The sequence below is a fragment of the Argiope bruennichi genome, chromosome 3 (genome assembly GCF_947563725.1).
Source record: "Argiope bruennichi chromosome 3, qqArgBrue1.1, whole genome shotgun sequence".
Lineage (NCBI taxonomy): Eukaryota > Metazoa > Arthropoda > Arachnida > Araneae > Araneidae > Argiope > Argiope bruennichi.
Window position 1 is genome coordinate 126,972,700 of NC_079153.1, and position 72,089 is coordinate 127,044,788.

Sequence of the window (72,089 nt, forward strand, 5' to 3'; positions counted from 1 at the left end):
GGTGTTTCTTTTAAAAGTCTGTAATAAACAACATTTCGCAAATATACCATAGATAAGGCCCCCTAGAGGACAATGAAGCCTCCCATAGGAGCGGTTGAGAGTCCAGAGAACAATTGGGGGAGGGGAGCATTCAGACAAACAAAAGGAGGAACTGTGGCAGACCTATGCATTTAGAAAATCAATATAATATTATACTTTAACTAACACATTTACATATCAGCTGCCGTTATTGGATAGACAACTGTCAAACAAAATTTCAATTACATAGTTTGCATTAAAGTATCAAAGAGTATCAAATTAAATAAACTCATTATTTCATCTATTTAGTACCAATCGACTTTGGCGACGAGTTGATTCGTTAATTTCAAACAAAATTCATTCATATTTCAAATTTGACAGACATATAGATCATATTATTTTAGAAGTTTGATGCCATTTTTCTCAATGGCCACATAGCTCTAATTTTCCATCTATACTCTTATACTTACAATTATCACCCTGGGGTACCTCAAAAACAAGGATGCGAAGTACTCTACCTGATTTAGTGATTTAGTAGAGTTTTGTGACGCAAAATCAAAAATACATTACATAATATTATATCTATAATGCCTATAATATCCTACCTATATTATAATATATATAATAATATTCTACTTAATATACATTAATATTTTTACTTATGTTTGACTTTCGTCGCCTTGGTAATTACAGAAATGATGCGGAGTTATTTACTCACTATAGGTGATGGGATGTACCTAATACGGGAAGAGTTGTACCGTGGCCGGTGATTACCCCTTAGGACTCAACCACAGTTCGCATTTAACATTTTTGAAAAATTGCGAAAATGTCCATTGTTATTAATTTGGTATCATTAAAAAGAATAAGATGAGGTAAAAATCATTTTTCTGCTGTAATAATTTCGAAAGTTATCGCGTCACTCTGTTACTTAGCTTTAAATAATTAAAACTAATAAAAAAAATTTAAATCGTTCAAGGTTTACATTTTTGACTTCCAGAATAACAATAAATGACGTAAACATCATTTTTTGTTGTAACATTTTAGAAAGTTATCGCGTCAAAATTTTGACTTAATTCTTAAATAATTAAAACTAACTAAAAATTCAAAAAAAACACTTCCTCCATTTCTGTCTTCCAAGGTATGCATGCGCCAAATTTGATAGTTCTAGACCAAACGATCAGACCTATAAAGCGCCAACTCACACACACAAACATACATGAGCCCACATACATCCACCTGTATTAGTAGTATAGATTCATTAATTTGATTTTTTAATTAGTATTGATTATTGTTAATTTTTATTAAGAATTAATTTTCTGTCACTTTTTAAATTTTCCATTTTTATTACAATTGATGGTCGTTTTTATACCTATATTTTATTCTTAATAAATAAATAGAATAGTTTAATCAGTATACAACAATATTTCAATATTTGATGTAATAAATTTTATGGAAGATCGGACGTTAGAATGTTTTTGTCTTGCAAAAAAAGGAAAGACCCAGAAAAGATTGAGAAATTATGAAATAAACGAGTGGAAGAAGAGGGTGCAATCTTGTTTATGCATCGGCTTAAAATTAAAATCACACATTACTTTTACTAATGAAATAATAATAATTAATTCGTAAATCTCTGTTGAAAATGATAAAAACTGGCAACCATTCTATTGATTAATGACGTTCTACTGACAACCATGCAATCAGATTCAATGAACTTGTGCATCCGGATAGTCAAATCACCGAGCTCTGAGAACGGAACTGATTAAAATTGATAAGATAATGAATGTTAACAATTGATACAATTTAGAATCAAGAAAAATTTCATAGGAAGTTAAAATATATGTTACCGGCAATGTGTGAAATTCAAGCATTCAATAGAATCCTGTTGTTTCATGGCAAAAAAATGAAATATGTTTTATTTCATCACGTTGTTTACATTTTCTTTACACTCTGATGTCAAAAAACTATTTTAATTGAATGATATTTGCTATATGAGTAAAGTACAAAAATCTTTTAATAAAACTTTGCAATTTTAAAGGTAGTAACCGCAATCACGGGATAATTTTATGTAAAAAAAAATTAACACACCTGATGGAGTTGCTACTGAAAAATAGGTCTACAAGGCTAATGGTGTAAAGTGCATTTAATATCATTACTGATACAAAAAGTACTACAAATTTCAGAAGTACACTTTGCAAGTACATTATAAAAAAAAACCATCACGGTCATCAAAAAGTGCATAAAATATGTAAATAAAACATATTTTTCACATTTTACTAAAAAGTATCAGACATTTAGTAAAACATTTGCATTTCTCCCATTGCTGAAGACATAAATACATCCAACTAATTTAACTTAAATAATGTGTGCTTTTATACCCGATGCTTAGAATTTAAGTAGCCTTATTCAAAGCGTCACTAGAGAAATTTCTAACATTATTTAGAGAGCGAAGTCTTTTTAGCATATATGAATAACATATAGCATTTTAAAATGCAGGGAAAATGAATGACGCCACAAATTACAAAAAAAAAAAAAAAAATGAAAACAGTCGAACAATTCTTTTCTTATTCTTTAGTTAATTATTCTCTTTTAGAGATTTAATTATTGACATGGCCATTCTTAATTACGAATTATATGTGATCCAGTAGTGAGGTAGATGCTAATATAAATATCCATGTGTCAATTTAATGTGTAAAGTTTGAGTTCTGAAGAAAGAAAGTAAAATATCGTTTTCACTTTTTCATTTATATAAAGTATATTAACCGTATACCAAGAATTTGATGAAGCTCATGCTAAGTTTTCAGAACTCCCCTTTCACCCGGCTCCAGTAAGTGTGTGTGTGAGTGTGTGCGTGCGTTTAAGACACAGTCATGAAATTTGGTATATATCTTTTTAACTTAATTTGCAAATTTTTGATAAACTTTCTACAGTATCTATCAGTGGTAAGATATCCATCTTTGACAGTCCATGCGTGCACGATAACTCAAAATTCCAAATAACAAGATAGATGCAATTTGTCATAATAAATGCATACTTGCCTCAATGTCAAAGGAATCTATGCATTTGCATTTATGCGGACTTAATATCTTGAAAACACAATGATTTAGACAAATGAAATCTGGTGCACGGTTTTGTCACCAAAATTCCAGATTTATTTTAAAGCAATTGCTTTGAGTAATATCTATTATTTGAGCAGCACACAGCAGTTTTTGACGCCCATTTGTTTCGCTGGTAATAATGATTTCAAAAAGTTCTAAGCTAATGCAGAAGCCTCCTACCGTCTTGTTCGCTATGCTATCCCTTTTCCTAATTTCCTCCCTGTATCTTTATGCATCCAATTATATCACTGGAAAGTGTTTAAAAATGGAAGCACTTAAAAAAATCCACATTGCTCGATTCAGAAACCAAAATTCAACTGTAAATAAAAAAATTTAACCTTATACTGAAATTTAGCCTTATACTGAAACCTACTCAACATGGAAAGAAAAAACTTCAGATCTTGATCACCATCAGTGGAAAAAACGCCAATATGAAATTTTAATAGCAATAATGAAAATTATTTGAGGTTTAATTCAACAATGAAATAAATTTTAGTAAAATACTTGAAGATATTTATTTAAAAATTAATGAAAAATGGGGGGGGAAATTATACAGATAAAATAAATGGATAACATTCCAAAATTAATTTTTCGAATTTTAAAATGACATAAATATAATTTTTCTATTGTAATGTTTTTGGAAGGCATCATTTATTTTACTTAATTTTTAAATAATTAAATTTTTTTTAAATCTCTTCGAAGTGCACTTTTATTCTTTCCGAACTATATACAAGCAAAGTTTGGTATTTCTTGATCAGAGGATCTGGTCTATAGGGAACCAGCATACATGCAGACAGACAAATTCACCATTTTTATTAGTAGATTTCCAACACAGTCGGAGAAAACAAACATTTGAAATTCATATTCGGGTTGCTATATTATCAAGTACAAAATGCTATATTGTATCAACATTCGGGGGGGGAAAAATGGAAGCGAGGCGGGATTTTTCCGTTAATTATCGAATATTTTCTTCTTGATTTGTGTCAATCATTTTTCGCATATTCTGAACGTTGTACTACCAAAATCATACATTCTGATGACTGTTTATTGTTATTCTAGCACACAGGACAGTGATGCTTTGATTCTAAAAGCATTTATGCAAGATATCAAAAAAAAAAAAATATTTATTTTCTTAAATATAGCATCTAAGCATATGCAACTAGTTATTGTTTAAAGGTATAAAAACTATAGTTTCTGTAGAAAGTAATAATAAAAAATATTTTTCAAAAAAGTGTCAATTATTAATTTTCTTTTTTCTTTTCATCTATACGCGACACACAATGTTTGATTTTTCTATCTGTAAAATTTCCCAATATATTAAAAAGGCAAAAAAAAAATAAAATTTTAACATTTTTTCATATCTCAGATTGGGATTTGAACAAGTCTTTCACGGTAGATTTCTGGAATAATACTTATATCAAAAAAGGTTATGAAAAAAAAGGCAGAATCAGAAAATATAATGTATTCATTGTTAATGCCTTTATAATGCAATAAATTCTTTAAAAAATGTCAAATAATGCATTAATTGAAATATTTACAAAACTTATTCAAAGGAGTATGTTCGACAAATACATCACCTTCTTCAATTCATACTTGTGTGCATACGATCCAAATAATCATATCTGGAACTCATCAACAAAGATCTACTTTGTCTAAGAAAGTATGTTTTTAAAGTATTCTGAAGTAGTCTGAAAGTATTCTTTAAAAAATGTCAAATAATGCATTAATTGAAATATTTACAAAACTTATTCAAAGGAGTATGTTCGACAAATACATCACCTTCTTCAATTCATACTTGTGTGCATACGATCCAATTGATCATATCTGGAACTCATCAACAAAGATCTACTTTGTCTAAGAGAGTATGTTATACATAGAAAAATGTAAGCTATCCCGTAAGTAAAAATAAAAACATATACAATAATGTTGTATTCTTCTGTAGCTAAACCAGTATTATAAGTCTAATTTCAAAGCATTTCAAAACATTGATTGTTATTGAATTCCATAATTATTTAAGAAAGCTTAATATCATGTGCAATTACAGATAGATAATTTTATTTTCAAATTTCCTGTTTCAAAATTTACAAGCAACTTATTTAATTAAAAGGAATATTGGCTTTTCTAATAGCACAACTGAAATATTTTTAATCATTTATCATGCTAATTGAAGCAGTGAGAAAAACCATATATGTCCCAATTCCATTATTAAAATTAATGTTATCCAATTATTTAAATTAATGCAGGTTTTAACTCTGGGTGTAAGTGCAATACTGAGTGGACTTACTTTCACAAATTTCAACAATGTTTTAAATTTGAAAGAATACTGCAGAACAATAGCTGTCCAAGCTAAAAACCTGATCATCTCGAATTAAAAATTTTGGATTACTACTGTTCCACACATCAATTCAATTATTATCACATAATAAAGTCGGAGATATGTAAATAAAATATACGTTCTTACAAGAAAAAAAAATCACCTAATAAAATGAGTATAAAATTTATTTATGAAAATATACAGATAAAATAAGTTTCAAACAAATGTTATATACATATTACATGAAAGCATATGCTGAAAATTACAATGATAAAAGTCTATGAGTAACTAACTATAATAGATATTCTGGTTATGTAAATAAAAGGCGATCATCTCATTTTCCATAATTTAATGTTATTTTCTGAATCTAAGCTTCCTGAAGCTATAACATTTTGTTCTGGATGACAATCAACGCACAGCACAACATCTAGAGTAAGAAAGAAAAAAATGTATATATCAGCAATTTTACACAACTATAATGTAAATATAGAAAGATTGTAAATGAAACATAAATAAAACATACAATTTTTCAAAAAATTCTTAATATATGTCTTAACATTATAATGATTAACAAAATAATAACTTTTTCATTTATTCTTGCTTAAAATGGGGGAGGAAAATCAAATTTTACATAATTACCAAAGTATAATTAAACTCTCATTTCTAAGATGAATTTTTATCATAAAAATTTTCTTGTGCTTCTTTAATCTTTTTTTTTCCCCTTGAATTTATTATTAGTTTAAAAAATAATAAATCATTCTGTGCATATTTATATTTTGTTGAATAATTTACTCAAAAATAGTTAATTAGCAATTTAAAATATTCTTACTCTTGAGTATGAATGAATTATTAATGGTAAGAATTTTTGCTTTTGATTAATGACTACATAATAATTAAAAATAAATTGTTACCATTAAAAATTACAATTTTATTACAAAATTATTAACTTACAAATAATAAAAATGAGAGTACAATCTTGTTTGTTTGTTTATTTATTTATTATTAATATTTAATACTTTGGTATTAATTTTAAACCATGGATATTTTAATGAGTGAAAATTTGATATCAAAATCCCTTTTTTGTGATCATGAAATAAGTCAAGTTGAATAATGAACTGTGCAAGTGTTCTAAGTAATGTACTAAGATATATAGTGAGAAATTGTTACAACAATTAAGTACTTTTAAGCATTTTCACCAGAAAAAGAAATAAGTACCTTTGTACATGTATGCATACGTAAACTTGTGTAAACATAAACCTGCATAGCATAAGATGTTTACTATTTTATAATAATGCAAAGTTTTTATAGATTTATTTTTCAAATTTTAATTTACTTTCTTTTAATTTTAATATTTATTTCTATATTTCCACATCTTTGTAATACAAATTTATAATACTTTGTATTGTAAAACAAATAACGTCTTTTTGTTTTGACAAAAAAATAAAAATGATCATAAAAATGAAAAAGCTATCAAAAGCTAATGCCATTAAGCTTTTACCATTAAGTAGAAAAGATAAAAAATTATGTCAAATTAATAAAATATTAAAATTTTATAGGATTACATCCCTTCTGAAAATATCAACAATGATGAAAAATGGCATAACCAAAAAATGTTGTATTTGATTTTTGTAACAACAAATAAGACTGTCATGGGTGGATAGAGCTTAAATATCCTCCTCCTAACTCACTATATTTAATAATTTTATTCATGGTCTTTTATAAAGCTAAAAACTAAAGCACTGATTAATAAAACTACCATGAAATTGTTGATAGTACAATGCCATGTTCTAAATTAGTTTTTTTAGTTCATTTTCATTAACAGAAAAGAATGCATATTGTTGGGGGGGGGAAGAGAGAGAGAAAGCAAGGGGAGGGGGGAGGGAAGCTCTTTGTTATTTTTATATGCATTGAAACTCCAGGACCTGTTTGACCCTGGATTTCTTCTAATTTGTCCTTTATAGGTTTTCTTTCTTGATAAATCTAGTTAAATATGCTTTTATTATCAAGCTTTCAAATTATTATATTTCGTACTTGACAAGGGGGGAAACATAACAAAAAGCTTTCTTCAAACGTTTTAGAAAATTAAACACTTTTGAAGAAACTTTTTTTCTTCAAAACTAAACACTTTTAAATTGCTTAAAAATGGCTTACAAATTTAAGTGCTTTTCCTTATACTATGAACTCTGGGTACAAAATTATATAACTATCATATTAAAGAATCCCATTTCTTTTCATTATACAGCTAAATATATTGAAAATGATAAGGTCATTAATATATCTTATAAACCAGAGAATATAATATTAATATTTATTATTTCATAATAAAAATAATGAATATATAACCAGAAAACATATATAGTAATCAAGCTGGTATTCAATAGGCAAAAGCAAATATTGAGCAACCAAATGTATTTTCTTTCCTCTTGTGAAATTGAACTTTTTTAATTTCTATAAATCTTAGCAGACACTTTTATAAAACATAGTGGCTATTGGGAAATAGCTGGTTCACTAAAAATATTATATCCTATTAAATTATTAATATAGAATACAATAAAATTTAAAGTTGCAATTTTAAAATAATAAATTTAGTGAATATTGAAATGTATGTTAAAATCCTTATTTATGTCTGATTTCAGAATAAAGTATCCAAATAATGATTACATCATAATCACATTAAATCAAGTACAAAATTTATGAGTTATTATTCAAAAAATTACACTGTGCTTTAAAATGGCCAAAATGATATTTTAACTGATTGAAATTTCCAAATTATAAATTCTTGAATAAAAAAATACTGCTTTTATTTTTCTTAGTCAAAATTTGTAAGAAAATTGCAAAGAAAAGAAAAAAAAAATTATTTAAGTATTTAGTAAATGTATTTTTGAAGGGAAAAAAAATGTAAAATTAACAAGCTTTTTTTTTTTTTTTAACAGAATGAAAAATAAATGAAGACAAAATGTTAAAACCAACATAATATGTCATTTCAAGTGAAAATAATCCATAAAATTTTTTTATCTCAAGCAATTAAAAGTTGCATTAAATCAAACATGAAAGCATGAAATTAGTTTGAATGATATTACAATAATAAATACAACAATGACAAATGAAACAAAAATTATTTCTTTTAAATAATAAAAATTAAAACAAAATTTTAACAAATAGTGTCATTAAAAAGTCATTTTTTTAAATTTTAAGATGATGTTAAATATTATTTTTTTCAGATAATATTTTTAAACCCTATCCTAAAAAAAATACCAAATTATTGCTTATATTTCAATATAATGAAATTTTATTTGGCTTTTGTTCTTTGAAAAGCAGAAAATAATTTTGCTCTGGTGCAAAACACATATACAAAACTTCATATTTTTCATCAAGATGAGCAAAACGCAGATATTTTTATAAAGAATATACACAGAGATACTCAGCTTTATACATATAGATTATATGAGAAATTAATGAAAACAATGCAAGTAGATAAACAGATTAACACAAATAGAGTGTCTATAATTAAGACACTAAGATGTATAAATGTCTAATGTGTTTAACATTTACACTGAACATAATGCAATAGATAAATTTGCACCACTTTAGATGCGAGATGATTCTTGTCTTATATTATTTTGTCATAATAAAAGGAGGATGAGAAAAGAAAATCATCAAAAATTAATCAAGATGCATTACAAAAGAAATTTTCCAATGCAATGCAAATGCTTTGAACTTCTGTATTAAATTTTGAAAACAATAAATGGTAATGGTAAATCACAATAGCATAACTATAATATTATTAATTTCATTTCTACAAAACGTTTTCTCATAAATTCAAATTAATCATAAGAAATCCAAAATTAAGTTAATAATAAAAAGGCATTTTTTTAAATTCAAATTATTCACCCATAGGAAAACAAATTAAACTAATTAATTCATCACATAAAAAAATTCCTTTTGTAATGAATATAATTCTATATAAAATTCTATAAAAAATATAATTTATAACTCATTTAAATTGTCAATACTTAAATATGTCTTTTTAATACATAAGAAAGATCTTTTTATTACCTGAATGGCTTTCCAAAGTTTGAACTAAGTTCCTTGAATTCAAATGCCATATATAAATATTGTTGTCTTCAGATCCTGATACTACATACTGAAATTAAAAATTTCAATAACTTTTAATGAATCAATTCAAATACAAATATACATTAAACCTTCGATTTAATGAACATATACACAAAGTTTAATGTTCACATACATATACAATGTTCAATACATATGTCTAATGTTCTTAAAATACATTTCTAATTAAGTTTAAAATTTCTCTTCTAATTTTTATTATTATTATTATTAAATTGTGTTGTTGATATGCATGCATTAGATATTTTACAACTACATCAAACAGTACAACTCCAAAATATTATTCAAGTTTAAATATTTTTAAATAGTTGTTAAAATAATTTGCAATATAACAGAGTTCTACAATACTCAAAACAATATGTCGTTTAAAGTGAAAGTTTATAATATACTTTTACTCATAAAATAAGGAGAGAAAAAATCATTTATTATCAATCATTAATAAAGTTTAAATATACATTTTTATTACAATTTTAAGTTAACAGATTTAAATATTCTTAATAAAGAATCAAAGATAAACAGTAAAACCTAAATTGTTTAACGATATGAATTATAAGGGAAATTGTAATGAACTATGTGAATATATGCTTATATACATAGTTATATATATATAACACAATATCTTTTACAACTACATCAAACAATACAATTCCAAAATATTATTCAAGTTTAAATATTTTTAAATAGTTGTTAAAATAATTTGCAATATAACAGAGTTCTACAATACTCAAAACAATATGTCGTTTAAAGTGAAAGTTTATAATATACTTTTACTCATAAAATAAGGAGAGAAAAAATCATTTATTATCAATCATTAATAAAGTTTAAATATACATTTTTATTACAATTTTAAGTTAACAGATTTAAATATTCTTAATAAAGAATCAAAGATAAACAGTAAAACCTAAATTGTTTAACGATATGAATTATAAGGGAAATTGTAATGAACTATGTGAATATATGCTTATATACATAGTTATATATATTTAACACAATATCTTTTACAACTACATCAAACAATACAATTCCAAAATATTATTCAAGTTTAAATATTTTTAAATAGTTGTTAAAATAATTTGTAATATAACAGGGTTCTACAATTTGTCATTTAAAGTGAAAGTTTATAATATACTTTTACTCATAAAATAAGGAGAGAAAAAATCATTTATTATCAATCATTAATAAAGTTTAAATATACATTTTTATTACAATTTTAAGTTAACAGATTTAAATATTCTTAATAAAGAATCAAAGATAAACAGTAAAACCTAAATTGTTTAACGATATGAATTATAAGGGAAATTGTAATGAACTATGTGAATATATGCTTATATACATAGTTATATATATATAACACAATATCTTTTACAACTACATCAAACAATACAATTCCAAAATATTATTCAAGTTTAAATATTTTTAAATAGTTGTTAAAATAATTTGTAATATAACAGGGTTCTACAATTTGTCATTTAAAGTGAAAGTTTATAATATACTTTTACTCATAAAATAAGGAGAGAAAAAATCATTTATTATCAATCATTAATAAAGTTTAAATATACATTTTTATTACAATTTTAAGTTAACAGATTTAAATATTCTTAATAAAGAATCAAAGATAAACAGTAAAACCTAAATTGTTTAACGATATGAATTATAAGGGAAATTGTAATGAACTATGTGAATATATGCTTATATACATAGTTATATATATTTAACACAATATCTTTTACAACTACATCAAACAATACAATTCCAAAATATTATTCAAGTTTAAATATTTTTAAATAGTTGTTAAAATAATTTGCAATATAACAGAGTTCTACAATACTCAAAACAATATGTCGTTTAAAGTGAAAGTTTATAATATACTTTTACTCATAAAATAAGGAGAGAAAAAATCATTTATTATCAATCATTAATAAAGTTTAAATATACATTTTTATTACAATTTTAAGTTAACAGATTTAAATATTCTTAATAAAGAATCAAAGATAAACAGTAAAACCTAAATTGTTTAACGATATGAATTATAAGGGAAATTGTAATGAACTATGTGAATATATGCTTATATACATAGTTATATATATTTAACACAATATCTTTTACAACTACATCAAACAATACAATTCCAAAATATTATTCAAGTTTAAATATTTTTAAATAGTTGTTAAAATAATTTGCAATATAACAGAGTTCTACAATACTCAAAACAATATGTCGTTTAAAGTGAAAGTTTATAATATACTTTTACTCATAAAATAAGGAGAGAAAAAATCATTTATTATCAATCATTAATAAAGTTTAAATATACATTTTTATTACAATTTTAAGTTAACAGATTTAAATATTCTTAATAAAGAATCAAAGATAAACAGTAAAACCTAAATTGTTTAACGATATGAATTATAAGGGAAATTGTAATGAACTATGTGAATATATGCTTATATACATAGTTATATATATTTAACACAATATCTTTTACAACTACATCAAACAATACAATTCCAAAATATTATTCAAGTTTAAATATTTTTAAATAGTTGTTAAAATAATTTGTAATATAACAGGGTTCTACAATTTGTCATTTAAAGTGAAAGTTTATAATATACTTTTACTCATAAAATAAGGAGAGAAAAAATCATTTATTATCAATCATTAATAAAGTTTAAATATACATTTTTATTACAATTTTAAGTTAACAGATTTAAATATTCTTAATAAAGAATCAAAGATAAACAGTAAAACCTAAATTGTTTAACGATATGAATTATAAGGGAAATTGTAATGAACTATGTGAATATATGCTTATATACATAGTTATATATATTTAACACAATATCTTTTACAACTACATCAAACAATACAATTCCAAAATATTATTCAAGTTTAAATATTTTTAAATAGTTGTTAAAATAATTTGTAATATAACAGGGTTCTACAATTTGTCATTTAAAGTGAAAGTTTATAATATACTTTTACTCATAAAATAAGGAGAGAAAAAATCATTTATTATCAATCATTAATAAAGTTTAAATATACATTTTTATTACAATTTTAAGTTAACAGATTTAAATATTCTTAATAAAGAATCAAAGATAAACAGTAAAACCTAAATTGTTTAACGATATGAATTATAAGGGAAATTGTAATGAACTATGTGAATATATGCTTATATACATAGTTATATATATTTAACACAATATCTTTTACAACTACATCAAACAATACAATTCCAAAATATTATTCAAGTTTAAATATTTTTAAATAGTTGTTAAAATAATTTGTAATATAACAGGGTTCTACAATTTGTCATTTAAAGTGAAAGTTTATAATATACTTTTACTCATAAAATAAGGAGAGAAAAAATCATTTATTATCAATCATTAATAAAGTTTAAATATACATTTTTATTACAATTTTAAGTTAACAGATTTAAATATTCTTAATAAAGAATCAAAGATAAACAGTAAAACCTAAATTGTTTAACGATATGAATTATAAGGGAAATTGTAATGAACTATGTGAATATATGCTTATATACATAGTTATATATATTTAACACAATATCTTTTACAACTACATCAAACAATACAATTCCAAAATATTATTCAAGTTTAAATATTTTTAAATAGTTGTTAAAATAATTTGTAATATAACAGGGTTCTACAATTTGTCATTTAAAGTGAAAGTTTATAATATACTTTTACTCATAAAATAAGGAGAGAAAAAATCATTTATTATCAATCATTAATAAAGTTTAAATATACATTTTTATTACAATTTTAAGTTAACAGATTTAAATATTCTTAATAAAGAATCAAAGATAAACAGTAAAACCTAAATTGTTTAACGATATGAATTATAAGGGAAATTGTAATGAACTATGTGAATATATGCTTATATACATAGTTATATATATATAACACAATATCTTTTACAACTACATCAAACAATACAATTCCAAAATATTATTCAAGTTTAAATATTTTTAAATAGTTGTTAAAATAATTTGTAATATAACAGGGTTCTACAATTTGTCATTTAAAGTGAAAGTTTATAATATACTTTTACTCATAAAATAAGGAGAGAAAAAATCATTTATTATCAATCATTAATAAAGTTTAAATATACATTTTTATTACAATTTTAAGTTAACAGATTTAAATATTCTTAATAAAGAATCAAAGATAAACAGTAAAACCTAAATTGTTTAACGATATGAATTATAAGGGAAATTGTAATGAACTATGTGAATATATGCTTATATACATAGTTATATATATTTAACACAATATCTTTTACAACTACATCAAACAATACAATTCCAAAATATTATTCAAGTTTAAATATTTTTAAATAGTTGTTAAAATAATTTGCAATATAACAGAGTTCTACAATACTCAAAACAATATGTCGTTTAAAGTGAAAGTTTATAATATACTTTTACTCATAAAATAAGGAGAGAAAAAATCATTTATTATCAATCATTAATAAAGTTTAAATATACATTTTTATTACAATTTTAAGTTAACAGATTTAAATATTCTTAATAAAGAATCAAAGATAAACAGTAAAACCTAAATTGTTTAACGATATGAATTATAAGGGAAATTGTAATGAACTATGTGAATATATGCTTATATACATAGTTATATATATTTAACACAATATCTTTTACAACTACATCAAACAATACAATTCCAAAATATTATTCAAGTTTAAATATTTTTAAATAGTTGTTAAAATAATTTGTAATATAACAGGGTTCTACAATTTGTCATTTAAAGTGAAAGTTTATAATATACTTTTACTCATAAAATAAGGAGAGAAAAAATCATTTATTATCAATCATTAATAAAGTTTAAATATACATTTTTATTACAATTTTAAGTTAACAGATTTAAATATTCTTAATAAAGAATCAAAGATAAACAGTAAAACCTAAATTGTTTAACGATATGAATTATAAGGGAAATTGTAATGAACTATGTGAATATATGCTTATATACATAGTTATATATATTTAACACAATATCTTTTACAACTACATCAAACAATACAATTCCAAAATATTATTCAAGTTTAAATATTTTTAAATAGTTGTTAAAATAATTTGCAATATAACAGAGTTCTACAATACTCAAAACAATATGTCGTTTAAAGTGAAAGTTTATAATATACTTTTACTCATAAAATAAGGAGAGAAAAAATCATTTATTATCAATCATTAATAAAGTTTAAATATACATTTTTATTACAATTTTAAGTTAACAGATTTAAATATTCTTAATAAAGAATCAAAGATAAACAGTAAAACCTAAATTGTTTAACGATATGAATTATAAGGGAAATTGTAATGAACTATGTGAATATATGCTTATATACATAGTTATATATATTTAACACAATATCTTTTACAACTACATCAAACAATACAATTCCAAAATATTATTCAAGTTTAAATATTTTTAAATAGTTGTTAAAATAATTTGTAATATAACAGGGTTCTACAATTTGTCATTTAAAGTGAAAGTTTATAATATACTTTTACTCATAAAATAAGGAGAGAAAAAATCATTTATTATCAATCATTAATAAAGTTTAAATATACATTTTTATTACAATTTTAAGTTAACAGATTTAAATATTCTTAATAAAGAATCAAAGATAAACAGTAAAACCTAAATTGTTTAACGATATGAATTATAAGGGAAATTGTAATGAACTATGTGAATATATGCTTATATACATAGTTATATATATATAACACAATATCTTTTACAACTACATCAAACAATACAATTCCAAAATATTATTCAAGTTTAAATATTTTTAAATAGTTGTTAAAATAATTTGTAATATAACAGGGTTCTACAATTTGTCATTTAAAGTGAAAGTTTATAATATACTTTTACTCATAAAATAAGGAGAGAAAAAATCATTTATTATCAATCATTAATAAAGTTTAAATATACATTTTTATTACAATTTTAAGTTAACAGATTTAAATATTCTTAATAAAGAATCAAAGATAAACAGTAAAACCTAAATTGTTTAACGATATGAATTATAAGGGAAATTGTAATGAACTATGTGAATATATGCTTATATACATAGTTATATATATATAACACAATATCTTTTACAACTACATCAAACAATACAATTCCAAAATATTATTCAAGTTTAAATATTTTTAAATAGTTGTTAAAATAATTTGCAATATAACAGAGTTCTACAATACTCAAAACAATATGTCGTTTAAAGTGAAAGTTTATAATATACTTTTACTCATAAAATAAGGAGAGAAAAAATCATTTATTATCAATCATTAATAAAGTTTAAATATACATTTTTATTACAATTTTAAGTTAACAGATTTAAATATTCTTAATAAAGAATCAAAGATAAACAGTAAAACCTAAATTGTTTAACGATATGAATTATAAGGGAAATTGTAATGAACTATGTGAATATATGCTTATATACATAGTTATATATATTTAACACAATATCTTTTACAACTACATCAAACAATACAATTCCAAAATATTATTCAAGTTTAAATATTTTTAAATAGTTGTTAAAATAATTTGTAATATAACAGGGTTCTACAATTTGTCATTTAAAGTGAAAGTTTATAATATACTTTTACTCATAAAATAAGGAGAGAAAAAATCATTTATTATCAATCATTAATAAAGTTTAAATATACATTTTTATTACAATTTTAAGTTAACAGATTTAAATATTCTTAATAAAGAATCAAAGATAAACAGTAAAACCTAAATTGTTTAACGATATGAATTATAAGGGAAATTGTAATGAACTATGTGAATATATGCTTATATACATAGTTATATATATATAACACAATATCTTTTACAACTACATCAAACAATACAATTCCAAAATATTATTCAAGTTTAAATATTTTTAAATAGTTGTTAAAATAATTTGTAATATAACAGGGTTCTACAATTTGTCATTTAAAGTGAAAGTTTATAATATACTTTTACTCATAAAATAAGGAGAGAAAAAATCATTTATTATCAATCATTAATAAAGTTTAAATATACATTTTTATTACAATTTTAAGTTAACAGATTTAAATATTCTTAATAAAGAATCAAAGATAAACAGTAAAACCTAAATTGTTTAACGATATGAATTATAAGGGAAATTGTAATGAACTATGTGAATATATGCTTATATACATAGTTATATATATTTAACACAATATCTTTTACAACTACATCAAACAATACAATTCCAAAATATTATTCAAGTTTAAATATTTTTAAATAGTTGTTAAAATAATTTGTAATATAACAGGGTTCTACAATTTGTCATTTAAAGTGAAAGTTTATAATATACTTTTACTCATAAAATAAGGAGAGAAAAAATCATTTATTATCAATCATTAATAAAGTTTAAATATACATTTTTATTACAATTTTAAGTTAACAGATTTAAATATTCTTAATAAAGAATCAAAGATAAACAGTAAAACCTAAATTGTTTAACGATATGAATTATAAGGGAAATTGTAATGAACTATGTGAATATATGCTTATATACATAGTTATATATATTTAACACAATATCTTTTACAACTACATCAAACAATACAATTCCAAAATATTATTCAAGTTTAAATATTTTTAAATAGTTGTTAAAATAATTTGTAATATAACAGGGTTCTACAATTTGTCATTTAAAGTGAAAGTTTATAATATACTTTTACTCATAAAATAAGGAGAGAAAAAATCATTTATTATCAATCATTAATAAAGTTTAAATATACATTTTTATTACAATTTTAAGTTAACAGATTTAGATATTCTTAATAAAGAGTCAAAGATAAAAAGAAAAACCTAAATTATTTAACAATATGAATTATAAGGGAAATTGTAATGAACATAGCGAATACATGCATATGTATACGTAGTTATATATATTTAACACAATACCTTTCCTCCAGTAGTAAAAGCAGCAAATATGGAATATAAACTATTTTTATGTCCTGTGTACCATTTCACATACTGAAAGAGAAATATTTAATCACTATTTTTTCTTTCCATTCTAATCAATACAATTTTTCAAGCCCTTTTTGAGTTGCAATTAAAAAATAAAAACTAATAAAATGGTGGACAACAAATACTAATAAAATGGTAAACACTTATTAAAAAAATAATAAAAATCAGACATTTTACAACCATAAATTTGTAAAAGTTAAATGAGCCTATACGTAATTATAAAATGAGTTTTAAATAAATATAAAAAGCCTTAGGGAAAAAAAATGTCATCTAATCAAATATATTTTTCTATTTTGTTTAAAATAAAACTGAAACATTGTTTATAATCTCCTTGTCTATATATTAATTAACAAAAATTTTAAACGATAATATGAATAAAGTTAAAAATATAAATAGTGCTGATGATTGAATGAAAAACTGCCAATTACAAAAGTTCATATATACATAAAAAATTCACAACAAAATAAGCATAACAATATTTTAAAATATCCTAGAGTATTTTAATTATAGAATTAAACATTCTTCATGCACACTCGCAACAAAACAAAAATAGTTTCAAAGCATTTATATTTTTTAATAAGCTATAAGTTCAAAAATGCTTCAGATATAAATAAAAAAAAAAAAATTACTTTACAAACCTTTGAATTAGCATAGTCCCAAAGTTTGATAGTGCTGGAAAATAAAATAGCAGTGATAAATATATCTCTATATTCATTTTAAAAATAAAAAAAAAATTATTTTTGAAATGCACCTTATATATTTTTGAACAAGAACAAGTTTGTTTGTTTTTTCCTCTAAAATATGTATACTCAAAAGATATTCACTATGATTTTTAATGCATATATAATTTAATAAATAATAAATGCTAAAAAGTCCTATAGGAAATCATTCTATAGATTTTCACAGTTTTTGAGTTCCTAAATAATAAATAGATCTTCATTTAATGAAGCAGTAAACAGAGTACATAACATAGGTATACAGCTTCTTTAAATAACGAAAAGGGAAGAATTAGTAAGACATGACTTTCATTTTAAAAATACAGCCTTAAATTATTTTACTTCAACATTTTAAAGTTTTGATCATTTTTTTGAAAAATTAATAAACTGAAACTACACATAATGAAAAAAAAAAAAAAAAGACTGTGATATGCTTCACATGCAAAATAATAATAAACATATTTACTTACTCATCTTGAGTTGAAGCTAAAATAAATCTTCCATTTCTAGAAAATTTAGCATAAGAGATAGGAGCACCTTCACCTAGATTTTAAAAAACGATATTCTTCATTTAACATTCTACAATATATTATTTTTTATTAAATTATTATCAAAAGGGTAACAAAAAACAAAGAACTGGCATATCTGCTGGATATATATATATAAAACACTTGATATTATTTACATAAAGTGTATTCCATTAACTTACAGTGGCATACAGAATTAGCTTGAGGTATTATTAATAAAAAATTATGTCCAATTTGTATTATTTTTATTTTTAATATAATATTTTAAAAAATACTTTTATTTTCATACAAATTCTGACTTTCTTTCTTTTCACAGAGTATACCTCAGAACTCGGAAACTCTTAAGATTCCCTGACAGTTGAACGGATATACAGAGAAAAAAAAGCAATTTTCAATTGGACTAAAATATTCACAAAGAAATAATACTTAGAATATTATTTTGAAAATAGATTAGTAACTATAAAAAATAAATTATTGAATTATTAAAAATTAATTAAATGCTATCACATGATCAGTTTATTGTGGCACTAACACCCAATTTGTAGATGAATAAAAACTGCATCACAGCAAATATAAGCTATTATATACACTCAAAATAAACCAACTACTTACGATAACAATGCATTAACAAAGAAGAGTTTTAATGATTATTGACATAATTATATTATCTACACATACATCATACTGAAATAAAAGTAATAAATTTCATCATGACAGAATGTTAATCAAAATATGATTTCTAATATAAAAAGATTACGTTCCCTTAAAATTCAGATTTTTAATATTTTATTACAAAAAAAAAACCTGATGAAATTTAATTTAATATAAGAAATTACATCACTAAATATTATAAAAGTAAATGCTAAAATATGAAAATCATATTCTGTAGCAAAAATTGAGAGTTGTTTTTTAATACACATTCTAAATTATAAAACATAAAAAAGCAAATAATAAACTTTATCTGATAAGAGAAATAAAATTATTTAGCTTCATCTATCTATTAATATGCTTGTAAAAGTATATTTTATATAGCATAAATATAAAAACAACCATCTTAAAAATATTTACTTACCAAAACTGTGAATGACTTGCCTTTTTCTTGCATCATATACATGACTAAAATAAAGAGTTAATATAGTCCTAGTTAATGCATATGAAAAATACCCATAGAAAATGAATTATATTAAAACAGAATAACTAACTGAATGCATAAAATGTTTAAAAGACTATACTTAAAAAAAAAACTGTATCACTAAATTTTAATAATACATTAAAACATTAGCATGCTTTTTGTGAATATTCACCAATGTTTGCTATTGTGTTTAATAATAAATCATTAAAAATAAACAAATGCAACAATTTCTCAATTTCTATATGTATGTGATATAAATGAATACAATCTTATAGTATTATGCAAAACAAAAACAAAAAAAATTTAAATAGAAAAAAAAAAAAAAAAAAGATTACCAGAAACCATCAAGACTGCTTGTCATTATGTAATGAGATGAAATATCAAAACCAACCTGAAATTGAAATATAATATGGTAAATTGAAAGAAAAATTAACTTTATTATAAATTCAACAAAATGAAACAGACACATTTCAATAATAACTTCCAAATCAATTTCATACAAATTCATTTTTTAAATAATAACAATATTGAATAAATAAATAAATAATGTATTCAATGTTTTAATCATAATACTTTATAAAAATATAATAAAAAACAAAAATTTCTAAATCAGAAAATCCAAAATAAATATGAATGCAGAGCTACTTTAATGACAGATTATAACTTTCTCATTTAGATAACAGTCAGTAGTCACTAATTCATTTCATTCAAGATCTTGGTCAATTAATTCATTTTATTCAAGAATTCGTCAATTTTACTATATTCCACAGGGAAGACATCCGATATAAGGATGAGAAGTTGTTCTAAATAATGAGCAGGCTCAAAAAACAGAAATAGGAGTACACTAATGATGTAGTAATGTCTAGGCATAATGTTGGTAACAATATGTTCTGTTAGACATATTGTTGGTTGGTATCTCTGTGTGAGAGGCAAGCAATTAAATCAATTCACAAGCACTTCTTTGCATTGATCACAGAATCTTATGCTATTTGTTGCAGCAATTCTGTCATTTAGTTCACCACAAAGGTTATGGCACAACAGGGGAATTCTTTGTAGTTACTTTTTACAACATCCTATAAACGGGGTAACATAATGCATAAATAAGCTGTTGATGCTCTGGTAGGCAAAGTAATATTGCGACATTAGGCAACCTCCACTACAATGATGGGACATATCTCCTACAGGAGAATTTTGGCTGTATACTGGTCATAGTACTCCAACCTCAATTTTCATATTCTGTTGTTACAATGTTAACAATTTCATTCATTTTGGGTGTTTTGGCAAGATAGAGATAGCTATTTCATGATTACTCCTTTATACTGCCAAGTACTACCACAACTCTGTAGATGAGAAACTGAAAGATAAATAAGCAGGTTCTCTCTTCCCTATAGAAAATAACAATGTTGCGGGGTCAAATTATCCACAATAATGACAGAATGCATCTCTTATGGAAGGAGTTGGGCCATACCTGGCTATGGGCATTAAAGCTTCATCCTTAATTTCTGTTGATATTGCAAGGATGGTAGCCATTCAATTTAACCCAACTAGCAAGGAAGGGCTGGATTAATTTCTTCATGTTGAGTATTTTCACTCCCTTCATACAGATATTATTTGTTGTCAAACTATACCAAAACCTTCAATAATTAAACTTCTGTAGAAAACATTAATTTTTAGAAAGAAGCTTAATCATCCAAGCAAATTTTCTCTTCCTCTAAACTTTATGTTTGACTCTAATTAATATTTGTACTTTCTGTACTTCTTTGTGGGCTGAATTGGTGTAAAATCTCAGCTTTGATAGTAGAAAGAAAGCCATGGTTAGGAGATTTAATTTCTGCCATTTATGAAGCCCATATGAAATTTAAACTTGGCAGAATCAAGACATTTAATTAAAATTCATAACTGAATCACATAACTGTATTATTAAATTAATTTGATAAGGTAAAAAATTCATTTCACTATTATAATGTATAAAAAGTATAACTTTTTTACTATAATTTTAAAATGAAAATAATTAATGTATAGAAGAAAACTAAAATAGAAACATGTGATTATAAATTAATGAAAGACCAAAGAGGAAATAGGTACAAACTAATTAAATATAGAACAATTTCCCACAATTAAACATAAATTTACTTACAGCTGTTACTCTATCTCCATGACATGTTAATGTTTTTATACATTTGCCAGACCTCACATCCCATAGTTTAGCAGTTTCATCATCCTTGAAATATTAAAACAAGCAAAATCATTATTGCTGTTATAATGTTAAAAATTGCTATATTATAATTCAATAATAGATGTTTGAATAATCTATCAAATTATAAGAAAAAGAGAGGGAAGGGAGTTGAAATCTCACAAAATGTTCACTTCTTTATTTTTAAATTATTTTCTCAGTCTGAAATTAATTAATTTTGGAACTACTAATTTATGTGAGTTCAAGAAATGAAAATGCAAAAAACAAATCTCTCAAATTTGCATCATAATAAAAAAAAAATGGCTAACAGAATTTAATTTTAATTGCTTTCTGTCCTAAAGAAAACAACCAACAGATGCTGCACTAAAGTAAACATGTACAAAATGAAAACAGGAAAACTGTAAAATTAATTGACTCGGTATTTTAATGATGGATTTTGATAGTCAAAGTCAGTGGTTTGTTTCTAATGAAAGAAATTTAAGAAATATATCAGTTAAGACTGCATCAAAATTCAAAGAAGTTTTAGAGAAGAAAGATTCATTACATATATGATGCATTTTTACGTACTGGACCATGACCATTAATTTTAAACTTTACAATTTTAAGCATTTTTAATAAGCTTTCCCCTCTTCACAAAATATGTGACAATGAGGGGAATGGGAAACTATATAAATTCATTTGTTTTTAAAATTAGTTTTGTAGTAAAATTTTTGAATTTAGCAATAAAAATACCTTTATTTAAAGCTCAAATTACAAACTTTTCTCTAGAGTTTTCAGGATCTAATAGTTATTGTTTCACTTGTCTTACATGGATGCACAAACAATACTTTTTGTTTCATTTCTGAAATAGGAAAGCTCCTATTTCAAAAGCATAAAAGACTAGGATGTATTTCTATGATATCTTTGTTTTTAGATATGAGGTAGTGAACAAGTCAATATGATTAACAATCATAAATACAAATCTATTAGTTAAATGAAATTTTCTGCCACATTCAAAGAAGAAAATAGAAGATGTGATTCAAGAAAAAAATCTGCAGTATCTATTATAATATTACACATATATAACTACCTGTATTTGTTCTATATTTGCTAAAGAATAGCAAATGCATTTATTTTTGCATCAAACAATTTTGAGATTCTTACAATCAACCCCTCAAAAAATTTTAGGTCCCTTGATCTTTATTAAAAATCATTACTTAATTACTACTCTAAAGTTTTCAGATAAAGGATAATCTTAACCTCACTATTTGACACAAATATGCAAAGACAGCTTGGAGTTCCTTTTTAGAAATCTTAAAATTACAATTAATGGTAGGGATTTTTTTTATGAGTGTCTCTTTTATTTGAAATAAAGTATACTTCCAAACTTTAAAAATTATTTAGCATTGTTTTTCAGTTTAATATTGTTTTTAATGTTTATTTTGCTTTAAAACTTTTCTTAAACATGCACAAATTTTAAGAACCGTGGGAGGGGAATCAATACTAGATGAGATTTCTGATTGAAATTTATGATTCTGGAAATAATATATATAGTTACATAAGATAATAATGAAAACTTACAGAACCAGATAATATTAAATTTGACTTTGGATTAAAAGCAGTGCAAAATACATATTTTTTATGACCTTTGAATGTTCTAGTACATCTCTCCTGAAAAAAAAAAGACAATTATCCATATAAAATATTCAATATAATTCAAAATGATAAATAATTATGTTTAATGAATAATTACATAATATATATCAATCAGAATAGAAAACATTCTTTTCATAATATAACATCAGAATCCTATAAAATACATATAAATATATATATTCTATAAAATTGAAAAATCTGATTTACTTGTAAGCATTTATTTTTAATTTTCTTTTAAATTTAAATTTTTTTAAATGCAAATAATAATAATAAAAAATTAACATATGTGAAGAAAATGCACAAGAAATTTCATACCAGGATTTTAATTTCCACACACACAGAATATATATATATATGCAGAATAAGTTATTTCTCAGAACAAAACGACAAAAATTCCTTTGCGAATGAGCCTTAAACATTAACTGAGGAAAGTAAATGTACTTGTAATATCACTGCAAAAAACAGCTTAGAATGCAATTAATTTACAAGGTAACAAGTTCAGCCTACAAGAGAAAACTAGCACAAAATTTAACGTATAGCTTTAAAAATATGAATGAAAACAAAACACTTTTTTTAATCTTCATTTTTTTTATTTGATGCATACTCCTGAAAAAAAAAACTGATCAGTGCAGAAACTGAGAGTGTATTTTTTTTCTTTTCAAAACTTATGTATAATCCATAATAAAAATTATTAAAAAAATTCTGTAGATTTCATGCATTTTACCAGGTGGGAAAAAAATACTGTTGAGCAGGTTAAACTGGTGGAATATGTTTCAATCAAATTGATAAAAGAAAAATGCCAGATGTCAATAACAATAATTTTAACTCAGGTAACTCTATCTGAAGATCGCACACTTTTCTTGATCATTTGCTGTCTTGTATACGATCGGTTGTGTCTGCACTAGTATTATTTTTCGTGCCATTTTATTTTTTGTTTGGAAGATAAGTAGGGGGGGGGGGGATTCTCATATTGCAAGTTGCAAACTATAATGATCATGTTTATTGAAATTTCTAATAGCATGAATGCTCAGCATTTCTCCTAAAATCTTTTATCTGACACAGCAAACTATAATTTTCACAAAAAGAATAACTCATTTCATTTAAAATTAATTTTTTTTAAACTTACAAAATATAGGTTCTAGAAATAAAAAGTTTTACATTTGGCGATATTTAGGAATTTTTCACTATTTCCTGGCTAACAAAAGTGTATCTATGCTTTTTCAAAGATTATTGGTTCTGTATATAAGCTACCACCAATAGTGTAACTTTAGGAAGTTCTAAGAACTTGTAGTTCATATGCGGAAATATATAATGCATATATATAACATAGAATATGATAATACTTACAGTGCGGACATCCCAAAGTTTCAGTGTTTTGTCATCTGAAGCACTAACAATATAATGACTGTCTGCTGACCAAGCAATATCTGATATACCCTGTAAAATAAATAATCTGAATAAAAACTGTGCATATCTATAGTCCATCATTACCAATACATAAGATATTCAAAAAGAATAAAATACAATAAATAAAAAAAAAATTTATAAAAGTTTATTCAAAAATTACCAAATTTCTCCAGAAGAAAAAAAATCATAAAGTACTTATACTATAAATCATACAAAACATGAAACAAGAATTAGAACATAAATGTATACAACTCACTTCTTTATGACCAGATAAACTGCTATGCAGTTTTCCATCATTAACTGACCACAGTTTTATAAATGTGTCAAAAGCTATAAAAAAAAAAAAGAATTCACTTTTAAAATGTATCTTGAATAGAAAAATGCAAACTACATTTTACATTTACATAGAAATATTTAAATTCAGGTAACAAATAATACAGAATAAAAAAATTTAAAAAATAGTGCCTCATGCTAAATGAATTTATAAGATAAGCTAAGTCAGAAGAACTATTTACTTTCATCAGATTAGCTGCAGAACTTACGAAGCAAGGATGCTTGACTGGCTAATAAGCAAAGCATTAATTAAGTTATTTTAAAAATTTGTTTCAAGTACAAGTTATTTCCTTGACAAATATCTTTATTTGAATTTTACAATTGTCTGTCACAAAAATTTTTTTGAAATGCATACAATGAGAAGATTTTTCTAAAAATAATCTTATTAGTATGAGTAAACCAATGGTTTATTGATTTCCAAATCATAATAAAATTTGTCAACATTCAAAAAACACTGTTTTAAAATTGCACAACAAAAATGGTCAATTTTTTTTTATCTCAGACTGACAATTTATTTTTTTGGCCCATTCACTCTTAACAATCCAATTATCTTTTGTGACAGTCCTTTACAAAATTATTTTTATAAACAAATATATAGTACATTTTGATAAGAAATAAAAATTTTAGCATACAAAGAATTATTTACTTCAAGATTTTTAAAGAGCATAATTAAATCTTGGTCACTTTCAAATCCAGGTCAATTAAGATATTAAAAAACAGATCTTTTAAAAGGGCAAGGGTTTCAATGGTGCGTAAAAATGCTTATTATTTTAAGAAGCACGAAATGAAGTCTTTTGTAATTTATTTCTACTGAAGGAATGTTCCATGCATCAACATAATGAAAGAGAAACTAGGATGATGATGTAATTATACCTAATGAAATTGTTACAGAACTTTTGGATAAAGATGCTGACAATGACTTTAATGACAATAACAGGAGCTTTAACAATTCACTCCATTCAAATATATACCAAAGTGTAATAAGGTAAAGAATTAATTCTCCATTATATGTATCTGAATATTAAAAAATATAGTTGCATGATAATTTCAATTTTTATTTCCAAATCTACTGATTTTCTAAAATTGCAAGTTTATTTGATAGGTAATTTGGTTGCAGGATGGAGAACTCATGTAACAATATTTGGAGAAATCAGTGTAAACTTATTCAAAGCAAAAATCAAATATAGGATTTGTTGTTTTATCATATTTAAATATTGGAATTTTATATATAAAGATGCAAAAATAAAGCCAAAAATTCCAAACAACCTTCTTGTGAAAATTGGTGTTTTCTAAAATTCGCATCATACATATATTACTTCATAGGAAAATTGAAAAATGAGGCACACAATCAAAGCAGAATTTTAAATACTTTATTTCATGTGTGGATAAAAGTTTCTGGTAAATATATTTGTGATTTATTATCAAAAGAATGAAAATCACTGAAATTTTTTTTAAAATATGTGAATAGTTTCCAGCTTCTAATGAATTAATTTGTGGCAAAATCTTTTTTTTTAAACTAATAGATAATCACAAAAATAAATAAATATTTTTCAATTACACATTTTACATTGTTATAATAAATAATACAAACAGAATAACAAGCGATTTTTCTTTCCTGTTTTTGGCTTCTGTAAATGAGGAGTTTGGCAAACAGAACCTCACAACAGAAAAAAGGTTATTTATTACCAAATAAAAGTTACAGTGCACACATTTTTTTCCATATTAAACTAAGACTATAAATATCCATTCCCCCCCCCTCTAAATCATACATTCAGCCATTTTATTTGCATTAAACCCATTAAAAAATCCATTACTAACATTTATGTCACAAATAATTTCAAGTCAGATAACTAAGGATCACTTTAATTTTCAAAAGGACTATTATTTGAAATCTAAATTTTTTTCCTTTATAAATTTTTTATAAAAAATCATAACCTATTTTTACAGGAATGTATATTTATATAGATATAGTGAACAACAGCAATTTGTATGTCAATTTTAAATACTAGCAAACGAATTTTTTTAATAAAAAGCTCAAGTTTTACTTACAACTACTTGCCAAGTACTCTCCTGATGGGCTGAATTTTACACATGATACTGATGATGTGTGACCTCTTAAAGTATCCACTAAATAAAAATCAGGAGACTGCTAAAAATAGAAAGAGTTTGGAAATTAAAAGAAACACCAGCGAAGAAATATTGGGAATACATACACAACAACAACAGAACAGAATGAAATTATAAAAGAAAATATTAAAAAAAAAAAAAAAAAAAAAAACTTAAATACATAAAAAAAAAAGTCTAGTAGATTTTTAAAATGTCACAACTAAAAGTAATTATATATTATTACTGGGCAAAATTATGAAATCATGAATAATAAGTATAAAATGAAAAAAGCACACTTTGGTAAAATATAATAGATATACATAGAAATAGTTAATTTGTCTGTCCTTGCAAAACAATGCCATCCATAATTAATTGTTTATCATAAAAATAAAATTAAAACAAACTTGATAGTCTCGAAAAGGCAGATGATGATGGGAAGATAAACATTATTTTCATGATATATGGGAAAACTGTCTTAACCTGTCAAGAAACTGTAGGCCCCTAACTCTAAATTGAGAAAACCTTCATTGTGTTAAGAAAAAAAATTTACAATCTTAGACAAAATTCTAAGATTCAGAAAGAAATCTCAGAACAGGTTTTATTTTATTGATGAACTTAATATCTAATATTATGTCCAAAAAGTTATAAAATGATTGGCTTTCAATTCAATGTGAAAATAACAAAAACATATTCAAATAACATCAAAACATATAATAATAATAACCAAAGAATGATGACCATAATGTAAGAAAAATGTATAAAAATATAACATAAACAAGTGTATATAAAATTAAATGCAAACTACTTGAGCTGTATATGAATGGTTACAAGTTTTTCTCTTACCATTACATTTTTTTTTTCTTTTTCTTTTTAAAGTATGCTGGAAATTCTTTTAAAAAATGAAAACAATATAGTTTTTTACTAATTTTTAATGCAAATAAATATAAAAGCAGATATCTGGGATTTAAAAAAAGTATTATTAATGTTAGAAAAATTTAAAGTGAACAAATGCTTTATTTTGAGAAATTGAGACATTTTATTTTTGATGCATTTATTAATCATATTGAAATAAATTTTCTTATAAAATTAATTTAGTAAACATGTTTCTGAAAATAATTTTATTAATTATTTATTTTACTGATGCCTTTGAAAATTAACAATTACTTCATCATCAATTAAAATACTAAATTTCAAATGTAAAAGGTTAAAAATTTTCATACTTTTATATCAGAAATAATACTTAAAATATTACACTGAATGCCACCTCCATTTAAAGGGGAAAATTAAAAATACTTTTTTAAAAATCATTTCACAGTTTATGGTAAGTACAAAAGTTTAATTACATTATTTTACATGCTTCATTACTTTTATATTAATACCCAATTCAAACCATAAAAAAATAAATAATGTTTGCATTGTTAACATTGATTTTTAACTATAACTTAACATTTTCCACCACAATTTTTGTTTGTGTTCTTTTTCTATAAGAATTCCTACATGTCTGATAATATATTTATTTGAGCTTATCAATTTAATATAAAGTGATGGTTGACAACAAAGAAAGCATTGTTAACTGTTCTGAAGTGTAATTTTGTTTCAAATATTATCCACAGTAATTACAATAGTGAAGATATCTAGTATAGCATAAACTTTTGATAAATTGACATGCATTTTTGGCATTCATCAACTTTTTAAAGCTGTGAAGATGGCGATTTTCCTGTACTTTCTTTAATAAATGCTCCTATTTTCAATAAAAAATAAATATAAACTATAAATTTATTGAAATATACTATGCCTTGAAATCAGCAACTAAAACTGATCTTAAAACTGTTAAATTAAGAAAAAAAAAATGTTTTAAACATCAGAATAAAAAAGAAAACTTTCAGTCGCTAATAACATGGCGTGCTTATTTTTTTTTTTTTTTAAAGTTTCAAATCATGCTTATTAGGGCATAAATATCAGAGATAACATGTGAGTGTATTTTTCAAAAGTGATATGAATTTAGTGAACAAATCAGATAACGTTTACACATCCTCAAAAAAACAGTTTTGATTTCGAAACAGCTGTCATTTGTAGAATATTGAAACATAAGAACAATAATAAGGAACAATAAACTACGTATAAAAATAAGGCTGAAAATATTTTTCAAATTTATAACTTCTGACAGATATTTTAACTAGTGTTATGTTTTTTTAAGAGATAGCAAGATATATATTTAGAATCTTTAAAGTGGATCACCGATCTGCCGGCAGTGTTATACGCATATTTTCCTTTGAAAAGATAGCAAATTAAATCCCATTAGAAACTAATGTTATTACCTCTTCTTCTAACATCTGATGATTCTGATATATTCTAGACATTTCAGACAACTCAGGCAAATAAATTAAAACAATTTTTAATAAAATTCACGTTTTCAACTCATTGAACTCATATGTTTACGCTACGCGTGCTTGTATGCGCATTTCACTTCATTTATTTCTACTGGTTCTTATTTCGATTTCGTGGAATTAATCACCAAATTTATACAAAATAGGAAACATTTCTAATTAACCACAAACCCTAAAATAAATAAAATGCCAATTTTCTCTTCCAAATAGAAATTCGAAACAGTTACAAAAATCTTTATTAACTTTTGGAAAATGGATACCCGGGTTATATGAATGACGGTAAATTAAGGAGGGTATGCTCCAATGAAAGCAGTTTTATCCAATCATAATTTTACTTTCATAACATGAGAAAAAATTCAACTACAGTTTTGACGCAATTCATAATCATGCGTAATGATGCAATAAATACTTTTAAGAAAGACACACTTTTATCAACCTTATACGCTCCCTCACTCCCTCCGTGTTTATTTATAAAACAACAATCAATCAAATGCGTTGTGGTCGGCTAGTGGTAACTGTAATAATTTTGACTTTGGTTAGTGTGGTTTCTTATATGTTCTTGCGGAGATTGTTGTGTAAGTAAATTTTATGAGTTACATTAGATAGTTTACGCATAGGCCAAAACAAAAATGTATTCTTTGAAACCGGATATTGTTGTCAAAATGTAAGAAAGTAAACGAGCCGGCTAGTAATTGAGGGAAATATCTAATTTATCCTTCAAATTATCCTTATATTTTTCAAAAGCAATGTTTATTGTCTTCGATGTTTCCCTTAAATTTGCAAGCAATAAATATTAAAAATCTTTTTACCTCAATTTGCCGAGTCATCAGGTAGAATTTCAAAAGATACTTCTATGCAGGTTATTTTCTGGTTTTATTTTTTTTAACCTTCCGCCCCTAAAGGTTGTCGAAATTTTGACTTTTTGTAATTTTAAACGATTTTTGAATTAATATGTTACTTCTCTTGTATTTTGTGAATGTTTTATTTTGAATAGCGATATAATTTATTCATTAAGTAATATTTTTTTTAATTTCTAATATTGGTTTCTTCGATTTATTTATATACAGGAATCTGCTTCAAATTCTCAATATTGAAAAATCATAGTTTTAGTTATAGTTTACCTTATTCCATTTTTAAACTTTTTTACGAATTAAAATATTATTTCAATTACACTTTTGTTTACTAGCAGGATATAGATATAATGATTGCACTCTTTTATGTCAACTTTGATAAGTTATTTTTCTTCCATTGTGATCATGAATGAATAGGATTTCTTATCTGTTAAACCTCTATACTTTAAATCGCATTGCTGCGAACTATTTATTTCAAGCAGCACATCTAAATAAAATATCTTAAAAGTATTTTTAATAAATTTAAATTAATATTTAAAAGCAATAATAATTTTTTTAATATTTAGAATCTTTTTCTTAAGATGCGATTAAATTTATCATGTAGTGATGTAATATTGTGAAATACAAAATATTCTCTTTTAAGTGAATTGAATTTAATTATGTTGATATTTATTTATTGAAAGAATTGATAGAAATAAAATTTGTTCTGAAAAGTTTTGTAAGAGTTACTTTTAAGCATAAGAAAGTGAATGATAAACAATGTTAATGCACTGCTCTATTGTAAAAGATTTGGCTAAAATGTTGTTAAGTTTCTTAAATTGTATAAATGTGAATAATAATTTTAATGAAGAAATTATTATACATGAAATTAAATGCTTCATAATCAATTTCTTGTATAATTGGCAAACAAATTAACTGTAATTATCTGATGTTATTAAAGAATTTAATTTTTTATTAGAACTTCATTTCAATTCTTTTAAATTCATAAAATTTAGAGTTGAAATGTCCTTTATTTTTGAAAAAAATATTCATTTTTTTTATTTTATTTATTTTAAACTGTATTTTGTAATTGAAATATAATAAAATATCAAGCTAAAAAAAAAATATTGATTTTTTTTTTTTAAATTTTTCTTAACTGTTTTTATCATTGTGTCACAGTTTTTGAAATTAAGTCATTAATGATTGGCTCTTTTTCAGCAGCATCTTCACCAGGACTAGATAGTTTGTTCAGTTTCTCTGGTATTCTTTTTTGTTGTTGTTAAAGATTATTTATACATTAATTTGTTTTTATATAATTTATATCATAAATTTGGTTTTGAAAAGTTTTACAATTTTTTATAATTTTCTCATTAAATATTATATTGATTACATGAAATATAACCTATTTACATGTAGATTAGTCTCCATCAAAAAAAAAAAAAAAAAAAAGGCAATTATACTATATTTTGATATTCAAAGTGTAGAATCGGAGTTGAAAACGGTATATAATACCTAGAGTTTTATGATCTTTCAACCTAGGTATCTTTAAAAAAAAAAAAATATCTAAAAACAGTTTTTTTTTATTATTATCTAGAAAACAATTCTGCATTACACAGATTATATTAAAATATTAATTACAAATACAAGGTGGATTTTTAAAAAATTTAATGATTTTTCCTATTTATGTTTAAATAAAATTTTCTGTTAGATTTTATTCTATTACATTAAGAATTTAAAACTTATTGATATTATATCAGACCTTCCCCCTATTTCATTCAAAAGTTCAACATTCCATTTTTAAGCAATTACTACCCCTATTTTAGGCCAGGCTTCGTAATTTTGAAGTGTTATTGGGTCATGAGAACAACACCTTAGCTATGAACCCTTCCGAAAATTCCACACCATACCAGTAGGAGGACATTTAACTTCAACTCGCCTACATGGCATTGCTTCAGTGGAATCGGGTCTCGAAATTGGATCCCTACAGTTCCAAAGCCAATACTTTAAGACCAGGCCATCTTGCCCCTTTTATTAAAAAATTATATAATTTAAAGCTGACTTGGTGAAGTTATTCAAACTATATAGAATTTGCACATGGAAACAGAAATCGATTTGTGATGATTTTAAAATCCTATTTACTTTATTTGTGTGATTTAATAATGTGATATTTTTTTAAAAAGCAATGAAATAACATAAATGAACATTATTTAGTTACTGTACTAGTTTAATCCTTAATCAACCTTTTGCAATAAAGAAATTATATAAAAGTATTATTTATCCACTTATTTAGGGATGAAACTGTGATGCTTTCTGTCTGAAATATTTTGTCCTTTATTATTGGTCATAGTTTATAACTTCAAGAGTTTCAATATGGATCAAATTTACTTTAATTTCAGTATCTCATCAAGACTTTTTTTTTTTTTTCATTATTGTCACTTTTTATGCTTTATAAAAATAAACTGAATATTTGACCTCTCTCTATTTTTTTTTTTTTTTTCTTGCAGTTTGGCCTACAGAAAGCAAAGTTGTACCATTTGCAGCAAATATGGTTTGTATATATAAATTTGAAATTTTAAAAAAATTAGTAATTCTTTTTAAGGATCTGAATTATGTATGTATTGATGTGTTAGAATTCTAAAATTCTATTCTAAATGGACTTATGCAATGGCTGTGTAGTTTAAAATTTGTAAATATTCAAAATATTTTTTTTAATTTAAAGTGTATAAATTGTAATTAATTTTTTGAATGATTAGTAATTTTTAAATTTTGTTAGAATTATGCAAAATATTTTTACAAAGCAAAATTTGCAATTGACATTTAATAAATTCTGTTTATACAATTCTTTTCTGGTATAGTTTATTAAAATTTTAGGAATATAATGGGAAAACTTTTAATAAGCGAGTCTAGGTGATGCTGTAAAGATATATATAAATGTTCCTCTTGGGAGGGGGAGACCTCTCATTTGTGGATATTACCCTCTATAGCAAGCTATTCTTTTGAAATTCTTCAGAAATGATTTATAAGCTTCTTATTACAGTATCAGTAATTATGAATATTTTAAAATATGCACACACACACATATATAAACGCACTTTTAAAATATATGTTTATGAGCCTGAAAAATTTAGACACACGGTTTTAGCGTAACTTTTGTCACAGATATGTAAATTAAGAAAAATGAAAATCATTCCAATGTAATATAAATTGTAACTAAAAACTAAAATTAATAAACTATTATGCAAAAGAATATTTTATTTAAATCAATAAAATTTAAAATCTTAAATAAAAATTATAAAAAGTCTTATGCATGAAAAGATGTAGCATGCTTAATACACTGAACAAATTTCTGGCACGAAGTTACACTTTTCACATGAAGAAATGAGAGATGTTACTAAGTGGATATCCCCATCTGAGGACACTTAAAGAATATCTGCTTTGATTTGAATCTTGTACAAAACTTTGAATTACTGCATCAAGGACATTGAAAGATTATTATTGGTTTTTTTTTTTTTTTTTTTTTAAGAATTGTAATTGTTAAGAATCTTAAATAAATTCCCATATTGAAGTCAAATGATTTGGATATTTTAAATTTTAAATCATTCCTATAAAACAAGATGCTTCTTTTTTATCAATTTTTAGGGGGTTTAAAGTAAGTATTTTCTTAAAGAAAATTTTTAAATCTTCTCTTCTTTTTTTTTTTTTTGTGTGTGTGTGTGTGGTCACAGAAAAATGTTGAGACATTAACAAGACAGTTATTTTAATAAGGAAGAGAAAGTGTTTTAAAAGATTAAAATGTGGTATATTTATATTGTGTATTTTGTAGTGTTGTTGCATAATGTTTTTTTAAATTTTATTTAAATATATAATTTTTCTAATGGGTAGTTATGAATTTTCTAAATAATGAATTAAATTATTTTTAAATAAATTGAAATATGAATTTTTCTTTAATATGTTAAATTATTTTTTTAGACCACAGCTCCAGGAAATGCAGATTGGAAATCAGCTAAGTCAATCTATGACTTTTCAGCCATAGATATTGATGGCAATGTGGTATCCTTAGAGAAGTATAGGTAAGTCATTAATTAACATATGTTTTCAATTTAATGAAATATTTTTTAATATTAAGTAATTAATTGTGATGTATATCATTCCAGAAGAGAGGCACACACATTGTAATAATTTTTCATTTTAATGAAAATTATGTGTTCTCTTAAATTCTAAAACCATATAACTTTACCAAATTTTTAATTCACAAATTTTATTAAAATATATTTATTTTCATCCATTATTAATAATTGTATTAAAAATATGTTGAACTGTATTATTATAATAATTTTTATGAAGCTTTCTATATCTAAGCAAAAGAAGGAAACAGAGTAAATGAAAAATATGAAAGTTGTTATTTTGTGTTTCATTTGCATTTTTTTTTTTTTTTCATTGTATTGCCTCTGTCATTTCTGATGATTGCTTATTTCAATTTTACTACATAAATAATTAGATTATATTATTTTTAAATTATAGTACATTTCCAAAATGTACACAAAAGTTTAATGGTATTTTTAATTTATAGTAATTTTTATACTATATTTTAAAATATGTTTGTTAATTTTCAGAATATATGTTAAGAATAGTGATAAGAAAAGCTAATGGAAGTGAATTGAAAGATATAATAATATGAACAATTCTAAATCTTGGGATAAAATGTGATTGTCGGCTTTTCCTGTTGTATGCCTCCATATCTATTTTCAGAATCTGTTCAACTTTCATTCAACCTTATCTTTTTTTTTTTTTTTTTTTTTCCCTTCTTCTTTTTGTAATGCATGTTCTGAAATAAACATTCCTGTACTTCTAAAACTAACATACAAACTGAATATCATGTGATATGTGGGAATTTAATTATGTGTGATGAATAAAATCCCCTCCCCTCCTTGAACTTCTGTCAAACAACATTGTATTATTTGAGATATTTAGTTACATCTCAGAAATTAATGACTTTTGCAACTTAATTTATTTTTGACTTCTTAGGGTGAAAAATTTGACTTCATTTCTTTATCTGCAATATTTTAAAAGTGAATTTCCTTTCATCTAAACCTAACAACAATTTTGCTTTGTTTATATTTGCTTTCCAATGTGCCTATGGGGAAAATAGCTACTGCTATGTATTGTAACCAAGACTATGGATTTCATTTTAAGAAATGACATTTTAAACAAATAACTAAAAAATAAATATAAAATTGTGAAGTTAAATATATACTTAGTTTGTTGGAATTATTAATGTATCATTAAAAACCTCACTATTGATTTGAATATTTATAATTCTAGGTCTTTTGTTTCTTAAATTTTTTAAAATTTTCTCACATTTTTTCTAAACATATGTATCTAGCATTATCAACAATATATTGTCCAACAACATCGCAATGGTGGTCTATCAGGTAAATTTCGGCAACACCAAGTTGCTACTCTGTGAAAGCTATCTTCTTTAATGATCTGAATCAGTTCTACCAATAACAAGCAAAAGAATTCTAATAACACAGGTAGATAGCATAACATTAAAAGATTTGGCAAGTTGTTCCAATTATTGTTTTTAGGGGTTCTGTAATTGCAATGACGTAAGAAATGGATATTTATATGCATTTTCCCATTGATCCAGAAAAATTATAGTAAATAGTTTAAGAGGGTGTAAAAGCTTTTTGGACTTACGCTTTTAAATCACTCACTATGCCCAAATGCCATATTATAAGTACAACTAATATGTGCATCCTTTATTTCTGTAAACACAGTCTGTGTATTGCATATGTTGAAAGTGAGAGCTGGTTTTTCATCACTACTGATTAAAGTGGCCACGGTCATTCTAAAGTTCTGTTGGTTAAAAAAGAATCTAATATTCTTTTTTTTTTTTTAGATAAAAGTTTTAACATTTTTTTATTAGATTTTCCAAAATCAGGGGTGTTCTTTAAAAATAAACTGAAAATTAATAATTATGATGTTGATTCTGCAGAAGTCAATTAAACTTGTTCTTTTTTGTAATTGGTTATCAGATTTTGAAGGTTTTCTGTCCTAGTTACACATTTGAAATTAACCTCAATTTTATTATTCTCACCTCTGCCCCCTCTGCCTACTACTGGCTAATTGGGGAAAAAGAAAAAAAAGGTTTTAAGTTGAAAATTTTCCATATGCTGACATAAATTTATATTATTTTTTTTAACAGTGACCAAAATATACACTATTGAAATAATGAATTTTGTTATATATTGGTAGTTCCTTTTCAGAAAGCCATGAAAATGTTGATGAATCTTGTATACTATACTAACATCATGTTTCAAGTCATGAGATATAATACAGTGAAGTAAAATTATTTTCTTGCTGCTTGCATCCTTGCAGTAATTATGAAGGGGAGCATAGTACTTAAATCTGAGGTCTATTTGCAACTTCACAATACTCTCTTAACCCTTTCAGGGCAGGAGGCCTCTACTCTAGACATATGCACGCGAAGAAATCATCCCGCAGATGGGGATTTTGCATCACTATGCCTAACTTTGAAAAAAAAAATAGCAAAATAATAATAAAGTATAAATCTTAACATTGTCATATTTGCTACCTTTTTAGATTATTAGTTCATTCATAATACAAGCACATTCTTTCTCTGGAAAATCACATTTTTTTGTCATAATAAACTGAAACCAAGATTTTCCATTATAAAATGAGAAGTTACACGAAATACAACAGAACTGATGGTAAAACCCAAAAAGACAAGTTACGGTTACATAGTAATAACAAAAAAGAAAATTCAGTGTGACATCAAAAATGCAAATGATTTTATCAAATAGAAAGTTACTCAACTCAGCTCTGTTTATTTACATTACTCTTACCCCCCTCCCCTCCCCTCAACAGCTAATAGTAAAAACCAAATAATAATGAGTAAAATACCAAAGGCTAAATATGAGCAAATTGAATGTCAAGATACTAAAACTATATTTATTTCAAAAGTAATGGACTCAGGAAGCCATCTAGTGGCATTTTAAAATTGTTCCAGTTAAAAATGCACATATGCATCACCATCCATGAGTTGGTGATGCATATATGACACACCTGTCATAAAAGATTAATATAAAAGAGATGGGTACATATATGTGTGACAGTACTCTATAAGGCAGGCAATTGCATCTAATTCTTCCAAATTTGTCATAGATATACTTTCAAAGATAGCAATGTGTACTTGGAACATTTTTTTAAAAATTTTAATTAAAAATTAAACTATATTACTGTTTTTCTAGTTATTTATATTCATACATAGATAAGTCGAATGGCAGCTTTTGGTAGAAATATTGTGTTTCAATAGCATGTCTGTAAATTTGTGTCTGCTGGTTCAGATATTTATTCTTATTGACTATAATTCAAATTTATGGCACCTGCAATCAAAAAATGTTAATATAATTTCAGAATAGAGAAATAATAATACATCAAATCAAATATGCTTTTTAAATGGGTGTTACTTTTGTATTATTTAAAAAAAAATATAGCACAATATAGTTGGGTAAATTTCAACCTTGCACTGGTACCACTAATAAATAATGTTGTTTTTTAGGGGCCATGTTGCTTTAATTGTTAATGTGGCATCCAAGTGAGGTTTAACTTCCCAGAATTATAAGCAACTACAGGCTTTGCATGAAAAGTATGCAGAGTCTGAGGGCTTGAGAATTCTGGGATTTCCTTGCAATCAATTTGGAGGTCAGGTAAGATTGTTTTGTTTTACTGTTTCTTTCCTTCTCTCTCTCTCTCGATAATAAAATTTTAACAGTGCATAGCAAAACGGATGAAATTTTTGAAGTTTTAACTTTGATTTATTTCATCCCTGAGACATAATTTGTATAATTTTTTTCAATTTTATAATATTTGTATATTTAAATTTATTAAATTCCCGCCCTTTCATGGAGCATCGGACAATACATTTCAGAAAAAATTTGATTACAAAATTTCATAATAATGAATTAAGCATTGATTAAAAATTAAAAATGAATTTGATTAATTTTTCTGTTTAATTTATACATTTCAGTCATACCCTACACTTTTGATTTTACTTCCTAATTTCTGATGAAATTATTTAAGAAATTATTTTTATTATTTAGGGATTTATTATAAAACTAGGAATTTTAAATTGAATCCTGGTTTTCAAATGGCAACTTTGAGATTTATTCATAACTAACATGAGAAGTTCTTGGATATTCATTAACTCATTGACTTCGGCAACTAATGGAATATTATTATATCAAATTTTACTTTTGTGTGCCAATCAACATTAACTAACAGTTCCCCCCCCCCTTAATCCTGTGTAGGTTTATTTTCAATAAAAAAGAATACTTTTTTGAAATTGCTCTTTCAGGAACCTGGTTCTGAATCTCAAATCAAAGAGTTTATCAAACAATATAACGTCCAGTTTGATATGTTTAGTAAAATTGATGTCAATGGTGATAATACTCATCCATTGTGGTCTTATTTAAAAAAGAAGCAGGGTGGAACCTTCGGAAAGTAAGTTTCAGAAACATTTTCCCTCAATTTCTTTCTTATTTTAGCATTTTCTAAAGGTTTTACTTGGTTAAAACCTTTTTTTATAGAAAAAAAAGATTATATTGTAGTAGAACTTCAAGAAGTAGAATTTCTTATATAGTATTATGGCTGCAATAAGAATTATGTTTTATGCTTCGGTAGGTTGGGGATTTCATCTTTGATAAAATTATAATAAGAATAATGGATTCAGTTCCAATTTCCAGTCCTGGCATTATAAGAGTTTAACAACATACCTATTTAATTATACTATTTTCCCACTGTTTCTTTAAATTTTAATTTTAACTTATGTAACATTTTATCTACAGATATTTGGTTTATTATTTAAAAACATAAATATCCATTTGTACATTTTTTATCCCAACTGTAGGTACTAATGCATATCTAAAGTTAACTGTTTTAAAAAATAGGTGTTTATGTTCTGGGCTTTGTTCTTGAAATCTCCATATTTTGTATCTTCATAATAAAGAATCAAATAGCTGAACTTTAAGTGGAACTCCAGTGCACAGGAAATAATTTCATCATTCATATTACAACTAAAACAGTTAAAGCTAAATTGATTGTTGACTTTGAGGGCCTTTTTGTTTCTAGACATGTGCAATCTTACAATGGTCTGTGCTTGATCTTTTGGAAAGCAGATTTATTGATTGAAAATTTGAACTTTGCTTTTACTGAGAGTATCATTATTTTTCAGTAAATCAGACTTATTGAAAAAAACTATTGGAAATTTTTCAGACAGCTAAACATTTCTTTTCCTAATAATAATTTCTTCTTTAAGGTAGTTGGGAATTGTGTTTATTCTTTGTTTGTACTATCTGATTTCATCAACACTTATTGAAGTGACTCTCATTTTTTGTCAATTTATTGCAAAGCAAGCATGTGAAGAAAAAAAAAACTTTTAGTATTTATTCCTTTCTCACACATTTTGAATTAAAAAGATAATTTAAAACTGTATATCAATCACATCTACTAATGGATTTACTTTTAATCAATTATGTAAATTTAAAAAAAAATCTCTGATAAATTTTTAAAACCAAAATTATGATATCATAGTTCATTAAAATTAGTAAATTGATATTGTTTATTCATGCTACCTCAGTGTTTATTTGTTTGTTTTTTCTAACATATTAATGCTTTTTTCCCCTCCCACAGCTTCATAAAATGGAACTTCTCAAAGTTTCTCATTGATAAAAATGGCCAGCCTGTGAAGAGATATGCTCCAAATGTTGAACCAAATGTAAGAGAATTTTTCATTATATATTATACTGTTGTACTGATTACACATTTTTCATACTTGTAATGAAATTTGTCTAGTGTTTATTTTAAATTTGAACCTATATATCTGAAACAGTATAGCATGGAAATGCTTTAAATTTGATTTAATAGCCAAAATAAATATCTAAGAAATCTTTATTTGTCAATATTATAAATCTAATACAATATAGAAATTTATGGAATGTATGGAATATTTTTAAAGCTAAGCTCACCTGTAAAGTTTATAATAAATTAAACAAAAAATATAATTTAGAGTTACAAATTATCTACATGACAATGGAATATCGCATTACTGCATGCCTTTTTTTCCTAGACTGTTTTGGAATTGTTTAATTATAAACCAAAATTTCTATTCAGATGGTTTAAATATTCAGTCTTTTGTCTTTAACTTTTTAATCTCCACATTATTTCATTATAACATATACAAACGACCAAACAATATTTTTAAAAAATTACTTTTCTTTAAATTAAAACTTTTTTGTCATTGGCTTTGCTTGTAAATGTTTTATTAAATGTAAAGTTATTTGTATGTAAACTCAATGCAAACAGATAACTATATTGCTTAAGATAAACCTAAATAAAGCCTTCAGGCATTGGATTGTATTTATTTTTATTGTTCGAAGTTAAAAAGATGCTTCATTTGGGTTTGATATGTTTATTTCTTAATTAAAAATTCTGTTTTTGTTTTCCCATGAATATTAATAGCATGGCTTCTAATATATATATGAAACTATTTATCAATTTTTAATAGATTATCTTTTAACTTTTTTTTAACAAATGTTTATTTAATTATACATCTTAAAGTTCTGCTATGATCAAAACTTGTTTGTGATTCATTATTTTAGATTTGTATTTTAGTACATTTAAATGTATGAATTGTATATGTGTGAAATAATATATAAGTTGCTATAAAAAATTTCCAAAAGTGAAAAGCTGATTTATCCACTTCTTATATATAGTAAATTAATTTGAAAGTAACGTGCTAATCTATGTTAATACATGACTTTTGTTTTGAAGAGCTGAATATATATTTTCTGTTGCTGCCCTTTAATTTATTGTTTTCACAAATTATGAATTGAATGCAAAAATAAAATTAAAAAAAAAATCAAAATTCTTTTATCTTGTTATTTGTGTTTTGGAGTTGTGTTAACATTAGCACAGACAATGTGTATTGATGGGTTTGGTTCAAAATGAGAAAATTGTTAACTTTGTTAATTTTCTGAAATATAGTTTTCAGGTACAGATATTCACACTTCTCAAAGTGTTTAAAAATCTGGAATGTTAATGGAGCATGTAACTTAATCTAAAACTTGATCAGTTTTTTTAGCAACTAAAGTACTTTCAATAATGAATGAAGAAGTAGAAATTGTTAAGTTACTTTAAACATTCTTAAAATGAGAATGAGGTTATTTTTATCTGTGTTTTTTATTTTAAAAGAAATAAATAAGGTACATTTGACTGTATTTGGTTGTTTTTTATAATCTAGTTGAATAAAATATATTTGAATGAGTATATTGATAGTTTTGCAGGTAGTGCTATCCACATTTTCAATTAAAAAAACCAAAATAGTTTTATTTCCCATTTATGCAAAGCATTTTTAAGCAATTGACATTGAACAAAAATAAAGAAAAACACTTAAAAAGATCTTGTGCATTTTCTTTGCTCCTTGAAAGTGTTTATTTTGTAAAATATTTTAAGTAAAATGGATAAAATTAGGACAAGTATGATAAGAAAAAAAAAGGGGGGGAGTGTCAGTTTATTATTTTTCCTCTAACTTAGTGGTTAGTTATTATTATTATTATTTTTTAATATTTCTGTATTAATTAGAAAAGATAAGATTATCCTTGTATATGTATTTTTAACATAGACACATTATTGACTGATAAATTTTTTTTTCAGGCCATAGAACGAGACCTTCTGAAGTATTTCAAAGCCTAAAAAAGTCATGTATTCAGCAGTTTTCTTCTTTATAAATGGAGCTTGTTGATATTAAATGACAATATTCTCATAAACCATTATTTTGGCAGAGTAATATTTGATGTATGTATCAACATGCCTTTATTTTAAAAGAACAAAACTTGGTAGTACAGCATTTTTTGCACCATATTTATTGAAATATTTTTAAAGTGTGTTCATATAATATAATCATTATAATTTCTCTGGGATATTAATTAAAGCACCAAGATTTACTATATTTTAATTGTTTGTGTTTTCATAGTTGATTGTGGCAGCATATAGTATAGGGTGTATCTCCATTATTTGAAAAGAATTTGTAATAATGATATGACAACTTTCCTATAAACCTTTTAATAGGTTGGTTAAGTTTGATGAATACTTATTTACAATCTCTTTTCGAATACTGGAAAATATATCCTGTGCAGCTATTTAAAATGCTGTTTATTATGAATTATTTGAATGTTACAAATAAAGAATTTTCTTAAATTGTTTTGTTAATTTTTTTCTCCTCTTAATTGTTCACTAACAATTCTGAGCCGATATTTAAAATTATCTATATAACCTTCAGATTTGAAATCTTAACACATTATTGAACAGGGCTTTTAAGTAGAAACTGCCTTTTGTGGCTGGCAGTTTTTTCCCAAAAATGACAAAGGCTTCAAATATGGTCATTCTAAAAATTATTTTTTTCTAATATTTTTTGGGTTATTCATATTTAATAATTATAGCAAGCAATAATGTTCCATGGAGTTCTGAATTCCATGAAACATTGTCTCCAGCATCAGGAATATTATCCATATTTTCAGAGTCACTGTCAATCTGAAAGGTTTTCTGTCATTCTGTTTGTCTGAATTGGAACTATATTCTAAAAAGAACTTATATCTTCTGAATCATAAAAATAAAACACTTGGGCTGCCATAGTAAATAATTTTCACAACAAAATTCAACAAGATTTTTTTTTTTTTTTACTAAGAAAATCTTTGTAATGTGCTATCTAAAAAACTTTTAATGAGCATATGTGAAATTATTTAAGATCACTTGGAATTATACAGACTAAGAATTTCAAGTTCAAATATCACTTTAATCACAATTGTATAATAGTACATAACCAAAAGTAAATAATATCCTGTCAATTATGTTGGGCTATTGGAATCATTGAAGTCTTTGGTCTGTAGTATTTTGATTAGTTGTAACTATGGATATTGACATTTCCAAAATTTTGCATGGTAAAATAAGTTTGTTTTTGCGAAATAATGATTTATCAAGTGCTTGCATAAATTGATTAAATTAATAATGAAGCTGAGGCCTCTTCTTCTGATATACCATTAAAAAAAACTAGTAAACATTTTTAAATATTTGTAAATATTAAAAGTGTTTGTTTTTATAATGTGAATTTAATATGCCTCTATATATTTTAATTTCATGACTGCTTTAAGAGTGTTTTTATTATTAAGAAGAGCATAATTTTTATTGTTAAACAATAAAATATGTAAATGCAGTTATTCATTTGAAATTGTAAAAATAAAGCGGTACAACAAAGTACTAAATCCATTTTTTAAATTTCATAATGAGGAATGCAACATTCATTAAGTTCTCAATCATATGCCTGATCATTGATAAGCAAATAGCATTTATGTGTAGTTGTGTTCATTGCTAGTATATAATTTCAGCTTTGGATGTAGTGAAGGGAAAGTAAAATTGCTTTCTATAAAGGAATTTTGCATACAAGAAAAATTTCAAGTCATTCAAAATATAGGTATCCTTAATTTTATACTTTACTGCCACGAATTTTTGTCTTGTATACACTATATTATCCAATTAAGCATATTTGTTCATGAAATCTTGGGTGGTTTACAAAAGTGTTTCATTACAAATAATCAGCTTAACAAACTTCTGTGAAATGAGCAGATCATATTGCATTCAATGGAAAAATAAAAGAGTAAAGAATAAAAATCCAAGTAATAATAAAAGAGTGTTTACCATGCTTTGAAGATGTTTAAAACTTCTGGAAGAGTAGAAAAAGTGCTTTCCTCTACTAGTGAATTTATGTTCTACAGCAGCAGCAGTTCTGATCTGTATCCACTATAGCTTGCATAATTGAAAAACACTCATTATCAAGTCAAACAATCAACAAAATTATAAACATTCCTTTGCTATAATCATCCATGTGAAATTGCTTGTGAGGTACAACTACAGACACCAATTCATTCAATTTTACCTCCAGTGCCATGTATCTTAGCACAACTAAGGTTTCTAGCTTATATGATGCTTTTCATTAGAGATCTGAATTTTCATCAAATATGACAATAGTAATTCCCTCGATATTATATTTATTTAGCACTCCAGCCTTACTAGTTTTATTTAATATTAGTTTTGAATTCCTGAAAAAGTTTAACCAGTTACTTTTAAACATTTTTATATTGTAGTATTTTTATGCTAACGGTTTTCAGGATTGAATATGTCATCTAAAATCTGATAAAACACCTCATTTCATTTTTTTGAGTAACTTGGAATAATCATACTGGGCTCTAACTGAATAAATTGAAATAATATATTCTAGACACATTTTTTTTTTTTTTTTTTTTTTAAGATTTAAACTCCCATTTATTGGCTTGTGAGAGGGTAGCTAAGATATAATTTTTACCTCCCCCCCCCCACCTTAAAATATAAGAAGTTATAAAACATATGTCTTCCCATTTTGATAGTGTGGAAATCTGGAGAAGGCGTGCTTGCTCGGGTACCCCTTCTCTTCTGACAGAGGTTCAAGGTTACAAAATTCGTCACAAATTAGTCATTATTCGTCAATATTAAACAGAATAGTGTTGACTTTTGAAATAATGATTTATTAGAACATGAATAAAGTCCATGAAATAAAAGAAACTTGGCTCCAGATCATTTCGAAGAAGAATATATTCATTTAATCGTTTTAAAAGTCATTCTATGAAATTCATTATTTTATTTTATTTGATACTTTTTTGCAAAACTTATTGAATTGAAATAGCTTCTATCATAACTTACTCAAAACTAATGTAAATTTTAAAAAAAAGAACGGACAATTTTTAAAAAGAGAGATTACAATCAAAAATAGTGAACTTTTGTGATTTTATGTATAATATTTAAATTTCAGAATTAAAGTATATCAGGAAACGGATGAAAAATCGGATTACAAAATTCCAGTTTTTCAAACATAAAGAAGTCAAGTTAAATAAAAGTAGGAAACACAGGAATTTGGCTTATTCCATAGTAGTAACACACTACTATGAACACATTGAAGTTTATGAAATACATTGAAAGTCTATGAAACACACTGAAGTTTATAAAATTCTAAATCAGAATCTTCACTATTCTTATGGGCCCTATTACGTTAACACAAAAAGTGCTCATCCGGAAAGGATAGAAAAATGCGAACTTTTTAAATTGTTTTTATTTATTTACTTTGTATTAATTTTTAAACAACAGTTTTTTTTTTTTTTTTTTTTTTTTTTTTTTACAAATGGCAAACTGTAACATATTACAATTTGCGAGATTAACTTGATTTGTATTTGATTCATGTAGTTAGACTTTCTCTTTTAAATATTTACTTGCGTGCACAATGGTCAGATCTCTCTCTAACGATTCACCTGTGGAAGAATAACAGCGCTTGTTAAAAAGAAAAAAAATAACACGCGTAAAAAAAATTATTTCTTAAGGAAACACACTTAAATTTGGATATTAAATCGAAGGATAAGGATATTTTATGGGGGCATGCAAAATTTCAGCTCAATTCTTTTTTTGTAGTTTTTCCTTTGCATTACATTTTTTGTTTTGTCTCTGAAACGGTGCTCTTAGGGTCGCATTCAGAAATTTCAAAACATAGATATCATTTTATTTGGCATTTAAATGTAATTGATCATGCATTTCGCACTTTAAATATCATTTTCCACATTGTTATAATGTAAAAATTGATTTAAAAATTTCCTCAGTTGCAAAAATATGAAATCAAAGTAATGTGTGCGTTTAATAGTCGCTGGTTTTAAATATGGAGGGTCGTGTTTACCTTTGTGGAAAGCTAAAATTCTTAGTTATCAAATGCAACTTATAGAACATAAGAAATTATTGAAAAATGAGAAATTTTTCTCCTAATAAATACTTTATAGGATCGTAACTATTTAATTTTTCAAACATACAGACAAAAATATTTCTTTTTATAGTTAATGAATAACGAATTCCATTTTCTGTAACAAGAAAAGGACCATTTTTGTTTGCTTAAATTTATTGATGTTTGTTTATGTGTTCAACATTTCTTGCAAAAGTCACATAAAATTATTGTAATTATAATATTGTTTGTAATCATAAATGGCATTTTAAAAAATTAAGGCATCAAAACTTTATTAGATAACAGTATTGGTGTTACTTTATAAACGCAAAATATTTCTTGCCTTCATTCACTATAAATTCGAAACAAAGAATTTCAAATATTTTTTATGATTCACAAAGTATGGTTGATATGCTTAATTAATTGATTAATTAAGCATATCAATTGATCAATTAATTAATTAATTGATATATTTAATATCAGCCTTAATGTTTAAATAAAAGTAGAAGAGGATAAAAAAAAATTTAAACAATATATTTCAGTTTACATGAATATTGAATATTTCTTTGAGGAAGAGAAATTAAAGTTCTCTCAGAAATTTTCACTGCAAATACACTCATGTCCAAAATTAAGGTCACAAAAATGTTTCTCATAGCAATTCTAAATGGCTACCAGTAAAATTTAAATAAATTATATTTTATATATTGTGAAGGACCGGTAACACGATATTAACTTTTGTTGTGGGAAAAAATGTTGTTTAGCATTAGTTTTTGAGGAACTACTGAAATTAGACCATTTAGGCATCTGGGATTTTTGCCTGCAATTTTGTGAATATTGCATTAAAACAAAAAATTTAACCTGTTTCCAGTGAGAATGAGTTCTCATAATCGTTTAGACGATTCCTTGAGATGGAGAGCCGTTGGCAGGCTTGAAGCTGGGCAGTCTCAAGCGGAGGTGGCTCGATGGTTACAAGTGGCACCGAAAGTGGTATCCAGGTTTTGGAATCAATTCCAAACAAGTGGTACTGTAACCAGGAAGGCCGGCCAAGGCCATCACAGAGCAACGACGCCTGCACAGGATCGCTATTTGGCATTAAGCGCACGACGGCATAGGCTGACAACGGCTCCTCAACTTGCTAGTGACCTTGCTGCTGCGTCTGGAATAAGAATTGCGAGACAAACAGTATACAGACGTCTAGCAGAGAGGACCCTTTATGCCCAGCGACCAGTTGAGTGCGTCCCTTTGACTGCATCCAACAGAAAAGCCCGGTTGTTGTGGTGCCGAACACATCAGTCTTGGTCACAGCAAGAATGGGGGCGTGTTCTTTTCAGTGATGAGTCGAGATTTACCATACTGAGAGACACTCGTCGAATCTTCATCTGGAGAGAGTGAGAAGCTCGTATCATCCCCCCTACGTAAAAGAAATCGACAGATTTGGTGGCAGAGGAATCCTTGTCTGAGGTGGCATAGTGTTGGGCAGTGGTACACCAACGCACGTCTTCGATGCGGGTACTGTCAATACACATCGCTATAGGGATGAGATCCTTGAAGCCTATGTGAGGTTGTTCCGGGGTGCTTTTGGCACAGACTTCATGTTTATGGACGATAACGCGAGTTTACACAGAGCCCAGATCTCTGAGGATTTTCTTGTGGAAGAGGATATTCGACGTATGGACTGGCCATTCAGGTTTCCGGATTCCAATCCTATTGAACATGTTTGGGATGGTCTCGGAAGAGCCATTGCACAGCGTGACCCCCCTCCTAATACCCTCCAAGAGTTAAAAGCCGCGCTTTTGGAAAAATGGGCTTTGTTGCCCCAAGCATTTATTGACACCCTCGTAAACAGTATGAAAGCTCGTTGCGAAGCCTGTATAGCAGTACACGGTGGTCACACTCCATATTAGACAAGCTTTTCCCGAGATAAATGCTTTATCTCTGATTCATAATGTAACACTTTTTTATGTACCCTGTTTCTTAATTCCCAATTAAAATCTTTTCCATGTTGTTATGTGTTTATGTTCTTTCTTCCATTGTAGTGTACCTCTGAGCCAAATTCCGTAGCAACACAGTGAATAGTTTCTCATTTTTCGCAGATTTTATGTTTGTGACCTTAATTTTGGACACCAGTGTAATTGATCATGCACGAAGTAGCAAGGTAATTCAACAAGGTAAGGTTTTACCATGTAGGATGAAATTTTAAGGATGCTTTAAAAGTAGTCGAAAATAAAAAAAAAAAAAAAAAAAAATGAAAATAAAAAAATTATGACTACCATTCACAGAACATATAAGTTTGCATATACAAATATTGAAACAACCCCTTAACAGAAAATATAATTTGTCTCTCGATATAATCATGGCATATCAACCAAAATGTATACTCCAATTAATTTTTCTATGTAGAATCTATTCATAACATCACACACAAAAAAATTTTGTCATTGGAAATGTCAAAGCCTTTTACCGTTTTAAATATGTAGACAATCCCCTAAGGACATTTTTAGCACATCTTTTAGTATACTTTACTAGTTTTAAAGTGACATTTTTAGTCTTTATATATGATGATCGGCAACAAAAAGGGGGTGGCTACTTTTTTCCTCCGCAACTGTAACAGTAGTTGCTCCAACTAATCTCACTTGATCCAACGTAGTTACCCAAGTTGAAGAATCAAGGATTAAAACAAACAAGTGTTATTACTAAAAGGCCACCCTTTAAAATATTAGCCGTTGTCTGTCGATACTACATAACTATAATCATCGTATGAGAAAGCGTGCATTGCCGCTGGTATCTGCAGATGCCGTTTAGGCCAATTTTATTACTCCGTGAGATATTTAAATAATTCACTTTTATTGGAGCTTCAGTTTCTTGTCTAAAAAATGGCATCTAAAACGTGGAACTAAAATGTTATTTTTTTTTCTCTATATGCATGTTGTAATATTTCTGCAAACTATGATGTTCATTCAATAAATGAATTTTGATCTAATTTATTCATTAATTGAATAATCCGCGAGCCTGAATGAATTCAGGCTCGCGGCCTGAATGAATACACTTCAGTCTACAAATGATTAAATAAAAAGATCGCCAACTGAAATTTGAACTAAAATTTTATCTTCTACAGTTTAACGATGAGTATTTGTATCAACATTAGTAGTGTTTCTACAATGATGTTTATTAAACAAATTAATTTTGTTCTATTTTCTTCAATCATAGGATTTATCCTCAAATCTAAACTGACTTTTCACTTCAGTCTAACAAAAACAGTTAATTTTTGAAGTTCCGAATGTATTTGACTAGTGACCGAGTGTCTCTAATTTTGTTAAACCTCTTCTTCATGTGCCCCAAATCAGCTCTATTTCAAGAAGAATCTTCATTTAATTATTGTAACCAATGAAAAAGTTATTTTATCTGGAAGAAATGTTTTAATATAAATAGGCAGTTTTAATGTATTTTGTTATTTTGACAACCATGTTTCTAACATTTGGGTACAGTTCAGTGACAGGTATAAAACACTAACATGGCGAAAAAATATACTAACTCACTAGAGAGCATATCCACTTATGGAATTAAAATAACAGCTATAGCAGAATATATATAGAAACAATGCATACTCTTTCTAAACAACCGGAATCTAATAATACGTTTAATCTTACTAAATGGGTAAACCATTTAACAAAAAAGCCTTTCATTTTGCTGGATATTTTAAATCATATCCAACAATGTCAATTCATTTATTAAATTTGTACATTAAAATTGAAACAGAGAAAATAATCAGTGATTTATGATACCAGATTAATATTCTATGACAAATGCACTGAATTGTTTGGTATTATTTTAAAACAAAATACATTTTCGACTCTTTTTAGATTAAATTATCAATTTATTAATGCAAACTAAACCAAGCACAATTATTATTATTTGAATTTTTTTTAATATTGGAAAATATAGCAATAATTTCTCACATTATTAATTAAATAAGAATAGAAATTTTTTTAAAGAACGATTATTTCGAACATGCATCTTTTTATAAAAAGAAATATTTCCACTGGAATTTAGAGTGGATAGTATCCAGAAATGGAATACACGATCAATTGTTGATTTCTCTTCTGTAAAATATTTTTTGTATAATTTAAAATGTGACAATGGGGAAAATTCTTTTTCATTTATTACTTTATATAGAAAACATTCTGTATAAGCTAAATTTATCTCTATTGACAGACACATATATACCAAAAATTTGATCCCAATTACATCATAGCTATTTTATTTTTGTTGCGAATCTATTTCAATTTAGATGATAATAATATTATGAATCCCTTTTAGTCGTGTCTTTGTAACATGTTACCTCAGCAAATACAAGATACGAAATGAATTCCTGTTTTAAATTGATTTTACACATTTGTCATATGAATCGACACATTTCAACATATAATCATATGTACGGGAAATCAAAGTTTATTTTATAGATCGTGAAAGTAAAAGAACTGAGAAAATTAATTTACCACAATTAAAATGTTTTATTCCAAAACAGCAGGATACAAATTGGAAGATGTTTAATTGACAATTTTTATATATCAACCACCAATCTCCCAGCGCAACTTAAAATGATAAAGTTTTTTAATTAATATTTGTCAGTTATCCGATATTTGTTATATTAATTATAATATAAATATGCTCTACAAATTCCGTATTTGATAGCAATTGTAAATCAATAGTTTAATATTATATAACCATTAGGTTATAATTATCATACTTAAATTCACAAGAAAAAATTGTTGCGCTGAATCTGATAAATGGGTTTTCTAAGGCATCGAGTTAAAAACTGAAATTTGAATCATATAAATATGGTCATTAATTCAAGGATGACCCAGTGTCTGTTGGATGTATTTTGTGAAATTTTCTTTTAAAACCGTTTTTCATTCTTTTTAACTACAGATTACTCCAGCCTCTTTTTTCTGATTTAACCTGAAATTATCACTAACAAAAAAAAAATATTATAATCAGATTTTAATTTGATTGCACAGTAACATAGAGAGCGGTGGAGTAAGAGAGGTATACATGCCCCGGGCATCAGTCTTAAGGGATGCCTTGGGGGACAAAACATGAGTGAAATTATACTTATTTTCAAAATACGATGAAGTTGATTAGAAATTAGTTCTTCCCAAATCAATGATGATGGCAAGAGGCGAAATAATCATATCATGTCCAAGCGCTATTCACCTTCGCTACGCCAGTGTGTTTGCATGTATGAACTGCATTAACTGAAAGCGAACTGAGTTTCGATTATAATTTTAAAACTTTTTGAAAAATATTTACCTCGGTTATTCAATGTGTTGTTTACTTTTGTTATTATTTATTTATTGCCATAATTTATTTTCAGCGATTTGTAAGTTGTATTTTGAAAAATAATAAAAATTCCCTTAGCATACACTCTGCGAAAAATCTTGGTCTTGTAAATTATGCTTTTTTTTTAAAACCTTCTTTTTCATTTCCTCGTACATGCAATATGTAAAAAATATATAGTAATCGTCAAAAAATTAGAACTCGAGATTTTGACAAATCTCCACTTTTCAGACCTTCCTGAGTTCTAAGGGGTGGGTTCAATGCTTTAATGGGCTCTGGCTTTCTGTTTTCACATTTGCAATAAGACTATACTAAGTTTACAGAAGGCTAGTTCAATTATTGCAAATACATTTTGTGGAAAAAAAAGTTTGTATGATAAAGCCTTATATATTTACAATTACAATACAAAGACTGTCTACCATGGAAGAATTAAAACCTTATTGACTGTAGGATCGCGTGTGAATGTCAAAATGCTTACATGTAGACAGACAACGGTTAACAGTTATCATTCATTTATCACAGAGAGAAAGTAAATGCATCAATAACCTTCAGTTGATAAATAATTTGCCAGTTACATTTGGTTTGAAAATGATAAGTTCTAGATTAATTTTTCATGAATGAAATTACACTACATTTTAATTCATTCTGTTTATTATGAATTTTTATCTGGAGTTTGTATAGTGAAGTGTATTATATTTTATGTTTGCATTATTCTGTAGAATAATTTATAGTTGTTGAGGATTCCAGTTGTAACTGCAATAGTTGAGAAATTCTACATTTGAATACCAATTTTTGATATATTTTTTGATCGATTATTTCTAGCTGTTGCGGAAATTAATTTTTTTAGATAAAATGTATGTATTAGTAAACATATGTTGTAAATAATTATGTATTACTGTGAGAATATATTTTGCATAAAGTATATGATTGTATATGAATTATTGTGGATGTATTTGTATATCAATGAAAGATCAATAAAGCTGATATTTTTTAAAGAAATGTTGTCTTTTTGTCATCAAATAGATATGTACTGCTATTTATTTTAAACATTAATAAATGTCTCCTGAAAACTTATATCAAAAAATAGTTACATTAATTCTTCAAATGTAATTTACTTTTGGCATCTCCAAAATTTATTTTATAAAAACGGAAATATCTTCATTTTAACTCACAATTTAGACTTGTTTTATTTTAAAATTTCTTTTATGAGGCTTTCAGTTTCATTTAATGTATACAGTAACTTCCCGTATTTAATAGCCAAATACAAATGAAAAATCTGAAACGACAAATCATTGACCATTTGAAAAGTTTCGAACTTCGAAATTGCCATGGTAATTCTAAAATTCATTTGATTAATTTTCATAAATTAAAAGAAAAGAATTAATTTTATCTCTCACATTTTCACTAAAGTCTGTCCACATCACGACTATTAATTAAACACACGAATTAAACTTCGAGCTTTTTTTTTTCCATCTTAGTTAAGAACATTTTCGATCTCTCTCTGACAATTCGGAATTCAGCAAACTAATGCGTTTTGTTTCGTTTTATCTCAGCCAATTGTGATTCGGATGACTAATGATTTCACTATATACCGTCGACTTCTCTGCTCCCATTGGTTCAAAACAAAAGCTGCGACCATTAGGGTTCTTCCTCATCCGGTGTCTCGTTGATCTCTTTGAGCACTGATCCCGGTTGCAGTTACACTATTCCATCGAGCACTGTGCCTTGTGCTACGAGCCGACCGATCATTTCCCTCCCGGCCAGGTGAAACGATCTTGTACTTCCGGCTCTGGCAACGACTGACTCGAAGATGGATGACGCTTTGTTCTACACACATTAGCCTTATCAGGACTCACAATGCCACTGGATAATTAGTTGTCGGGTTGAGTCTTGTTGCTTGTCGAGAGTTCTGATTACAGTTCGGTAACGACAGAATCCGGATCTATTCCTATTTGAAATATATCGCTGTTTCGGAGAACATTAAGTTTAACATTCTTGCATAAACCGATTGATCATTAGCATGCAAGAAAATGTTGAAGGTACTATGCTGTACTTCGATCAAGTAATGTGATGCTTCAAGTTTATTGGTGTTCATTACACTGACATTTATTTGGCCATGGAAATGTCAATTAATCACAAATAAATAGAATATTATAATTAGCAAATGCTAGTAAAAGCAAATATCAAGAATCTTCTTTCGGAATCTGAGCAAAATATTCAGCTTTCGTTTTCTTTTTTACATTTGAAAGAATTATATAATCTAGACAATATAATTTTAAAATAACACCCAAGGGAAAGATACATAACAACCATACATAAATGTAATAATTTCTAATTATCTAGGTTCTAAAATAATTTTCCAATCATTCGAATCCCTGCTTCGGGGTAGCTTTAACTTCTGAATTGCACGGGCTATTATTTATTTATTTTTTCCATAGAAACATGCACTGTGCCGACAAATTCCTTTCTGAAATTATACAGGCTCAAAATACTTTCTCTCGCTCTATTTTTCCTGATTTCTGTCTTCCTATTCAGTATACTGCACCATGCTCCTCATGGCCTTAAAAGAAATAATGTTAACAGATTTTTAAAATGAACTATTTTTAAAGAAGAATTTTTTATTGAATAATAAAAATCATTAAAACCTGTTCCTTCAAAGAATATTTGACATTTATTTTAATAAGCTTTTTTCAACTTTAAAGTTTAAATAAAACTGCGCTGTCATTAATTAACTTTCTGTTGTCATTAGTTGTGCATAGACAAATGCCCAATAATACGATTTAAGAATTTATTTAGTGAAAAGCGTGAACATAATAAAATTGGTTGCATTTTCTGATGACAAACGATTGAAAAAGCGACTTTGATAGAGAACAATTATAAACTAAAAAATTTTGGCAATATTGAAAAATAAATTCGTTATTTTTTACAAATTTTAATTTTATTGAAAATAAAATTTATTACAAATACTGATTTTATTGAAATTATTACAAATATTTATTTTATTGAATCAAAAGACGAACGAATTTTAAAATTTAAAATAAAATACTTTATTGTCCAAAATGCTTTTTTTTCCCCACAGTATTTGTCTACTCCTTGATGATCGTCATTAATAACCTTCTCAAATTTCTGATATCACAAATAAAAGTTCGTTCATAAGTGATTACGAATATTTAACATAAGGTCCACCTGATGATATTTGTTGATAGCACATGAAGCAGTTTTAATAATGATTAATTGATTCAAGTTTTATGTTTTAACTAATAAAATAACATGCGGGTTTTTTTTTTGTTGCAACATTTTTTTCACTCTTTCTTTGAAGAAATTAGATTTAAATTTCTTCATTTTGAATTAAATTATGAGTCTAGAGTGCTTCAGAATCGGGACATAAAATGCGTGTCTAAAATCTGGATGAAATAGTTTATCTAATAGATGACTTTGTTCTTCTGACTAGAGATAATTGAAATATTATGAAAAGGTCTAGATTTTAATTGCGCAAATGTTATATTAAGAAAATTTTTATATTTTTTAAGACATCTCATTTCAATTGACCCGAGAAAATAGAGTTTATTAAAAAAATTTGTTATAATCAGCAACTGTTGAAACTCAACCGAATGCCTCTGTGCCTACTGAAACTCTTACCTACATGGAAATTTTCTCTAGAGCTAAAAGCCAAAATAAAACAATTTGGCTTGTACCAACAGCACATCACTGGTATAGGAGTAGTCGTCCAAGGGGTTGTCTCACTCTTGATTGCAGGAGTCAGGATCAGACTACTTCTACTCGCTTTTTCAGTGGGCAACCTAGAGCTATGAAATATTTTGAGGGCTCTGAAGTCTGCCCCAGATGTTTTACGAATGTGGCTTTACCTGATTACATTCTTATTTATTTGGGCCTCTCCCGGCAGGATGTTACTGGCGATCCATTGTTAGTATCCGACTTCTTCAGGGTGCACAATTTCATAGACTTGATATAACTCTGTTGTTCTTGGGGATGTGCAACAACAACAACTCAACAGAATAGAAGCATGATTAATTGGTAAATTCTTTTAGTCAGAGAACAATCTGAAACAAGCCATTGATAAGATTTGCCCAGAATCGATCAATCGTAAATTAGTCTTTCTTCGGAATAAAGACGAAAAGGTACTTTAATCCTTCTCGGTGCGATGAATTTCCATCAAACGTTTCTTCTTAATTTGGCTTACACAATCCACACTTTATTGTTTAAAACAGATACTACTTGTATGTTAAGTAATAAACAACAACAACAAAAAAATACGTACTGAAAATTCAAGAACAATTAATGCAAAGCATAAATCTCAGCCTTGTTATTTGTTAGTTTTTCTTTTCTTTTTACACAATATAAACTCAAACCCTGAAACCCCTACATACGTCTTTCAGATATATGGGTATATGTCGTTTAGATTACTCAGAAAAAAAATGTTACACGGAAAACACTACATCATAATACAGAATATCTTTAGAGAGGAAAAATGAAATCATTGAATTTGAAGTTCAATTTCTGCATGAAAGTACTTTATTTCGAATATCAGCGAATCTTCATGTGGATGAACTAAATTTACTGGGAACAGTTTTTTTGGACATTGAAACATCGTTTTATGGTATTCGAGTTTCTTTATTTCAAACACAAATTAATAACCCCAAATGTATCATTATTTTTATTATTATCCTAAGGAAGAGGTTTGCTTCTAGATGCAACTTTTGTGTTGCTAAAATATACTGGATTCCACAAATGATCCGATCTTAAAAAAATCAGTTTATGGTTATGGAATATACAACTCATGTGCCGTGCCAATTTTGGAATTCAATGCCCTTCTTGCAGAAGGACGAAGTGTCTGATGGCAAAGTTCAGCATAAAGTAACGCACAGTTTAGACGTTAAATGAAACAGCAGTTTCATTTATCATGGGTTGTAGATGAATTGATTCCTTAGATTTATCCAGAAAATTTGACGGAAATAGACAATTCTTTGCCAATTTATGATCCTCTACGATAAATTCGTTGACTGTTGGAATCTACATACTGAATTTGAAACGGTCAGAACTTATATTTCCGAATGAAATAAAATATCATTTAAAAGATGAATATCATTATGATGACATATAAATTGACTTCTGAATCATCCTACGAAATTGCTAAAAATTTCTTTTAATCTAGGCTTATCATAGTGTTACGAATATTTAATATCGTTTTCTTTCATAAATAGTTTTATTGTAAGAAGAGAGAATAAGATATTTTTTATTAGATGGGAATGAATGATTCACTGGTCTTCAACCTTGTCTACCATTTGGTGACTTTGACGACAAAAATAAAGGTTCTGGAAAATAAAAAATAAATAAATAAATCATGGTCTTTATTAGCAACCGAATTCTGAAGACTCTTCTGGAAAATTTCATGCATCGTCACAGTCTGTCCTTTATAAATTCGAGACATTAAAGCGATTCAGTCTTTCTGTCTTTGGAATGTTCATCAAGAAATGGGCTCTGTCAATCTTTACTCTGAGTGCTATTTTTTTTCAGTGATTTTCTGTTTACCTATATTGCTAGCGTCTACAGATGCTATTCTTTGTGCCTATCTTGATTTTGTTTTTATTACAAACCTCTGCTTTCCTGAATAATCGTGAAATAGTTGTTTTACTTATCTACCGTGTTATCCCAAAGTGAACAGAAGAGAGGTTATGGGGATGAGATATTGCCATATAAGTAAACTGGCTCTCTCTTGAATTTTTGACCCAATAATGATGTGGGGTTGAATTACTTCCATTCCAATGACAAGTCATATGCTTTAAACGGAGGATGAGTGCATGGCCTGCCCATAATAAGTACTATTTTGAGTTCCATTCCAGTGTCTAATTAATTGTCTAAGCGGCCAGTCATTCGCATTACCAACTTTGCTTCGACATGGTGTAGAGTAGCTCATTTCTTAGATTATTCAGGATATTATATGGATTTCTTTCACTGTTTATCCATCGGAATATTTTTTTAACAATATATAAGAAGAATTTACATCTGATATCATTCTGTTTTAAATTTTCGGTTAAAACCAAATTCATCTCTCAGTTTTTCAAATCTTGCAATTCATTATTTTCACTTTTTAGTTGGAATCGAAGATGTTTCGCGAAATTAATTTTTATAAATTAAGCTATTAAAAATAATTTTATTAGCGGAAATCGTTATCCTCAGTTTGAGTATGATAATATTTATAGAGATGAATATTGTCTGTGCTGAATATTATCTATGACATGCATGCCTCAAAAATAGATCAAAACACAAATTGTTTGCTCAAATGTACCGATGTTGGCAGGCTATTACTTCTAGGGCAAAGAATGCTTATTATGACAGGACTTTTCGAAACTTTTCCGAATTAAATTTTAAAAATTCGGAAACTCAATATTTATTTTTTTTCGCTAACTTGGAAGAAATTGTTGCATAGAAATTTTTACATCATTTTAAAATTCAAAAAATAACTTTTTCAGTAACAGTATTATTTCTTCTACAATTTATTGTCTACTCTTAACACATTTTTAAAAATATTTTAACTATATTTTACAACATTTTTCAGGGTTCATTCATTACTTTTATCCTTATACTCATTGCTAAGATTAAATATAGTTTTTGTATCCATGTTGTTAATGCTATAATTAAAAGTACATTTTTTAAAAAAAATTTAAAAGCAGATGAATCAGTCTTAAAATATTATTCTGCTGCGCTGTTTCAAACTACTGACTTCAATCTCTCTTGAATTATTTTTAACTGTTGAAATTTATTTATCACAATAAAAATAGAATCACAATAATAAATAATGTGTAATAGCATGTTGTCCAACACTGCACTACATAGTCACATGTTTTTCTCCCTTCTAACAGATGTGTAATGTATTACAAAATGAATAGGCATGGTTCTATCAAAGCGTATCACATGTGTAGAAATAATCATAATCGCATAAATATTTTTTTTTTCTGTTTGTCGACTTGCTATTATTATCTTATGATCAAATTCATAAAGATCCATTGATTAAACTATGAACTTACAATCGAGAACACAATATCTAATTAAGCCTGCATCATTATGAATGTTGCCATTTCATCCACACAAAAAGCAACTTAGCACCGAATTAGAAAGAGAGTAAAACATGATTAATCGATATTTTTAAATCAGTACATACTCATTTATTAGGAAATAAAATTAGAATTTTAATTCCGAATCGGTATAACTGGATAACCTTGTGCAGTAGATTATTCCTTTTAAATATTAAGCTCTGTAAATTAAATAAAATTCGAAAAATTGCATCTCATTACATAAGATTAACAACAACAGTGCAGAAATTGGTCGCTTTATTTGATGCATTTTTAAAGCAATTCATTTTTAATTGTATGTGAAAAAATGATTTTAAATATTAATTAATTAATCTTTGCTCAAATTTCTATTTAATTTTGATTGTTTTCATTCTTCAATTTGCTAAAGAATAAATTTTTAATAGAAAATATTTTCGTATTATATATAGATATATATGTAATGATATTTTAATTCTAATTTCAATTTAATTAATTTATATAATTTTATCTTAATTTAGCCCATAGTAGTTTCATTCAAAAAATATTCTCTTATTTCGTGATCCAATTCCTCTTTCGGTTTAATTAATTTCTTTGCAAAAATAATGCGCCATCAGTACTACGTATCAAATAAAAGTGATACTTTATATGTCCTTGTCAGAGGTCAACACATGTATTCCATCGGCGCGTGGCCGGAAATCCTATGTTATATAAGACTAGTGATCATTTGTTCCGGCCCTTCTTCCCTTCTTTCTTATTTCTGCTTTTGCGCCGCGCTGCGTCTGTTTGTAAATAAATTGCTTTCCCGAGATGGATATTAAAGAAAATTAAAAATACAACGTCTCGTCTATGTCTTCAACCTGCATTCTGCTTCAACCAAAAATATGTTACATATATATAATATATATCGCAAAATAGGCATTGATCAGTTTATAAATTCAGTGAAAGGACTATAATATTAAAAAGATACATTTAAGAACGCATTTAAAAAAACAGATGGTGCTATACGTATTTTTCACAATGTTAAAAAAATAAAAGATTTGTTTACAAAGAACATTGTTATTGTATTTATAAAAAAAAAAACCACTAATAATCCACTTTTTTTTTTCATTATAAATTGAAGCTTCCATTCTTCATCTAAGCTTCCAATAAGTATTATGACAGTGAAGTTTTATCTATATCAGGGGTGGCGAACCTTTATGGATCAACGTGCCATTTTTTCTTAAAATGTTTAATGAGGTATAGACGTGCCGTCAAATAATTTTGACTTGTGATTATTGAGAAAATAATAAAACTAAATACTAACAACTCTTTATTTGCTACGAAAAAATATATTTTGCACTGTATAGTAGTAAAGGTTTAAGTTATACGTGTAATTCAAATTAAAGTAACATTAGTGTGACTTCTTGCAGATTAGATGACAACTTATAACTTATATTAATATTGCAAGATGTTACCGTTCGCAGAATGCATGCTGAATTTGAGTCATCTGCCAAACGGTTTCTAAGCGAGTCTAATATTATTCATCTCTGAAAATAATGACTCGCAGGCATAGGTAGATGAAAATATGGTTACAGTAGCAAGAGCCTGCTTCTCCAAACCGTTAAATGTGTCTGGAATCGAATTCCCTTTTTCAAAAATTTCGTTACTGCATATTTACTTATATTGCTTGTTAATCTTTCTGTTTCAACCAATTCCAACTTTTTCCTTGTTTCAATAAATTTTTGAATCCATATTGAACTAGACTGCAAATCAATCTGTTGCATTTCAAATTTTTCAATTTCCAACTAATTGAACTGGGACAAGTTCAGTTTATCAAATGAAGTCACATCAGGCAGGGTACATAATAAACTCGATCGTTTCCGATAAATCTTTGAAGTGGGAAATTCTGGATGAAATTTCCTTGATTGACGAATCAATTACGGAAATAAATTCTTCAATAACTTTTTCTTTGTCTGGTTTCTTATGCACATTTAAATCTTTCATATATTTTTTTTCAAATTTAGGAAATACTTGTAGTTTTTTTAATAATATTGTTCCTAACTAAAACATGCAATCCAGCATCAAAAGTACGAATGAGAACCATTATGACGATAATGTTTTATTTGTACCTTGAAGCTTTACGTTCAATTTATTGAAATGTTGGCATATGTCTGTAAAAAACTTAATTTTGAGAGCCACATAACATTCAACAACTGTGGATATTGTTCAATTTCCCTCTCCTCTTTCAGAAACAGTCTGATTTCTTCCAATCAGTCAACAAATCCTTAAAGTATGTTCCCGCGGTTCAACCAGCTAACATTATTATACATTAGTAAGCAATTATACACCTTGTTGACTTCATCCAACAAAGCCTCAAACTTTCGCTTATTTAAAGCCTGCGACGATATGAGTTTGACTATTTTTATGACTAACGCCATTACATTATCAAGGAATGTTAAACCTCTCTTCGAATACAGGACTTGTTGGTGAATAAAAAAGTGAAGTTTCGAATTCAAGAATCGAATGTCCAACGTCTATTTGAAATAAACTAATAAAATCATTTTTTTGCCCACCACATTTGGATTACTATCAGTTACTGAAACAATTCTTTTCAAATCAATTTCTTTCTCAGCAAGCGAATTTTTAACAGCAGTATAAATATCTGTGTCCTTCTTTAAATGGAATGGGAACACTCGCGTTTGTTCATAATACTTCATAGTGAACTTTGTTGTTTTGAACTAAAATGCAAACCGTTTTGATCGGCGGCGTGCCCAAAATATTGTGTCGCGTGCCAATGGTTCGCCATCCCTGATCTATATCACAGAGGAACGTTTCAATCATTTCTGTCAATAAAAGTAATGCTGAAATATAGGAAGAAGAAAGATAATATATTTATAATTGAGATTAGTGGATTTCCGTGAAAATATAATTTGTTCACAATAACATTCTCTTTATTAAATTTCTGAAATTTGTCAAATAACATAATAAAGCAAAAGGACGGAATATATATATTACGAAAAACAGGAAATTTTAATTTCTAAATTAAATTATTTTCAAAGTTCTAGGAAATCATTTTATAAAATATTTGGAATAAAAATTCTGAAAATAGACAGTTAGGAAAATTTTTGTTAAATGTAGATAGTAATTTTAATTTAAATTGCAAAAAATGCTTAAATTTATCTGTTATTGACGTTGACATAATGGATGGTAATAATAAATTAAGTGCAAATTTCCATGTATTTTTATAGAAATTTACTGAATTCATTTCAGTTTGAAAAGTTAAATTTTACCAAGCAGTTATAGAATAATAATAATAATACCATTCTTCTTCTATTTATAAACTATATCTTATCAGAAAAATAATAAGTATTCGGATAAATAATTAAAAGATCTAGGAAAATGTTTACGATTCAAAATAATTACATTTCTGAAATCCATTCTTCATGTTTTTATTCAAAAACACATATTAGATATTGTCTTCCACCAAATCTTTTACTCCTTCTTATCGCTCTTCCATCCGAATTTACGATTCGAATCTGATTGTGAAATCTCATATTTCATTATTCCATTGACTGAACATTCTTTTCGGTTTGTTAAATGTACGACTTCGGAGATAAAGTTCCATTGTGGTTCCTATTGCCAGTTCTCTTTCCATGCAAACATAGAGCAGACGATTTAATTACTATGCTTTGAACGTTTTCCACTCCTAGAAGCGTTATTTAACGGCTTTGTTTTAAATGTTCGAAACCATTTTGACAGTAATTCTTAAGTTCCGTAATAATGAATTTATCATTGTGGAGGCTTCAATTTCTCTTTCTCGCAAAACTAATAAAAAGTTTGAAGGCACAATAAAATAGCAAAATTTTCTCCGACGCGCATTTTCATTTCATAAAATAATTCCGTTTTGATGAAGAAAGAGATAAATTTCGCCATTATTTTGGAACGATAATCATAGCCGGGTATATGAGGTATGGAAGCAGGAGAAGGGGGGGGGCACGTTCCAATAACAATAAAGGATTCGTATCTGGCAGCACCTGGCTTTTTCCAACGAAATGTAATGCAGCTGAATTATGGTTCCTCGTGGTGGCAATGAAGATGAAGTTCATTAAAGTGTTTGTCGCGTGGGTTTTGGGACAGAAAGGAAGCATTATCGCAGAATTGGCTGTGTTTTTAGTTTCGCTCAGGAAATATTTTGCAAAACATTAAAGCATTAAATATTTTTTTTAAAAAACTAATTGGTTAGACTGAAAAAAATATTTTTGATAAAATTGTGTTCAAAATCTTTAGTTTTATTTAAATGCTTATTGTTGTGCTAAAATTTATGAAATTATAAATTTTATATTTTAATATTTGGAAAATTACACTTGTCCGGACGCCACTGTTTTTAAATTAATAAGTTCTTGTAATTCAACACAATTATGTGAGAAAAATATAAAATAGGGCATTTTCTTTTATAAGAAAGCTACATTCAAGGAATTCTACTTTAAAACCCTTAGAATGTTAACTAACATTCTTACATTGTCTTATGTTATTTTGTACATTATATTATGTTGCATTGTATTTCAATATTACAAATACAAGAGAACTCTGGGCTCCAGAATTAAATTAGTATAATGAACTTCATATACTTAGCAAAAAAGCAAATTAATAATTTATTATTAACTTCTGGAAAGTAAAGGCATTAATATTGTACATGGGAATTATTAGAGGTGAAAACACGTCCGTTCATCCGGGACACAAAATAAAAAATATTAAAAGATTTTTTTTTTCGCCTTGACGCTTTTATTGAGGGATTCTTATTGGAATTTCTTTTATATGTATCGATTCAAGAATGGAAATCGTAGGTATCTTTGGAAGGAATGCCATGGGAGTAAGGAATTTTTATCTCTACTCTTGTGCTGTGAAAACTGTATAGTCAACAATTTTTTAGAGTGCGTGTAAGAAATAAATAAAAAAGTGGCATGTGGTCAGGAAATGAGAGAAAAATTTAAAATAAAGTAGTATGGGATAATTTGAGAAATATTAAGAGATATCATTACACACACACACACACACACACACACACATATGTAGAGAGAAATATATATAAATTCTTTAAATTATAAAAAAAATTTATTGATCCATTCTTTACCTGAAGAAGAATATAATTATTTTCAATTTCATTTATTATAGGCTAAATAATTTTTTATAACTTCTGTAATTACAATATATTTATTGTTAAATACACTCCTAGCTTTAAGAAAAAAAATAATTATATCAAACATTTCTATCACGTTGCTCCAGGAGGATCTGAACAGGATATTTTCACAGTCGCCAATTCGCCAGTCTCAGCAGCGTTGCGGCAACCCTTCGGATGCACCGCGACAGTGTAAAACAGTAGCGATTGCCATTTGTCAGAACAACCTGACGATTAGTAAAAGGGGTTTCTGCATGACACTTCCAATCATTAATAGCTGTCGCCCGAATTCAAGGGAGAGTTAGAAAAACCGTTTAGATAAATCGCTCGTTAGCGTTACAGCCTTTATCTGTTGGGCAAGTTTTTTTTCCCGCGTTTCCCTAATGTGAGGTGCGCAGGAAGTGAGCGGGGGACTATCGCACTTTTAACGAAGATGTGACACATCGCCGTCAACAAAAGAGCCGGCGACCATTGTGGCGACCGACCAATAGAGCCCTTTTATTCGTGAGCGGGAAGAAATTCGAACATACGATGGCTAATTTTTAGTTCTGATCTTCGTCCGAACGATTTAGAAAGACTGGGAGAATGCTAATCAGAGAGAATGTTCACAAGATAGCTGGAAGAATGTTCTTGAGGCAGATGTTGTAGGAAAGGAAGATCGATCGTTATAGTATAACTCTCTAAAATGATTAGGCTGTTTGTTTTATGGCAAGTAATTAGTTTAATTAATTGGGATCGTGTTTATGTTTTATTAGTAGATCTGGATGTGAGAATATTTAAACTCTAGTACTGGAAATTAATTGTCGATTTATAACCTATCTAGAGCTATTTAGAATAAATTCGGATAGTGAAAGGTTTTAAAGGATTGTGTAAAGATGAAATCATGCGATTAAAATAATCAATAGTTGTCTTTCTTCAACTTATTTATTAAAAGCCGTTAGAGATTGGAGGCTCATATTCCAATAGCGGCCGCTGACAGTGGGCTCTAAATCATTTCTACTTTAACATCTCTGGTCAATCAAATGATATGATAGCAGCAATATGTTTTACCAAATGCGAGAGGGAACGGCGTTTAATGTCTTTGATGAAGATATGTGGCGAAAACCTGGACATCTACTCCACTTTTTTCATTGTTTTTAATCGATTCCTGTAGATATTATGCATTATACCAAGAAAGCAACAAACCAGTTTCGTTGTTTCTGAAATTCTAATTCTAAGGCATCTGATCAGAGAAATTTGCTCTTTTCGAACTACTTAAATCTTGCTCTTATCTTAAAGATCCTTTCCGATGCCATGAGCAAAAAATACAGATAGATTGATTAAATTCTATTGCACCTGTTTATATTTTCGTAACTGATACGTGCCTTTTACATAATTAGACTGCTCCCAAAGTTCATGATAATTCAAAAAAGGTTTAAACTGGACGGCGGGAATTTCTTGCATAGGATTACGACCCAGTTTGTAGAATCCTATCAAATTTTGAACAAAAATCCTTCACAGGCAGTCCATCCGTCTATCTGGCTGTTCGAGTACAAGTGAACTCAATAGCTACAAAACGCAAAAAGCTTGTAGATAAAATTTGATACATAGGTTTAACATTTAAAATAGAGATGCTTATCAAATTATTAACCTAATCCATGAAACATTTGACCGTCTGTCAATCTGTACTTTCGCATGCGTGTAAAAGTAATAATTGATAAGCATAATAAGTCAAATAAATGAAATTCGGTACTTTATTTTGTGACTACAATTGTATTTTCGTGTCAAATTTTGGTGTCAATCGACCGACAAAAAAGCATCCAAAATCCATTTTGTCACGATAAATTCAGAAAAAAAGCTTGAATTCAGACAAAATATCTATATTTCGTAGCTATTGTTCGCTAATTCCATACAAGTTATTCACAGCCTTATGTAAAATTCACAATTTTATACGAAGGAGGGGGGGGGGAATTGAAAGCGTATAAGCCAGTTAACAACTACGCTGCACGAGCAGTTGCTTTTGTATTGTGGTCATGTTACTGGGCTGCGAACCACGAGGTCCCAGCTTCTATCCTCGCTCGTCCCAAACTGCCACATTACCCTCTGAAGAGCGGATTTATGCATTTTACGACCCTAAACTGTTCACATCACGAGACTCCTCTGTTAATAAGAACAAAAATTTAGTTTCATATACAGAAGGACATCTTTGGCATGTTAATAATTTTCCTCAGGTTCCAGTTTTTTTTAAATTTTATTTTATTACTTTTGTGAATATATTATCCATTGTGATTCCGGACTTCCCACAATTTTCATTCGTACATTTTAATTACTGAAACAGATGTTCAGTTTCATAAATATTCCAATAAATAAGTAAACATATAGAAGTCTGACTTATCATATTTAAAAAAAAAAGGTAAATATTATCCTAATATTTTAATATTCATAGAATTTGAATTGTTTACAAATTTATTTGGCAACTAGAAAAATAAAATTTTCAAATCGATCTGCTTGCAGTCCGTTCCCAATTTAGCGGTCCTATCAAGCTAGCTAATCTTCCTGATTTTAAGTTCTTCCCTGACTATCTGCAAGTAATTATGCCTCTCTAAAAAGGTTTCACTCAGTCTTATTTTGATACTCGATTGAGAAAAAATGTTTGAGTACTGGTAGCAAAATGAATATTTAATGGGAAAAAGAACTCATGTTTTAAATTAAGGGTTGTCAAATATTTTCCACTTGTGATTCTCAAAAAGAAAAAAAAAATTGTGCCTTGTTTTTATCAAAAACTTTTGCTTTTTATCTCATTCGAGTTCAAGATTCCATATTTAAGAAAGACTGCTTTAGATACCCTTTTGGAGCAATAATGAACTTGATAACAGCTGCCAAATCAAGTTGAATGCATTTAAGAGAGAGGTGATTAAAATCTCTAAGAGATTTTTGAGAAAATTCAATCAGATTTCACACGTAGCGACTTAATTAACTGCAACACTAAATTATAATTTTAACTATAGAATCATTTTTCAGATTAACTTAAGAAATTATTTATTTTCTGAGCTTAAATTAGGGAAATTTTACACCATAATAAAATATTCAATACATGAATCACATGAGCATGCATGGGATGCAGCTGCGAGATGAAATAAATGTTTAAAAATTGAAACTTCACTCCAAAATTTATCTTATATCATAAGAAAAATCTTAAGAGAATTACACATTTACACATTTGCTATTTTCAATAAAATATGATAGCTAATTTCTTTTCTGCATTTGCAGTTGTTTCTGAACATATTTATGAAACGTAGGTCAAACACTTGATGTGGTTAGAGCAGAAAAATCAGACTTATGAAAGCTTTTTACAATTACTAGCATTAAATCAGACTAAAATAAGTTTACTTAATAATTCAAAATACTGGATAATTTTAAAGTGAAGTATCAGATTAGTTTAGTGATTCATTTGAGAGGAGATAGTAGGTTATTTTCCGAAGAAACTTATGTGATTAAAGCTAAAACTTTGAGGCAAAGTACGGGTTAATAACGCGATTCGGTTTATATCTGGTAAAATGGTGACAATTTATTTGAATCCCCTGTAAAATTGACTATTCAGATAAAGTGATTTGTAAGCAATTCTATGGATAAATAGGCCCTTCGTTGAAAATGATTGTGCGGTCAAAGCTGTAGATCAAATTGCTTCTTACAATTATTTTACATTATGTTACAATACAATATATAAATGAGCAATTTTAGAGGTGATAAAGATAACCTTTTAACTATGTAGATGTAAAATACCAAAGTAATAACTTAAAACGGGATATCGAGGGAAAAACCAGGGGATTAGTCCCGCTACTTGGTAAATTACTGGACGAAAAGTTTTGCAGACTCTGCAATTTCTGTTCAGGTACTTCTCGTCTCTTCTTTCATCTCTGCCTCCATTAATAACAAAGAAAAATATGTGTGCAAGTGGGTGGCTGTTGTTGCTCTACAGGACAAGTGATTAGACGAAAGCTTCCGAATAAGGCACAGATATGCTTTAGATGGAAGAATTGTGCGTCTAAAGGTAATTTTTAAAAATATAAATCAAAATTTTAACTAATTAACTATTAACACTTCGATATCTTTTTGCCCTAAGTTATGTATATATAGTAACACAAAAAAAAATCATCCAATTTCAAAATTAAAAAAGAATATCTTTTAAATTATACCAACTATGTAGCTGCAATATTTTTTTCCAATTTCAATTAACCTGTATAGAACGTTTTTAAATATGTGTATTTCACAATATTTTCAATGCTGTTATGAAAATCAAATTATTTCCAATGTTTTTATTAATATTTTATCCTGATTTTTTTTCTCCCAATATTGATTTTTAAAATATAAAAATTTGTCTTCTGTTTCTATATTGAATGGATTTCTCTGCAAATCATGTTTTTAATAAAAATTTTGGATACTGGATAATAATTTAGTATTTAACTTTTGAAATAAGAAATAATGAAAAACATTTTAAAGTTCCGCATTTTTTTTTTATCGTGTTGGTCTTTCTTGCAACACAATTGTATGTATAAAAATATATTATCGCTCTTTTAGCTAAAACTCTTGGTTCCTTATTATAGCAAGCCAAATATTCTTTTCCTGAAGGAGAGAAATTTTTATTAATAATTCTCTGATATATTACGTAAGTCACGAAATATCTTTTGCAGTACTTAAAAAACTTCAAAATTAAATTCTTCTTCTTTCTATACTCATATTTTTATGAATTTTCTTCAATTCAATAAGGATCAAATTAAATGAGTTGAAATTTGACCCTTTTCCCAAATACAAAGTTTAGGTGAAACGGCAGAAAATTATGGAAAGGCATTATTGAATGAACACAACTAGAGTTTATACAAAAACCGACTTTTTGAAAAACCGGTTTTCGAATTCCATATTTCCAAATAACCGGTTTTTGCCGGATTTCGAATTTTTGTCAAAAAAAAAAAAAATAGAATAGGGAAAAATATTTTCTCTAAGTTATATAAAATAACAAAAAACGAAATCAATATCAAATTCAATAAAATTAAAGATTACATATGCATATTATTCACACAAAATAACGAAAACTTAAACAAAAATTTTGAATAATATTTATATTGTTTTCACTAATTTTAACTTCTCCTAAGAAAGTAGGATTTTAAAAAACATAAAATATCCACTGAACGGTGTCTAAGTTTTAAAGCTAAATCTAATTTTGGACACAATATTGCTTGAAATTGAAAATGCTCGTTCACTAACTACTGAGCTTGGTTTTATAGTTTTCATGGCATCAAATAATAAATATAAGATTTTTGTTCTTTTATTCGTTTCCTGAAATAATAAAAATTCAGCTTTCAGTGTCTTTGGATTTGTAAGTTTTTCTTCGCGGTCTTCAAGAAACTTATGAATTGATTTTTCCATGGCTTCTTTTAAAAAAGCATTACTCTGACCAGTAGTTTCTTCAATTTGGTCTTCACCAGAATCAGTTTTTACATAAGAATTTGGAAATAATGTAGACAATATCTTTCCAGATAACTTAATAATTTCGGTTTTTGAAACTAAAGAAAGTACACTAGATTTCTTCGCTGAACTAGAAGTGTGCGATTACAGCAAAAGAGTCGCTAAAAAGAGCCGTTTCTTAAATTCGTTCTTCTAAAGTATATAATAATTTCAAACTTATTTCAGTGTTCAAATTTTTTTTGTTCATTTAACAGAAATTCAAATACATCTACACTTGTTAATAAATTCGCATGTCGTCGCCTTAAGCCCCCAGCTGCTATACAAATCGGTCCTAACCAATATATATTTTTTTTTTTGAAGATTTGGAATATCCAGGCGTTCTGGAAAACCGGTTTTCTTACTTTAAAAACAGGTTTTCGAATGTGACAAATTTACTTAAAAAACCGGTTTTTCAAACCCGGCTTTGAAAAACCGTCAAATCCTAAAGACAACTTCGTAAAACTTCTAAAATAGTGCATGACTATCAGAATTTTAAGTTAAAAATACTTTGTTGAGGAGTCATTAAAACTAAGCTACATAAAAAAAAATTATTTGAAAATTTTCATACTCAGTTAGTTATTCAGGCTAACTAAATGGTCGCCAAAAATTCCTAGTAAAGAATAAAATGAGGCGCCCCGCATGACACTGTACAAAAACATTGAAAAAGGTGATCAAAAGAGAAATGAAAGATCCCATGTGGGATGAGCAAACTCTAATCATTAATAGGACACTATCGGTACCAACTTGCATACAGGCATAAAATTATATTGTTACAAATTCTGTACCTTCCATAAGGAAGAGCGAGAGCAAGATCAAGAATATTTATCGCCTAATCGGCTAACAAAAAGATAATGTGTACATGGAGGTGAAAAATATAATTCTTTCAATCATCGGTACTGCCCACTGCATAGGCAAATAATAACAGCGGGTATAGACAGACTACCAAAGCTGGATAACAGAAGATAAAAGTTGGCATGCCAGTTATCGTTTCAAGCATAATAGTTACGAATATTTATGTTATATGCATAAAAAACTGTGACATAGCACGATTTCCTATGACATAAATTTTTAAAACAAACCTTGTGCACAACACTTTCTGTGAGAATCTAGTGGATTTGCTCACAAAACGAATTCTGACATAAATTAATTAGCAGACGGCCCCTCAGCATTCGCTTTCCGCCAAAGCGAATGGACTAAAGTCGACGCGGAAGACAATAGAGTTCCAAACGGATTTTATTTTCAAATGCCTTTTTCAAAAGAACACACAATTCCATTTACGAAATATCGGAAAAATGATTTAGAACAAACGTTGATTCCTTCCTGTGACGAACGCACAATGTTAAAAAAGCTAATGAAAGCCACCTGGAATTACTGTGCATTAAAACAAAACTTTAATGAGTTCATTTATTAGAAAAACAATGCCCTTGTATTAACAAATACACCGCTTGAATTTTTGATGACCCATTTTAAATGCTTCTTTTGTTCTAGACCATCGCCATTTTGTAATGACATTCAAACTTACCATTAGAAGTAGTATTTCCTCCTTTTTTCAAAATTAAAACCTAACGAAAAATTAAACAGCTTTTGTCTTACGGTAGCATTTTAAAGTGGTTTTCTGACGTTTGGATAATAAACATGTCTAATTATTTTTTTTCTGCCTCTCTCTAGTTGTAAAGTTTGGAGAACAAGTGTTGTTTGAAAGGGAGGAAAAAGTTGTTTATCAGAAGTGTTTCACAATTTATTATTTTATTTCAAAAAATATTGAAAGCGTTAAATACTGCTTTTATTTTTTTCTGTTTCTCATGAATATTTTTTTACGAGTTAGATATTTATTGTTTTACCATTCGCTTGCATTGTTGTTTTTCATATCAGACTTTTATATTAGATTCTAATTTAAACGATACGAAAATCGTAAATTTCATGAATTTTTTTAGTGTATTAAGGTATGAGGCTGCTCGTGGTGATTTTTTTAAAAAATATATTAAAATACTAATATATATATATTAATTTTTGCAGAAAATAGGTTGTAAAACATCTATGGAATAACAATATATAAATTAAAAATCCAAAGCATTAAAAAAGTTAATAAGAATTTTTTTTAATGGGGTATAAAGCAAAAACCTTCTAATTCTGAAGTTAATCAAATTATTTGTGCAAAATTTTAAAAATAAGAAAAAATCTCGCATGATTTCCAAAATAAGAAATGAGATATATTTCTATCTAATCTTTAAATATTAGGGTTTCGCTGATAAATAACATGAAATCTTCAATTTTTTTCCCAGACTAAGGCATTAAAAACTCTTCTAAAATCTTT

The 72,089-nt window shown here is 26.7% G+C and overlaps 2 protein-coding genes across 5 annotated transcripts; one reads left to right on the top strand and one right to left on the bottom strand.

The window, feature by feature from the left end:
* Positions 1-5,655: 5,655 nt before the first annotated feature.
* Positions 5,656-30,113, bottom strand: LOC129963307 (WD repeat-containing protein 5-like). The gene is made up of 13 exons (XM_056077596.1): positions 29,966-30,113; positions 27,591-27,690; positions 25,465-25,538; positions 25,149-25,238; positions 23,727-23,816; positions 22,110-22,193; positions 20,308-20,363; positions 19,913-19,956; positions 18,784-18,856; positions 18,236-18,269; positions 17,532-17,603; positions 9,484-9,571; positions 5,656-5,854 (listed from the first exon to the last, which is right to left on the bottom strand). The coding sequence occupies exons 1-13, from the start codon at positions 30,005-30,007 to the stop codon at positions 5,757-5,759; spliced, it is 945 nt and encodes a 314-aa protein (XP_055933571.1). The 5' UTR covers positions 30,008-30,113; the 3' UTR covers positions 5,656-5,756.
* Positions 30,114-30,437: 324 nt separating this feature from the next.
* LOC129963237 (phospholipid hydroperoxide glutathione peroxidase-like) lies at positions 30,438-43,143 on the top strand. 4 transcript variants are annotated; one of them, XM_056077450.1, is made up of 8 exons: positions 30,438-30,609; positions 32,083-32,124; positions 33,369-33,412; positions 34,834-34,934; positions 38,450-38,597; positions 39,245-39,390; positions 40,579-40,663; positions 42,601-43,143. In XM_056077450.1, the coding sequence occupies exons 1-8, from the start codon at positions 30,525-30,527 to the stop codon at positions 42,637-42,639; spliced, it is 690 nt and encodes a 229-aa protein (XP_055933425.1). In that variant the 5' UTR covers positions 30,438-30,524; the 3' UTR covers positions 42,640-43,143. The 4 variants fall into 4 exon arrangements, with proteins under 4 accessions (XP_055933425.1, XP_055933427.1, XP_055933428.1 ...); XM_056077452.1 differs by having other exon boundaries at positions 32,086-32,124; XM_056077454.1 differs by lacking the exon at positions 30,438-30,609 and adding an exon at positions 31,377-31,392.
* Positions 43,144-72,089: the final 28,946 nt, after the last annotated feature.

Bases quoted from the DNA above. Each gene is read 5' to 3' on its own strand.
- LOC129963307 (XM_056077596.1), bottom strand. From the start codon at position 30,007: ATGTCTAGAATATATCAGAATCATCAGATGTTAGAAGAAGAG. The intron at 23,817-25,148 runs GTAAGTATTATC...TTTTTTTTTCAG, and splicing joins AACTTTGGGATGTCCGCACT to GAGAGATGTACTAGAACATT. The intron at 17,604-18,235 runs GTTTGTAAAGTA...TTTCTCTTTCAG, and splicing joins GGGACTATGCTAATTCAAAG to TATGTGAAATGGTACACAGG.